This window comes from Dama dama, chromosome 7 (genome assembly GCF_033118175.1).
Source record: "Dama dama isolate Ldn47 chromosome 7, ASM3311817v1, whole genome shotgun sequence".
Classification (NCBI taxonomy): Eukaryota; Metazoa; Chordata; class Mammalia; order Artiodactyla; family Cervidae; genus Dama; species Dama dama.
The window spans coordinates 27580315-27652403 of NC_083687.1; the positions used below are offsets into that span (position 1 = coordinate 27580315).

Genomic DNA, 72089 nt, shown 5'->3' on the forward strand with positions numbered 1-72089 from the left:
TAAGATGGTCTGGTATTCCCATCTCTTTAAGAGCTTTCCTCAGTTTGTAATGATCCACATAGTCAAAGGTTTAGCATAGTTGATGAAACAGAGATAGATGTTTTTTTCTGAAATTCCCTTGCTTTCTCTATAATACAGTGAATGTTGGCAGTTTGATCTCTAGTTCCTCTTCCTTTTCTGAACCCACCTTGGACATCTGGAAGTTCTTGGTTCCCTTAATGCTGAAGCCTAGCATGCAAGATTTTAAACATGACCTTACTAGCATGTGAGATGAGTGCAATAGTCCAGTGGTTAGCACATTCTTTGGGAGTACCCTTCTTGGGAATTGGGATGAGGATTGATCTTTTTCAGTACTGTGGCCACTGCTGGGTCTTCCAGACTTGCTGGCATAATAAATGCAAAACCTTGATGGCATCCTCCTTTAGGGATGGGAATAATTCTGCTGGAATTTCATCGAATCCACTAGCTTTATTAGCAGCAGTGCTGCTTAAAACCTACTGGACTTCACACGTCTGGCTCCGGGTGACTAACTACACCATTGTAGTAATGCAGATCATTAAGATCTTTTTTTATACCGTTCTTCCTTATAATCTTTCCATCTCTTCTTGATCTCTTCAGCATCTAGTAGGACTTTACCATTTTTATCCTTTATTGTGCCCATCTTTGGGTGGAATGCTCCCTTGATGTTTCCAGTTTTCCTGGAGAGATCTCTAGTCTTTCCCTTTTTGTTGTTTTCTTCTCTTATTAAGCACTGTTCATTGAAGAAGGACTTATTGTCTCTCCTAGCTATTCTTTGAAACTGTGTTTAATTGGTTGTACCTTTCCTTCTCTCCCTTGCTTTTCACTTCTTTTCATTCTTCTGCTTTTTGTAAAGCTTCCTCAGATAATCACTTTGGCTTCTTGTTTCTCTTTTTTTTTGGGGGGGGGGATGATTTTGTTCACTGCCTCTGTACAGTGTTACAGACCTCTGTCCATAGTTCTCCTGGCACACTCTTAACTAGCTCTAGTTCCTTGAATCTGTTCATTACCTCTACTGCGAATTCATCTGGGATTTAAGTCATATCTGGCTGGCATATTGTTTTTCCCAGTTTTCTTTAGTTTAAGCCTGAATTTTGCTATGCGAAGCTGATGATCTGAGCCACAGTCAGCTCCAGGTCTTGTTTTTACTGACTGTATACAGCTTCTCCATCTTTGGCTACAAAGAATGTAGTCAATTTGATTTTGGTATTGACCATTTAGTAATGTCCATGTGTAAAGTCATCTCTTGTGCTGTTGAAAAAGGGTATTTGCTATGACTAGTGCATTCTCTTGGAAGAATTCAATTAGTCTTTGCCCTGCTTCATTTTGTTCTCCAAGGCCAAATTTGTCTGATACTCTCAGTATATCTTGACTTCCTACTTTTGCATTCTAATCCCTGATGATGAATAGAATATCTTTTCTAGGTGTTAGTTCTAGGAGGTCTAGGTCTACATGGAACTGATCAGCTTCTTTGGCATCAGTGGTAGGGCCATCGACTTGGATGTCTATGATGTTGAATGGCTTGCCTTGGAAAAAAACCGAGATCATTCTGTCATTTTTGAGGTTGCACCCATGTACTGCACTTTGGACTCTTTTGAGAGCTACTCCATTTCTTCTATGGGATTCTTGCCACATTAGTAGATATAATGGTCATCTGAATTAAATTTGCCCATTCTCGTCCACTTTAGTTTGCTGATTCCTAGGATGTTGATGTTTATTCTTACCATCTCCTACTTGACCATGTCCAATTTTCCTTGATTTATGGACTTAACATTCCAGATCCACCCCAAGAGAAATTAAAGTATATATTCACACACAAAAAATGTGTACCCAAATGTTTGCAGCAGGATTTTTCACAATGGCCAAAAAAGTGAACACAACCCAAATGCCTATCAATGGTTGAATGGGTAAACAAAATGTGGTAAAGCCACATAATGGCATATTTTGCCACCACAAAAGGAATATGGACCCGTGTGAGGATTAGAAAGATACAAAGAAGACTCCATAGCAGAATTTAGGTTTACACTAGTAGGCAGAGTTCAGAAGTTCACTGAATTTGAGAAGAATAAAGAATACTAAATTTGGACTGCACAAGGGAAAATGGAAAGGAACATGGAATCATTGCCTGCTCTGTAACAACCCTGGCTTAAGTTTAATTGGTTTTCATAGATTGTTTATTTATTTATTTATTTATTATTATTATTATTATTATTTTTCCAGTGGGTTTTGTCATACATTGATATGAATCAGCCATGGATTTACATGTATTCCCAATCCCGATCCCCCCTCCCACCTCCCTCTCCACCCGATTCCTCTGGGTCTTCCGAGTGCACCAGGCCGGAGCACTTGTCTCGTGCATCCCACCTGGGCCGGTGATCTGCCCCACCATAGACAGTATACATGCTGTTCTTTTGAAATATCCCACCCTCACATTCTCCCACAAAGTTCAAAAGTCTGTTCTGTATTTCTGTGTCTCTTTTTCTGTTCTGCATATAGGGTTATTGTTATCACCTTTCTAAATTCCATATACATGTGTCAGTATGCTGTAATGTTCTTTATCTTTCTGGCTTACTTCACTCTGTATAATGGGCTCCAGCTTCATCCATCTCATTAGGACTGGTTCAAATGAATTCTTTTTAATGGCTGAGTAATATTCCATGGTGTATATGTACCACAGCTTCCTTATCCATTCATCTGCTGATGGGCATCTAGGTTGCTTCCATGTCCTGGCTATTATAAACAGTGCTGCGATGAACATTGGGGTGCACGTGTCTCTTTCAGATCTGGTTTCCTCAGTGTGTATGCCCAGGAGTGGGATTGCTGGGTCATATGGCAGATCTATTTCCAGTTTTTTAAGAAATCTCCACACTGTTTTCCATAGCGGCTGTACTAGTTTGCATTCCCACCAACAGTGTAAGAGGGTTCCCTTTTCTCCACAGCCTCTCCAGCATTTATTGCTTGTAGACTTTTGGATAGCAGCCATCCTGACTGGTGTGTAATGGTACCTCATTGTGGTTTTGATTTGCATTTCTCTAATAATGAGTGATGTTGAGCATCTTTTCATGTGTTTGTTAGCCATCTGTATGTCTTCTTTGGAGAAATGTCTGTTTAGTTCTTTGGCACATTTTTTGATTGGGTCATTTATTTTTCTGGAATTGAGCTGCAGGAGTTGCTTGTATATTTTTGAGATTAATCCTTTGTCTGTTTCTTCATTTGCTATTATTTTCTCCCAATCTGAGGGCTGTCTTTTCACCTTACTTATAGTTTCCTTTGTAGTGCAAAAGCTTTTAAGTTTCATTAGGTCCCATTTGTTTAGTTTTGCTTTTATTTCCAATATTCTGGGAGGTGGGTCATAGAGGATCTTGCTGTGAATTATGTCGGAGAGTGTTTTGCCTGTGTTCTCCTCTAGGAGTTTTATAGTTTCTGGTCTTACATTTAGATCTTTAATCCATTTTGAGTTTATTTTTGTGTATGGTGTTAGAAAGTGTTCTAGTTTCATTCTTTTACAAGTGGTTGACCAGTTTTCCCAGCACCACTTGTTAAAGAGGTTGTCTTTTTTCCATTGTATATCCTTGCCTCCTTTGTCAAAGATAAGGTGTCCATAGGTTTGTGGATTTATCTCTGGGCTTTCTATTCTGTTCCATTGATCTATATTTCTGTCTTTGTGCCAGTACCATACTGTCTTGATGACTGTGGCTTTGTAGTAGAGTCTGAAGTCAGGCAGGTTGATTCCTCCAGTTCCATTCTTCTTTCTCAAGATTACTTTGGCTATTCGAGGTTTTTTGTATTTCCATACAAATTGTGAAATTCTTTGGTCTAGTTCTGTGAAAAATACCGTTGGTAGCTTGATAGGGATTGCATTGAATCTATAGACTGCTTTGGGTAGAATAGCCATTTTGACAATATTAATTCTTCCAATCCATGAACACGGTATGTTTCTCCATCTGTTTGTGTCCTCTTTGATTTCTTTCATCAGTGTTTTATAGTTTTCTATGTATAGGTCCTTTGTTTCTTTAGGTAGATATACTCCTAAGTATTTTATTCTTTTGGTTTTCATAGATTGTTAAGTGAACATAAAATATCTTCCTTTTCCAGTACTAGGCAGTCTCACTGGGCTTTATCTGCACAAAGGAAATAAAAAAGCCACTTATCAATTGAATTTTGTGTGTATATGTGATCATTTGTGTGTGCATTCAAGTGAGGAAATGGACACCTGCCAACAGAATACTGCTTTATCAGCCTCCAAGGACAAAAGTCCAGAGTCTCCTTCCCTGCTTCTGAGACAATTCCATTTTCTACCCAGCTACAGCACTTGGGAGCAAAAGACCTGGTTCACGTGACTGAAGCTCTCCATCCCAAGGATATAGCCCTGAGTAGTACAGTCCCTTTCTTCTGTATTGGTATAGGGAGCACAAAAACATTTCAAGCTCTGGCAATCCAGATCAGAAAAAAGCTGGGAATTTCCTGTGGACCAATAGATGTGAATCAAACTCCCTTCTGAGTTGGTGACTCAGACAATGAGTTGGTTTGTAAAACTCTTTACAAGTGGAGAAGGTGAGTTTGAGTTTTGTCACTGTTATTGTTGGTGTTTATATGTGCTGTGTTCATGAATTTAAATGCCTAGTGTCTCTATAAAGGTATTTGAGACAAAGACAGAGTAGAACACAGGATACAAGTCCTGGTGGTTGGAGCTGTTACTCTTAGGTCTGGTTAACCTGTTTTCTCATTCCCTAATTAGACATCTCTAAGTAGTTCTTGGGCTTCCCTGGTGGCTCAGATGGTAAAGCGTCTGCCCGCAGTGCGGGAGACCCAGGTTCGTTTCCTGGGTTGGGAAGATCCCCTGGAGAAGGAAATGGTAACCCACTCCAGTACTCTTGCCTGGAAACCTCACTCATCTATTCTCATTATATATTGATTATTCTTCCACCTCATTCTTCTACCTCACTTCTTTCAGCACACTTTAACTTATGGATACTATCACTCTTCCCATACTTCTCTTCATGTCTGTGATGCTTCTGGTAATAAGCTTTCTGAATATTCTGAAACTTCTCTCACAGTGCAAACTCCTTGAGTAATTTCAGTTTAATCCCAAAGTATTTCACTTTAATCCCAAAGTAATTTCACTTTAATCCCATTTGTATATTCCCAAAGTAGTGAAAAATCACCTTGCAAAATTGAAAACCAATACTCTCATACTGAGCACCTTGCATAATAATGAAATCAAACCTTTAAGATAATATATTGATGTGTAATTATAAGTGGATATTAATATGCATGATTAAAACATTTTAATGTGCACTATTTGGAGGCTCTAAGAGTGGAGCAGAAATCCAATCTCTAGTGATTATGGCTCTAATTCATCTTAAGTAATGAAAAAGTATACGCAATGAGACTTTGAACAAATGATGAACTTTTTCTGTCTTGAAGGATAAACAATGATTTGACTAAGCTTACAGGTCATCAATGTCTATCCATGCACAACTGGTCAATAAGGAAAAGTCTGCCCCTAAAAGAAAAATTATGTCTTGCCATTAGTGGGGTACCATTCAAGTTACCCTAAAATATAAAAGATTTATATAATTGTTCTACCTCCAGAGATATGATTATCACTGTGAACTGCTTAAAGCCTCCTCTGAGAGTAAACACATTGCCCTCAGTTACTCTGGTCCATGATAACACACTTAGCATCCACCAAGGAAAGAAGATCCATCATAGCCCCACAAAGTCCTACATCAATTTACCCAAGCTCTCCCCAGTATCAATTCAGTGTCTCCTTTCTGGAGAGAGATGGAGGTTACCTGAACTCTGGAGGAGGCTCAAGCTTGGCATGTATGTAGAGTGTCCTTAAATGGAAGCAGCATTGTTTGATCAGTGAGTCTACCATAAACATATCTGTAGTGGATTTTTCAGATTTTCATCTTGGGATAATTTACCCAATCTTAGTCTGGCCATTTGTATTTCAATCCTGATAGCCGTGACATCTAATCATTTCATGTGTAAGAAACCACATGAAAATGGTAAGTCAGAGTCATCTTGTGATCTAAAGGGAACATCCTTCCCCTTCTTAAAATAATTTGCCTTTGAGTTGAGAACAGAGATGAGCATATTTTGAGCTTCTCAATGTAGATGTTATCTCCAAGCAAGAGATGTCAATATACTTTTCTATGGTCACATTTTTAGCTACAGTTTTTTGCTTAGTGCTGGGAAACTGAATTTGAAAAAAATTAAATAAAAAGGAGTCTGGTAAGGGTATAATATACAGAATTGTGAAGGGTCTGAACATTTGGAATAAGATGAAAATTTAAAGGGACTAATGACATTTAGCTTTGAATGGAGAAAATTTTGGCAAAGGTAAAAACTGTTTTCAAATATTGAACACCCTAATATTCAGCAAGTCAGAATAAGTCTTGAAAATATTAAAATGGCCATCTTAGATCAAATGGTGAATAACTTCCTCTTAAAGAACCACTTTTTTGTTTCATTGTTTTTCACTATTCTTTTGCCGAAATTTGTTTACCTTCACTCTAGTCTTTATTATTTTCTTCTGCTAGCTTTGGGTTTAATCTCTTTTTTTTTTTTTAATAGCACCTCAAACAACTGAGCACACACACAGCTATAAATTTCCCTGCTTTCACTGTATCTCATAAATTGGATATGTTGTATCTTTGCTTTCATTGGTCTCAAGACAATTGCAAAAATTTTTTTGTTATTTCTTCTTTGACCCATTGGTATTTAAAAGTGTGTTGCTTAATTTCCACATAGTAGCGAATTTCCTAGTTTTTTTGTTATTGATTTCTACCTTCATTCTATTGTAATCAGCAAAGATACTTTGTATTGACGTCATTATTTTAAAATTCATTAAGGCTCTTTTTTTTTTAAGCTCAGCACATGGTTTATCTAGAGAATGTGCTGTGTTCATTAGAAAAAAATGCATATTATGCTGTTTTTCAGTAGAATTTATTTATTTTTATTTTTTAAATTTTTTTAAATTTTTAAATTTTTTTTCATTTATTTTTATTAGTTGGAGGCTAATTACTTTACAATATTGTAGTGGGTTTTGTCATACATTGACATGAATCAGCCATGGATTTACATGTATTCCCCATCCCGATCCCCACCCCCCACCTCCCTCTCTACCCAATCCCTCTGAGTCTTCCCAGTGCACCAGGTCTGGATTTAATATATCAGTTCAGTCGCTCAATTGTGTCCAGATTCTTTGCGACCATATGAACCGCAGCACGCCAGGCCTCCCTGTCCATCACCAACTCCCGGAGTCCATAGATCTGTTAAATCTGATTGGTTTAATGCTCTTCAACCCTCTGTTTCTTCATCAATCTTCTACTTCGTTATTCTATCCATTATTGAAAATAGAGTACTGAAGTCTCCACCTAATACTGTAAATTCCTCCATTCTGTCAATGTTTGCTTTATATATTCTAGGCATCTGTTATTTGGTGCACACATGCTTATATTTGTTATATCTTCTTGGTGATTTGCTCTTTTATCAATATACAATATACAATGTCCTTCTTTGACTATTTTGACAATTTTTGCTTTAAAGTCTGTTCTCATTGATAGTGGTATAATTCTGTCTTGGTTAATATTTGAATGGAATATTTTCTTCCATCATTTCAGTTTCAACCTGTGTGTATTTGTATCTAAAATTAGTCACTTTTAGACAGAGTATAACTGTACATTTTCCAAGTCTATACATCCAATCTATGTCCTTTGATTGAGGAGTTTAGTCTATTTACATTTGAAATAATTAGTGATTAAGAAAGACTTTTACCTTCTTGCTCCTTGATTTCTGTTTTTAGGATTTTTGTCTTTCATCACTACTTTCCTCTGAATTAGTTGTCTTTTTATTGTGACACATTGAGATTACTTAATCACTTCCTTTTGGATATATTCCATGGATATTTTATTTGTGCAGACCATGGAGTAGCATCTAATATCCAAAAGTTTGAACAATATATTTTGAATTGACAGCAACTTAACTTCAATTGGCTCAAAAATACTCTACTTTTATGCAACTTTATCTCCTCTCTTTTGTAATTGATGTCAAAAATGATATCTTTCTATATTGTGTACTCATTAACATGGATTTATAATTATTTTGAACATTTGCCTTGTGTAACTATTATAATCTTGTGTAACTATTATAAAATGGAGTTACAAACAAAAATTACAAATAATACTAGATGGTATATTTTCCCTTATGCTAATTTTTACTGGCTGTATATATATATATATATACACACACACACATATGGCTATGAAATACTTCTAGTATCTTTTCATTGTTAAATATATTAATAATTTTCCCAACCTTAGAGAAGATAAACAATCATAATACTTATAATTTATTCTTTTGTATTTTATTGACACAGTTATCAAATTGGCAAATTTTATTCCTTTTAAATATTTGTAGATGGGCTATGTCTTAATGGAAGTTTAAATATAATATGGCTCTAGATTTCCTGAAAATTTTACATGAGGAACACATATAACTATTGTCTTGAGATATTTCCAAAAGGAAACCGAATATCATCATAAATTTTAACATTCTCCTTTTCTAATGACATTTTAAAATTATATTCTTGTTTTCATAGGGAATATAATTTAATAATATATTTTTGCAATGTACATTAGAGGTTTTATATAACTACTGCTACACGTACAGTTTTAGACAGATGGGTACCTTTTCTGTGCACCTCCTCATCACTTTTTGTGTCATACCTGAGTCATGTATGTGTGCATTTTAGCCTGAAAGGACTCAATGAAAGATGAATGATGGACATCATTTAATGCAGTGGAAGTCCTGTTGTTTCTTTTCTTATTTTTCTTCACCTATCTTAACTCTTCTTTCACCAACATGTGGGGTAATGCAAAGAAAACAAACAAAACCTAAAACACTTTGGAGTGTTGAAATGTCCTTTAGAACTTTAATGAACCAATTCTCACAAATATGAGTCAATATGTTGTTGTTCTTTAGTCAATAAGTTGTATTTGGCTCTTTTGGGACCACATGGACTATAGACCAACAGGCTTCTCTGTCCTTGAGATTTCCCAGGCAAGAACTGGAGTTGGTTGCCATTTTCTTTTCCAGGGAATCTTCCTGACTCAGGGATCAAACCTGGGTCTCCTGCTTGGCAGGCATTTTCTTTTTTTTCCCCCACGAGGGAAGCCCTGAGTCAATATACACCAAGAAGTAAATTATAAAAGGGTTTTGAATTTTGTCCTTCTCTGTTCCTGACAAAATGCATTCATTTGGAAAGAACTGATTCTTCCTTTCTTTTACTTTTTAGAGAACAGTGAATACCAAAAAGGCAAGTACCAAAAATGTATTCCACTGGGGACCTTGTTATTATTTCATCTGTTTCTTGTACCCTTGCCTTCAATAAGCAAGGATCATCTTCCTCAACTCACATAAACACATATTTTTATCTGATTTTTGTCTTGTTAGCTTATCTTTCTAACTGAGTTTGCTCATTTCATTTGTCATTTAGTTTTCCCAATCATTACTTTTTTGATTGGTCTTCTTGTCACAATCAAGAGAACAGCCATTTTTTTTCCATAAATTTTATCAAGGTGTCTTTGAAATGTCAACATATTCAAGGTTTATAACATGTAAGATTACTCCAAGAAAATTTTTGTTCAATTGATTTAAGCTTCCTTAACTGTAACTTAGTGCTTTCCCTCCCTTTGCCCCACATGATGTAGTGAATATCAGCTTTGTTCAGGATGGGTTAAAACAGAAACTCAGATTCAATAAAATTCCATAGTAACCGGTGGACAAAATCTTTGAGCATAGAAGTACGCAGAAACCTAATTATATATTAGGCATTTATAGAGCAGTGATTCTGTTTTCTCTAATACAATGTTTGAGGTGACCTTACACAATGTAGCTATGACAATATGAGAAATGACTGTATTTAATAGCAGTCTAGGACCAAATAAAATAAAACAAACCAAATAATAAGTGAGTTCTGAGTTCCTGCGTGTTTCTTTGTACGAGTGAATGTGAATAGTCTTCTGCATCCTGATAGTGTAAATTTTAAATACAAAATTTCATTAAATTTCAATTTCATATCTTGGGCCTGTCTTATGAAATTGACATTGATCTCTGCATTTATATCTTTCAGGGCCTGTCTTATGAAATTGACATTGATCTCTGCATTTATATCTTTCAGAAGATCCTCAGAAAAAAGTTGGTAAGTTCTCTGATAAACTTTACTCCTGAAGCCCTTTAATACAACTGGTTTCTGGATGTCTGTATGATTCCCTTCCTTTTAAAAGATCTATAAGGCATTTATTGGCCCCCCTCTGCTCCTGGATATCTGTACTTCACATCAAAACTTTTTATATTGGACTTCTCCCTATTTAAGTTCTACTCATTTCCATCTTCCTACCTTCCATACATTCCTATTCTTCTATTTCCATTTTATACTGTTTGTTCTATATAGACTGGGCTCCTTCTATCTTGTGGTGGCACTATTTTGGTGAAACAAGCCTCTACATTTGTTTGTTTTAAAAAATAATTTACATCTCCTTAATTTTGAAGGATATATCACTAAATTTAGAATTCTAGCTTTTCTTTTTTTTCCCCTTTTTCCTTTTCAGACTTTCAAGTTGTGGTTTGATAGTCTTCTGGTTTGCATATTTAATGACAAAGAACTATAAGAAATCCATTCTTATTTATTTTATGGTAAAATGTGTTTTTCTCAGACTGTTTTCCAGATTTTAAAAAATGTGCCTTGATGAGGAGCTCTTTTTGTTTACCCAGCTTAGAGCCAGCTGTGACTTTCTAGTTTTATAAAATTTGGGGACATTTAGACAATTATTTTTACTTCACGCTCTGTGCTCATTACCATCCTTCTAGGATCTAAAACCCTTGTGTGTCAGTTCAGTTGATGCTATTTACCTCTGTGCTTTAGTTTGGTTATATTTTACTTCTGTCTTAATTTTTAGTTGTTTACTTCTGCGATGTCTAATATGTGCAATATTGAATAAAGTTTCTAACATTGTATTTTTTATTCTAAAGCATTCTACTTGTTTCCTTTTTATACTTTGTGCTTCTCTCATAATGTTTTGTGTTTTTTAAATTAGTGAATATATTAATAATACAGACAAAATTATGGTATTTAGACCATTATTTAATTCCCTCATCTGTTATTCCAGGTCTTTTCCTTTTGTGTTATTCTCTCCTAACTATGGTTTGTATTTTTCTCCTCCATCTAGCTAGTAATTTTCTGTAGGATGTTAGATATTTTAAACCTAATTCATTGACTTCTGGAGCCTGTGTTTTGTTTTGTTGAGTATTGAATTTCTCTACTCAAGAATTGGCTTGAATCTTTAAAGGTTTGTTTTCAGTTCAGTTCAGTCACTCAGTTATGTCTGACTCTTTCCAACCCCATGGACTATAGCCATCCAGGCTCCTCTGTCCATGGAATTATCCCTGCATGATACTGGAGTGGGTTGCCATGTCCTTCTCCAGGGTATCTTCCCAACCCAGTGATTGAACCAATGTCTCCTGCATGGGCAGGCAGATTCTTCACCAGTGACCTGTCTGGAAAGCCGATCTGTCCCCAACATGTGTATATATCTGAATTTCATTGTAAAAAAGGATGGTCCAAACAAAGTAAAATGATTGATATTTTGCATCCCCAAATAATTTCTACCCTATCTCCTCTTAGGGTTTTATTTCCTAATTGGGCTTCCCTGGTGGCTAAGCTGGCAAAGAATCCGCCCACAATGCTGGAGACCTGGGTTGCATGACTGGGTTGGGAAGATCCCCTGAAGAAGGGAATGGCTACCCACTCCAGTATTCTGGCCTGGAGAATTACATGGACTATTCCATAGGGTCACAAAGAGTCGGATGCAACTGAATGACTTTCACTTTCTTGCATTTTTAGTTCCTTTAGCAGAAAAGGGTGGAGGGATGTAAGAGACAACCCAGCCTTTGATTGGTGAGATGTCCTTTGGAAATTTATGGTTCCAGTTTTCACAAATGTACATCAAGTTGCACCATGCAGTACACTATGAAAGGAGTCACAATTTTGGTTCTTTTTTAACATTATGCTTTTATATGGAATCAGTTGCTTATTTCTTCCTTTTACTTCTCAGAGGAAGGTAACCAAGAAAAAGACAAGTACCAATAATGTATTCCACTGTGTACATTGTTATTCTCTCATCTATTTCTTATGCTCTTGCCTTCAACTCTTAAAGATCATCTCCCTTAGATGCAAACAGAGACATACTTTTACATGATTTTATATAGTACCTCATTCTTCCAACTTAAGCTATCCATCTTCATCTGCTATTCAATTTACAGCATTATTGCCTCTCTTGTATTTCTAGTCATTGCCTTCAAGGAGAGAAAGCCTTTCCACTAACAGAATTTCATTACTAAGATACATGCCAAGTTTGGATATTTAAACTTCTGACTTACCAGTTTTCTCCAAGATAGTCTCAGTTGATGTAGATCCCTCTTCACTGACATGTAACATCACCTTTCTATTCCTTTGTTGCTGTTTCGTCGCTAAGTTGTGTTATACTCTTTGCAACCATTTGGACTGTAGCCCACCAGACTTTTCTGTCCATGGGATTTCCCAGGCACGAATATTGCAGTGGGTTGCCATTTCATTCTCCAGAGCATCTTTCCAAACCAGGGATTAAACCTGGGTCTCCTACAGTATGGGCTTCCCTGGTGGCTCAGCTGGTAAAGAATCCACCTGCAATGCAGGAGACCTGGGTCTGATCCCTGGGCTGGGAAGATCCCTAGAGAAGGGAAAGGCTACCCACTCCAGTATTCTGACCTGGAGAATTCCATGGACTGTATAGTCCATGGAGTCACAAAGAGTCAGACACAACTGAGCAACTTTCACTCACTCACTCCTACAGTATAGCAGGTGGATACTTTACCACTCAGCTACCAGGGAAGCCCCAACTCATTATGAATCAGAAAATAAATTTGTCCTTCTCTCCTCCTGACAAAATGCATTCATTTGGAATGGATTGTTTCTTCCTTTATTCTTTTTAGAGAAGAGTAAACAAGGCAAAGGCAAGTATCAATAATGTATTTCACTGGGGACCTTTTTATTATTTCTTCTGTTTCCTGTACCTATGCCTTCAACAAGCAAGGATCATCTTCCTGAACTAACACACAAACACATTTTTTTTTTTCACAAACACATTTTTATTTGATTTTTGTCTTGTTAGCTTATCTTTCCAAATGAACTTAGCCACTTCGTTTGCCATTCAGCTTTCTCAATCATTACTTCTTTGGTTGGTCTTCTTGTTGCAATTAAGAGAACAGGTAGTTTTTTTCTCATAAATTCTATCAAGACATCTTTGAAATTTAAACATATTTAAGATTTATGACATGTCAGATTTCTCCAAGAAAAGCTCAGGTCATTGTATTTAAACCTCCTTTACGGCCATTTAGTACTTTCCCTCCTTTTTCTCCATGTGATGTAATGAAGATCAACTTTCTTTAGGCTGTGTTAAAACAGAAACTCAAATTCAATAAAATTCCGTAGTAACTGGTGGACAAAATCTTTGAGCATAGAAGCACCCAGAAACCTTACTCTGTATAGACATCTATAGAGAAGTGATTCTATTTCTCTAATATAGTGTTTGAGGTGACTTTACACAATGTAGCACCACATTATGAGAAATGACTGTATATTTATCAGCAGTCAAAGACCAGATAAAAGAAAGCAAACCAAATAATAAGTGAGTTCTGGTTCCCTGTTTGTTTCTCTGTGTGGGTGAATGTGAGTAGTCTGCATCCTGACAGTGTAAATTTTAAATATAAATAGCTCAGCAAGTTTGAATTCATATCCTGTGTCTATCTCATGAAATTGACATTGGTCTTTGCATTTATGTTTTTCAGAGGCTCTTCAGAAAAAAGTTGGTAAGTTCTTGATATTCTTTACTCCTGAAGCCCTTTCATACAACTGGTTTATGGATGTCTTTATGATTCCCTTCCTTTAAAAACATCTGTAAGCCGTTTATTAGCCCCCTCTGCTCCTGGATATCTGGTTTTCTCATCTAAATATTTTGATGTTGGACTTCTCCCTATTTAAATTCTGCTCATTTCTGTCTCCCTACCTTGCATGCATTCCTATTCTTCCATTTTCATTTTATATCATTCATTCTTTATAAACACTGGCTTTCTCTGCCTTGTAGTGGTACTATTCTGATGACATAAGCCTCTACATTTGTTTGTTTTAAGAAACAATTTATACCTCTTTAATTTTGAAGGACATATCACTAGTTTTAAGTTCTAGTTTTTCTTTTTTGCCTTTATGCTTTTCAGACTTTCAAGTTGTGATTTGATAGTCTCCTGGTTTGTATATTTAATGACAAAGAACTGTAAGAAATTCATTCTTATATGTTTTGTTTCGCTAAAATGTCTTTTTCTCTTACTGTTTTCCAGATTTTAAAAAAAATGTGCCTTTGTGGGGAATGCTTTTTATTCACTCATCTTGGGGCCAGCTGTGACTTTCTAGTTTTATAAAATTGGGAAAAATTTAGACAATTATTTCTTCTTCACTCTCCCTGCTCATTACAATGCTTCTAGGATCTAAAACACATATGTTTAAATTCAGTTGATTCTATTTTTCCTTTTTCCTCTGCACTTTAGCTTGGTTATAATTATCATCTCAATTTTTGATATTTTTTCTCCTGCAGCATCTAGTATATAGCAATATTAAGTAAATTAAAGTTTCAAATACTGTATTTTTTATTCTTAAGAGTTCTACTTGTTTTCTTTTTGTACTTTGTATTCTTTTTCTCATAATCTTTCATGTTTTTTAAATTAATGAATATATTTGTAATACAAAAATACAGTCTTTAAACCATGTTTTAATTCCCTGATCTCTGCCATTCAAGTCTTTTCTTTTGAATATTTCTCTCCTAGTTATGGATTGTATTTTTCTCCTCTGCCTACCTAGTAATTTTCTGTAGGATGTGGGTATTTTAAACATTAGTTCATTGACTGTTAGAGCCTGTGTTTTGTTCTGTTTAGTACTGAATTTGTCTAGCACAGAGTTAGGCTACTCAAGAACTGGCTTGATTCTTTTAAGATTAGTTTTACCCTTTGTCAAAGCAAGATTAGAGTAGCCCTTAATAAACGATCCATTTTGTCTTACCACTGCTGCTGCTAAGTCACTTCAGTCGTGTCCGACTCTGTGCGACCCCATCCCTGGGATTCTCCAGGCAAGAACACTGGAGTGGGTTGCCATTTCCTTCTCCACTAGATTTGACCTATTTGGTGTTTTCTCAGTGCACATATATTCAGACATGTATTTAATGATAACTCTTCACTCCAACTGCTATAAACTTGAATGTCTCCAGTCCTATAGAAGTCCTATTAATATTATAGATCCTTTGCCATTGTTTGCCTCACTTCTTTCATTTCATGCATACATACCTTGCTTAAACTCAGCAATAGAGTCAAGGAAGAAATCTAAGCATATTTGGAATTATTTGGAATTTCTAGGATATTTGGAATTACTTCTTTAAAAAGCTTCCTTCTCACAATATTGTCATACAAATTCCAGCTAGAATTTGTATAACTGAATTCCAGACCAACTCATACTTTACTCACAAAAATCTATCTTATTGACTTCACTTGAGGAATATTACTACAAAATTCTCATTATCTCACTCCTTTTTAAATGAAGTCCAGATAGTGCCTCAAGGCAGAATATCAGGATTATCATAGGATTCAACTTATTTGTCTGCTGTTGCTTAGGAATCACAAGATTTCTTACACAATGTTTGAAAATAAAAATTTTCAATTTCTTTAAATAATTTGAAAATTATTTCTGAAGAGAGTCACAGAGAGCTTACTATAAACATTCAATTTCTTTTTTTTCTGAAGCAATATTATAGTTAGGAATGTATGGTAACTTTTAAGTGATTTTTCAAAGTTAAAAAGAAATGACTGACATGGTCTTTGAAAAAAATGTTATATATCAAACTAAATATCTCTTTTATTGAGAAACTCTCTAATAAAGCCACATTAGAGTCTGTGAAAGAAAAGTAACACATAAATTCAGAGAAAAGAGAGAGAAGAGAAAGACAGAGAAAATAAGAAAGAAGAAAAAGAAAACATAGAAGTCTGTTAGATAATGGTAGTCTCCATAGAGAAGGATGAACAACCAGGGAAGAAGGAGGACAAGAAAGGAATAATAATGAGAAGACGAGGAAGAGGAGGAAGAGAGGAAAAGTGAAGGAGGAAGAAGAATCAGAAAACAATGCTACTCTGTCTCTAAGACTGAGACTAAGACTTGTCGAAAACTATCTTTTACTTGTGTTAAAATTCAAGTTACCAGAAAAAGGGAAAGTAGGATCTACAGAAATGACATGTCTGTGAACTCAGTCACTCAGTGGTGTTTGACTTTTTGGGACTTACGGAGTGTAGCCCACCAGGCTCCTCTGTCCACGGGATTACCCCTGTGAGAATACTGAGTTGGTGGCCATTTCATTTTCAAGGGGATCTTCCCAATCCAGGGATTGAACCCCTGTTTCCTACAGCTTTTGCATTGCAAGCAGATTCTTTTTTTAAAATTTAATTTATTTATTTTAATTGGAGGCTAATTACTTTACAATATTGTAGTGGTTTTTGCCATACATTGACATGAATGAGCCATGGGTGTACATGTGTCCCCCATCCTGAACACCCCTCCCCGTTCCATCCCTCAGGGTCATCCCAGTGCACCAGCCCTGAGCTCCCTGTCTCATGTATTGAACTTGGACTGGCGATCTGTTTCACATATGATAATATACATGCTTCAGTGCTATTCTCTCAAATCATCCCACCCTCGCCTTCTCCCACAGAGTCCAAAAGTCTGTCCTTTACCTCTGCGTCTCTTGCTGTCTCGCATATAGGGTCATCGTTGCCATCTTTCTAAATTCCATATATATGCAATAATATACTGTATTGGTGTTTTTCTTTCTGACTTACTTCACTCTGTATAATAGGCTCCAGTTTCATCCACCTCATTAGAACTAATTCAAATGCATTCTTTTTAATATCTGAGTAATATTCCATTGTGTACATGGACCACAGCTTTCTTATCCATTCGTCTGCCAATGGGCATGTAAGTTGCTTCCATGTCCTGGCTATTGTAAACAGTGCTGCAATGAACATTGGAGTACATGTATCTCTCTCAATTCGGGTTTCCTCGGTGTGTATGCCCAGCAGTGGGATTGCTGGGTCATCTTGAGAAAGAGAATGGAACTGGAGGAATCAACCTGCCTGACTTCATACTATATTACAAAGCCACAGTCATCAAGACAGTATGGTACTGGCACAAAGACAGAAATACAGATCAATGGAACAAAATAGAAAGCCCAGAGATAAATCCACACACCTATGGACACCTTATCTTTGACAAAGGAGGCAAGAATACACAATGAAGAAAAGACAGTCTCTTTAACAAGTGGTGCTGGGAAAACTGGTCAACCACTTGTAAAAGAAAGAAAACTAGAACACTTCTTAACACCATACACAAAAATAAACTCAGAATGGATTAAAGATCTAAATGTAAGACCAGAAACTATAAAACTCCTAGAGGAAAACAGAGGCAAAACACTCTCTGACATAAATCACAGCAGGATCTCCTATGACCCACCTCCCAGAGTAATGGAAATAAAAGCAAAAATAAACAAATGGGACCTAATTAAACTTAAAAACTTTTGCACATCAAAGGAAACTATAAGCAAGGTGAAAAGACAGCCTTCAGAATGGGAGAAAATAATAGCAAACAAAGCAACTGACAAAAAATTAATCTTAAAAATATACAAGCAGCTCATGCAGCTCAATTCCAGAAAAATAAATGACCCAATCAAAAAATGGGCCAAAGAACTGAAGCAACATTTCTCCAAAGAAGACATTCAGATGGCTAACAAACATGAAAAGATGCTCAACATCACTCATGATAATGAGAGATGCAAATCAAAACCACAATGAGGTACCATCTCATGCCAGTCAGAATGGCTGCCATCAAAAAGTCTACAAATGATAAATGCTGGAGAGGGTGTGAAGAAAAGGAACCCTCTTACAATGTTGGTGGGAATGTAAATTAGTACAGCCACTTTGGAGAACAGTGAGGAGATTCCTTAAAAACTGGAAATAGAACTGCAAGCAGATTCTTTACCACTGAGCCACCTGGGATTTGTATGACTCCATCAGGCCTTTTTCTGCTCCATCTTGTTCCTAAGTAATCAAGAATGTCTTTCTAAATACAGATTATCTATTTTTTCAAGAATTTTATGCAGATAGATTCAGACTCTGTGTATAATTTTATATCTTGCTTACTTTGCTCAGAATACTCCTTTTGTGGTTATGCCATATTGTTTCATGTGCATGCTAAATTGCTTCAGTTGTGTCTGATTCTTTGTAACACCATGGACTGTAGCCCCCTCCCCTCCCCCACCCTCCCCAGGCTCTTCTGTCCAAGGGATTCTTCAGGCAAGAATACTGGAGTGGGTTGCCATACCTGTCCCACCCCGGGGATCAAACCCACATCTCCCGTGGCTCCTGTGTTGCAGGTAGATTCTTTACTGCTGAGCTACTGGGGAAGCCCATTGTTTCATGTACCTACAATCTATTTTTTATTCTTTACTGTTGTGTATTATACCATTGAAGTTATATACGACAGTTTGTTTATCTTTCACCTGCCAATGAATATTTAAATTGCTTCATATTTTTGGCTTGTACTGACAAAGCTTCTGTGAACATTCATTTACAAATATTAGTTGTAGAAATTCTATTTTACTACTTTTTCCTTGGAGAATAAAGTCTGGAACATAACAAGAAGCTTATTACTATGTTTTCAAGGTACCCTAACACTGTTTTCCAAAATGGTTGTCCCACTTTCTCATGACAATTCCAGTTATATTCTTTTTTGGGAATGGAATTTAGGAACATATATCTTTAATGTATATAGTAAGTCTCATATGACTCTACTACAGCTCCATTTTTGAACAGATGGGTTCTTTCACTGTATGCTTCCTCATCTTTTTAAGGACCTGTTTCCTGTTGTTCTTTAGTCACTAAAACATGTCCAATCCCACATCTCCTGCACTGGCAGTTGGGTTCTTTACCACTGAGCCACCTGGAAAGCCCACATGTGTGTATATCTGCATTTCAGTGTAAAACAGGATGGCCCAACAAAAGAAGAATGACTGATATTGTGCATCTCTTAAGAATCCTGGCCTTATCTCCTATTATGGTTTTATTTCCTAATTTAGTTCCTTTAGCAGAAAAGGGTGGAGGGATGTAAGACAACCCAGCTTCTGGTTGGTGAGATGTCTTTTGGGAATTTATGGCTCCAGTTCCACAAATATAGATCAAGTTGGTCCACACAGTACACTACGAAAGAAGTCCAAATTTTTCTTTTCTTCTTTCTTAACATTATGCTTTTATTTGGGATGAATTGCTTATTTCTTCCTTCTACTTTTCAGAGGAGAATGAACAGGAAAATACATACCATTAACATATTCCACTGTGTACATTGTCATTCTCTTATCTATTTCTTATGCTCTTGCCTTCAACTCTTAAAGATCATCTCTCTTAAAGCAAATAGAGACATGATTTTACATGTTTTTATGTAAGTATCTTATTCATCCAACTCAATCCATCCAATTCATTACCCACCTTCATTGGCTGCTCAATTTATGGCATTGTTACCTGTCTTATATTTCTAGTCATGGCCATCAAGTAGACAGAGCCTTTCTGTGAACAGAATTTTATTTCTAAGATAGGTGCCAAGTTTGTGTATTCTAAATTGTTGATCTATCATTTTTCTCCAGGATAAGCTCAATTGATAAAGATACCTCTTCAGTTACATTTAACATCTATTTTCTATTCCTTTCCTGTTGTTTAGTCACTAAATCATGTCCAATTCTTCACAACACTTTGGAGTGTGGCCCACCAGACTCCTCTGTCCATGGAATTTCCCAGGCAAGAATACTGGAATGGATTGCCATTTCCTACTTCATGTCATGTATCCAACCCAGGGATGGAACCTGGATTTCCTGCTTGGCAGATGGATTCTTTATCACTAAGCCACCAGGGAAGACCTGAGTCAATATATACCAAAGAATCAATTACAAAAGGGTTTTCAACTTTGTCCATCTCTTTTCTTGACAAAGTGCTTTCATTTGGAATGGATTGTTCTTTCCCTTCTACTTTTTAGAGGACAGTAAACATGAAAAAGGCAAGTACCAATAATATATTCTACTGGGGACCTTCATTATTTCATCTGTTTTCTTGTACCCTTACCTTCACTAAGCAAGGATCACCTCCTCAGCTCACACAGACACATGTTTTTATTTGATTTTTGTCTTGTTAATTTATTTTTCCAACTGAGGTTGCCCACTTCATTTGTCATTCAGTTTTCCCCATTGTTATTTCTTTGATTGGTCTTCTTGTTTCAGTCAAAGGAACAGATAGTGGTTTTCTCATGAATTTTATCAAGATGCCTTTGAAATTCCAACATGTTTAAGGTTTACGATATGCCAGATTTCTCTTTTAAAAAATCAGATCATTTGATTTAAACCTACTTTACTGTCATTTAGTACTTTCCCCGCCATGTGATATAGTGAAGATCAGCATTTTTTTTTTAAGGCTGATTTAAAACAGAAACTCAAATTCAATAAAATTCCATAGTAACTGGTAGACAAAATCTTTGAGCATAAACGCACCCAACAACCTAATTCTATATTAAGCAATTATGGAGCAGTGATTCTGTTTTCTCTAATACAGTGTTTGAAGTAACTTTACACATGTAGCTACCACATTATGAGAAATGACTGTATATTTAACAGCAGTCAAAGGACAAACAAAAGAAAACAAACCATATAAAAAGTGAGTTCTGATTCCCTGTGTGTTTCTCTGTGTGTGTGAGTGTGAGTAATCTTCAGCATCCTGATAGTGTAAATTTTAAATACAAATATTTCAATAAGTTTGAATTTCATATCTTGTGTCTATCTCATGAAATTTACATTGATCTTGGCATTTATATTTTTCAGAAGAACTTCAGATAAAAGTTGGTAAGTTTTCAGATATCCTTTATGCCTGAAGCCCTTTGAAAAATTGGTTTCTGGATGTCTTTATGATTCCCTTTCTCTTAAAAAATCTATAAGCCAGTTAGACATTTGTTGGCTCCCTCTTCTCCTGGATGTCTGTTTTTCACATCTAAAATTTTTGATGTTGGACCTCTCCCTATTTAAGTTCTGATCATTTCTGTCTCCATACCTTCCATACATTCTTATTCTTCTATTATCATTTTATTTCATTCATTCTAAATAAACACTGACTTCTATCTTGTAGTGGCACTATTTTGGCAACATGAGCTTCTACACTTGTTTGTTTTAAAAGTAATTTTCCCTCCTTAATTTTGAAGGATAGATCAATAACTGTAGAATTCCAATTTTAATTTTTTTTCATTTTCAGACTTTCAAGTTGTGATTTGATAGTCTTATAGTTTGTATATTTAATGACAAAGAACTGTAAGAAATTCATTCTTATATTTATTTCTGTTTCCAGATTTTTAAAAAATGTGTCTTAGTGAGGAACTCTTTTTGTTTATCCAACTTGGAGTCAGGCGTGCCTTTCCAGTTTTATAAAATTGGGAGAAATTTAGACAATTATTTATTTACTGTTCCTGCTCATTCTACTGCTTCTAGGATCTAAAACACATGTGTGTCAGTTCAGTTGATGCCGTTTTCCCTCTGTGCTTTAGTTTGACTATATTTTTTTGTCTCAGTTTTTAATATTTTTGCTTCTGCATGCTTAATATATACCCCTATCCAGTAAACTAAAGTTTCAAAGACTGTTTTTTTCCTTAAGCATTCTATTGCCTCCTTTTTGTACTTTGTATGTTTTTTCTTGCAGTATTTTATGTTTTTTTAAATTAATGTATATGTTAATTATATAAGCAAAAGACTATCTTTAATTGTGGACTGTATTTGAGTAGTCACTAGTAGTAATGCTAGTCATGCAGTCGTGTCTGACTCTTTGCGACCCCGTGGACTATAGCCCCCCAGGCTCCTTTGTCCATAGGATTCTCCAGGCAAGAGTACTGGAGTGGGTTGCCATTCTCTTCTCCAGGGGATCTTCTTGACCCAGGAATCGAACCCAGGTCTCCTGCATTACAGGCAGATTCTTTACCATCTGAGCTATAAGGAAGCACCCATATCTTTAAACCAGTATTTAATTCCCTGATATCTGCCATTCTAGGTCTTTTTCTTTTGAATGCTCCTCTCCTAGTTATGGATTAAACTTTTCTGCTCTACCTAGTGAGTAATTGCTTGTAGGATGTTGGATATTTTGAATATTGCATTGTTGACTGCTGGCTTCTGTGTTTTATTTTTTTGAGTATTGAATTTGTTTGGCACAGAGTTTAATTACTTAAGAATTGGCTTGATTTTTTTAAGGTTTGTTTTAAATTTTGTCCAATCAGGATTAGAATAGCCTTGAATATATAATTAATTTTGTCTTACCACTAGATTTGCCCATATTTTGGTGTTTTTTCAGGGCCCATATGTGCAATGAAAGCTCTTCTCTCTAGCTACTATTAACTTGAATACCTTCCAGTCCTATATAAATCCTATAAATATTATAGATTCTTTGCAATTATTTGCCTCACTTCATTAGTTCCACCCCATGTACACATAGCTTAAACTCAGCAACAGAATCAAGAAATCCAAGCCAATATTTGGAGTTATTTCTTTAAAAATTTTCCTCCTCACTATATTCAGTTATACAAAACCAGCCCCCTTGACCCACAGAAACTGATCTTATTGGCTTCACCTGACGATTACCACAAGATTCTCTGAGTCTCACTCCTCTTTCAATTGAAGTAGAGATACTGCCTCAAGGCAGAACATGGGGATCGTCATAGGACTCAACTTTGAGTGAGTGAGTGAAGGTCGCCCAGTCATGTCTGACTCTTTGAGACACCATGGGCTATAGTCCGTGAAATTCTCCAGGCAAGAATACTGGGGTGGATAGCCTTTCCCTTCTCCAGGGGATCTTCCCAACACAGGGGTCAAACCCAGGTCTCCTGCGTTGCAGGCAGATTCTTTACCAGCTGAGCTACAAGGGAAGCAAGGACTCAACTTATTTGTTCTTATTTGCTTAGGAATTACAAGAATTATAAGACAATGCTTGAAAATAACATTTTTCTATCTCTTCAAATAATTTGAAAATTATTTCTGAAGGGATTAAGCTTAGTACAAATATTTAATTAATATATTTTTTAATGAAGTGATATTATAGTTAGGAATGCATAGTAACTATTAAGGGATTTTTCAAAGTTAAAAGGAAATAATTGATTAATAGTGTTTGAAAAAATTGTATATATCAAACTGAATTTCTCTTTTATTGAGAAAGTCACTGATAAAGCCATGTAAAAACCTGTGAAAGAGAAGTAATGCATAAATTCACAGGGAAAAGAGAGAAGAAAAATGCAGAGAAAACAAGAAAGAAGAGAAAGAAAATATAGACATCTGTTAGAAAATAGTGGCCTCCATAGAGAAGGATGAACAATGAGGGAAGAAGGAGAACATAGAAAGAAGATGGAACATAAAGAGAGATGGAACAGGAGAAAGAGGAAAAGTGGAGGAGAGGAAAAAGAGGAAGAAGAATCAGAGAAAACAACACCACTCTATCTCTAGACTAAGATTTGTCTAAATCTATGTTTAAACTTATTAAAATTAATATTACCAGAAAAACTGAAAGTAAGCCCTGCATAAATGATGTGCGTGCATGCTTCTTGGCTCAGTCATTTTTGACTCTTTGCAACTCTGTTGACTGTAGCTAGCCAGGCTACTCTGTCCTTAGGATCATCTGGGCAAGAATAGTGAGTGTGTTGCCATTTCCTTCTCCAGGGGATCTTACCGACACAGGGCTCATACTGGTGCCTTCTGCAGCTCCTGCATTGCAGGCAGATTCTTTACCACTGAACCACCTGAAGTGAAGTGAAAGTTGCTTAGTCCTGTCCAACACTTTGCGACCCCATGTACTATACAGTCCATGGAATTCTTCAGACCAGAATCCTGGAGTGGGTAGCCTTTCCCTTCTCCAGGGGATCTTCCCAACCCAGGGATCGAACCCAGGTCTCCTGCTTTGCAGGCAGATTCTTTACCAGCTGAGCCATAAGCCACCTGGGAAGCAAATTAATGATATGAGAAATACACAAATGGTTAATGAAAACATTTATTTACTTTCTCCCCACTTTTTCCCATTACAGTGGTCTTACTGAACATTAGTTCTCTCCTGAGTGACTACAGTAACCTCCTAAAATTACTGCTTGCTTTTCTGCTCAAAGGATATCATTGGATGCTCAGGAGAATTTGTGTGCTTAATGAATTAAATTCAGTAAAGGGGGAATCTTTGGATAAGTTGAAAGTATCCTTGGGTATCTATTAAACTGAGAAAAAGTAAAATGTGATTATGGCAAAATCAATCCTAACAGAGAAATTGTGGGTTGGGAAAATGGGGGAGAACTTAGGGCTGGAATTTGAAGAGAAATTTGCCTCAAAGCTTCATAGAGATCTAGTTGAAATATAACAAATTGTACTGGTGAAAAATGTATAATTGAATACACTGTAAGATACATACACATCCGTGAAGCAATAACAACACTTAAAGAAATGAAACTATCTATACCATTAAGTTTTCTCATGACTTTTGTAACGATTCCTTCAGGCCTTTTTTTGCCCCATCTTGTTCCTATGCAATCATGGATGTCTTTAAGAGTACAGATTATCTCCTATTTTCAAGAATTTTATGCAAATATACATTTTTTGAGTATAATTTTTATCTGGCTTAATCCACTCAGAATACTCATTTTGCAGTTATCCATATTGCTGCATGTATCCACAATCTAATTTTTATTCTCTACTGTTGTGTATTATCACATTGTAGGCACATGCAACAATTTTTTATCCTTCTCCAGTCAATGAATATTTAAATTTTTTCCACATTTTTGGCCTGTACAGAAAAGCTGCTGTGAATATTCACTTGTAGTGTTTATGTAGAAATTCCATTTTAATTCTTTTTCTTTGGAGAGGAAAGGCTGGATCATAATATTAACTTTATTTCTACATTTTGAAGATACCATAATACTGTTTTCCAAAATGGTTGTACAAATTTCTCATGAAAATTTCATTCATATTCTTTTTTGGGAATAGAATTTAGAAATTTATCTCTTTAATGTAAATAAGAAGTCTCATATGATCTCTGCTATAGATACATTTTTGCACTGATGGATGCCTTCACCGTATGCTTTCTCCTCACTTTTTAAGTACATGTCTCCTGTTGTTGTTGTTTAGTTGCTAGGTCCTGTCTGACTCTTGTGCAATCCCTGCAGCTGCCAGGCACCTCTGTTCATGGAATTTCCAGGCAACAATACTGGAGTGAGTTGTCATTTCCTTCTCCAGGGGATTTTCCAGACCCAGGGATTGAACTCCTGAATTTGCAGGCAGATTCTTTACCACTGAACCACCTGGGAAGCCCCGCTGTGTCCTACATGTGTCTATGTTTGCATTTCAGTGTGAAAAAGGATGGTCCAACAAAAGACCAATGATTGATATTTGCATCCCCAAAGAATTCCTGCCCCATCTCCTTTTAGGGTTTTACTTCCTAATTTAGTTCCTTTTGTACAAAGGGGTCAAGGGATAGAAAACAGCCCAGCCTCTGATTGGTGAGATGTCCTTTGGAAATTTATGGCCTCAGTTTTCACAAATATACATCAAATTGCACCACACAGTAAACTATGAAAGGAGTCCCAATTTTGGATCTCCTTCCTTCTTAACATTATGCTATTTGGAATGAATTGCTTATTTCTTCCTTCTATTTTTTTTAAAGGAGAGTGAACAGGAAAAAGAAAAGTACTGATAACATATTCCACTGGGTACATTATCATTTTCTCATCTATTTCTTATGCTCTTGCCTTCCAGTCTTCAAGATCATCCCTTCAAATGCAAACAAAGACATAGTTTTCCATGCTTTTATGTCAGTATCTTATCCTTCCAACTCAAGTTACCCATCTTCATTTGCTATTCAATTTACAGCATTATTACGTCTTTTGTATTTCCAGTCATTGCAATCAAGGAGACAGTCTTTCCATGAATGTTTTTGTTGTTCAGTCATGTCCAACTTTTTGTGACCCCATGGACTGCAGTGAGCCAGGCTTGCCTGTTCTTTACTATCTCCCGGAGTTTACTCAAACTCATGTCCATTGGCTCAGTAATACCATCCAACCATCTCACCTTCTGTCTTCCCCTTCTCCTCCTCCCCTCAATGTTTCCTGACATGGTCTTTTTAAATGAGTCGGCTCTTTGCATCAGGTGGCCAAATTATTGGAGCTTCAGCCTCAGGATCAATTTCCAATGAATATTCAGGGTTAACTTCCTTTAGGATTGACTGGTTTGATCTCCTTGTTGTTCATATACTTTACTGGAAGGCATATGAGATTACATTAGATTCCTTTCTTTTAAAGTGAGGAATTATACCCTAAAAGGCATCTAAATTTAGGAAAGTTGCAACTTGGAATACAGGTTGATGTTTTAGTCTAGTAAACACAGGAGAGATGAGAAAAGATGTAGTGGACGTAACACTGCCAAAAAGTTTTCCTCCAATAATGTAGGACAACTAAAAGGGTACCTGGTACATAAGAACTTGAATTATATAAATTCTAAGGGGTCTCAAATGCTGTTTTTTTTTTTTTTTTTTACAGTTTCTTTCTTTCTTTTTTTTTTTATTATTATTATTATTTTTTTCCAGTGGGTTTTGTCATACATTGATATGAATCAGCCATGGATTTACATGTATTCCCAATCCCGATCCCCCCTCCCACCTCCCTCTCCACCCGATTCCTCCGGGTCTTCCCAGTGCACCAGGCCGGAGCACTTGTCTCGTGCATCCCTCCTGGGCTGGTGATCTGTTTCACCATAGATAGTATACATGCTGTTCTTTTGAAATATCCCACCCTCACATTCTCCCACAAAGTTCAAAAGTCTGTTCTGTATTTCTGTGTCTCTTTTTCTGTTCTGCATATAGGGTTATCGTTATCACCTTTCTAAATTCCATATACATGTGTCAGTATGCTGTAATGTTCTTTATCTTTCTGGCTTACTTCACTCTGTATAATGGGCTCCAGCTTCATCCATCTCATTAGGACTGGTTCAAATGAATTCTTTTTAATGGCTGAGTAATATTCTATGGTGTATATGTACCACAGCTTCCTTATCCATTCATCTGCTGATGGGCATCTAGGTTGCTTCCATGTCCTGGCTATTATAAACAGTGCTGCGATGAACATTGGGGTGCACGTGTCTCTTTCAGATCTGGTTTCCTCAGTGTGTATGCCCAGAAGTGGGATTGCTGGGTCATATGGCAGTTCTATGTCCAGTTTTTTAAGGAATCTCCACACTGTTTTCCATAGCGGCTGTACTAGTTTGCATTCCCACCAACAGTGTAAGAGGGTTCCCTTTTCTCCACACCCTCTCCAGCATTTATTGCTTGTAGACTTTTGGATAGCAGCCATCCTGGCTGGCGTGTAATGGTACCTCATTGTGGTTTTGATTTGCATTTCTCTAATAATGAGTGATGTTGAGCATCTTTTCATGTGTTTGTTAGCCATCTGTATGTCTTCTTTGGAGAAGTGTCTGTTTAGTTCTTTGGCCCATTTTTTGATTGGGTCATTTATTTTTCTGGAATTGAGCTGCAGGAGTTGCTTGTATATTTTTGAGATTAATCCTTTGTCTATTTCTTCATTTGCTATTATTTTCTCCCAATCTGAGGGCTGTCTTTTCACCTTACTTATAGTTTCCTTTGTAGTGCAAAAGCTTTTAAGTTTCATTAGGTCCCATTTGTTTAGTTTTGCTTTTATTTCCAATATTCTGGGAGGTGGGTCATAGAGGATCTTGCTTTGATTTATGTCGGAGAGTGTTTTGCCTATGTTCTCCTCTAGGAGTTTTATAGTTTCTGTTCTTACATTTAGATCTTTAATCCATTTTGAGTTTATTTTTGTGTATGGTGTTAGAAAGTGTTCTAGTTTCATTCTTTTACAAGTGGTTGACCAGTTTTCCCAGCACCACTTGTTAAAGAGGTTGTCTTTTTTCCATTGTATATCCTTGCCTCCTTTGTCAAAGATAAGGTGTCCATAGGTTCGTGGATTTATCTCTGGGCTTTCTATTCTGTTCCATTGATCTATATTTCTGTCTTTGTGCCAGTACCATACTGTCTTGATGACTGTGGCTTTGTAGTAGAGTCTGAAGTCAGGCAGGTTGATTCCTCCAGTTCCATTCTTCTTTCTCAAGTTTACTTTGGCTATTCGAGGTTTTTTGTATTTCCATACAAATTGTGAAATTCTTTGGTCTAGTTCTGTGAAAAATACCGTTGGTAGCTTGATAGGGATTGCATTGAATCTATAGACTGCTTTGGGTAGAATAGCCATTTTGACAATATTAATTCTTCCAATCCATGAACACGGTATGTTTCTCCATCTGTTTGTGTCCTCTTTGATTTCTTTCATCAGTGTTTTATAGTTTTCTATGTATAGGTCCTTTGTTTCTTTAGGTAGATATACTCCTAAGTATTTTATTCTTTTTGTTGCAATGGTGAATGGTATTGTTTCCTTAATTTCTCTGTCTGTTTTTTCATTGTTAGTATATAGGAATGCAAGGGATTTCTGTGTGTTAATTTTATATCCTGCAACTTTACTATATTCATTGATTAGCTCTAGTAATTTTCTGGTAGAGTCTTTAGGGTTTTCTATGTAGAGGATCATGTCATCTGCAAACAGTGAGAGTTTTACTTCTTCTTTTCCTATCTGGATTCCTTTTACTTCTTTTTCTGCTCTGATTGCTGTGGCCAGCACTTCCAACACTATGTTGAATAGTAGTGGTGAGAGTGGGCACCCTTGTCTTGTTCCTGATTTCAGGGGAAATGCCTTCAATTTTTCACCATTGAGGGTGATGCTTGCTGTGGGTTTGTCATATATAGCTTTTATTATGTTGAGGTATGTTCCTTCTATTCCTGCTTTTTGGAGAGTTTTAATCATAAATGAGTGTTGAATTCAAATGCTGTTTTTTTAATAAAATTTCAATTCTAGAAATGAGCTAATCTCTTGAAATTTGCATGAAATTTTAAGGGGCTTCAATAAAGTCTGGAGTTGCATTATAGAAAGAAGATAAAACAAAGCACAGCTTTCGGACATTTGCTCATGTAATCCTAGTATTCTTTTCCTCCATTAACTCATTTTTACCAATAATGTTTCCCTCAAATACATGAGTCAGTCATCAGTATCAATTTTATTCCATTTGTTTTCTGTTTATAAGAGGTTTGCTTGCTGAGAAATTTTCTACTATTATGTAAGTCATTGCATAAGGAGTGGAGCGAATTTGGTTAGAGCCATATCACTCAATTTTTTATTTTCTGCAATAGATGATAAAATCAGAGTGTGCAGCCTTTCAAAGTTAATTTTGGAAGCCCTGTGAATTTGTAACATAAGTAATTTTATTGCAAATTTGTTAAATGCAAAGAATTAGAAATCATCAGACTTGCAAAAAGTTTGTACCCATACATACATTCATTCACTTTCTTGACAGGTTGTGGCATCTTCTAAAAAGACCTTTTCAGAACTTAAACCTGCGTTTATCACTAATTACACAAATAATGTGTTTACTTAAAAAATCTTGTCTAGTCTGTCATATGTATAATATTTGTTTTAAAATATCTTATTATTTTACTAAATACATATTTAGTCTAAATTTTGAGTTAGAAATTCCATACTTGGAAATGTTCATCTTACTTTTATTTTTTGTTGATTTTCTATGATATTTACATGAATTTGATTTTTTTTGTTTGTTTTTCAGATGTACTTCAGATTGAAATTGGTAATTTTTTTCTGATCGTTTTCTTTTGCAAATGTATTACCTAGAAATAATTTTTCTTAGTTTCCTTTTTTTCCTTTAATACACCTTAAGGTATTATTTTCTAGATGATTATCATAGTTTCACTATAAGGTTGGTTCAATGAAGAGGGTTGGACTAAGAAGGATAGTGTTTTCTCTATTTAATGGAAAGCTTTCTTTAACTTGGGTTCTTCAACTTGTCCTTTGAGAGAGAATTCCCATGGTTTTGTTCAAGATTTTATCCTGGGTTTTAAAGGAATGGTTCAAACTCCAAAGCTGGTGAGAGACACATTTTTCTTTTTTATTACACACTTTGTCTATTATAAGTTTCCTGTTGTTGTCCTTTTATATATTTATTACTAACATCACACGTAAACCTGAGACTTGGTCCACTTTTCTTGACCATACTCTCAGTTCAGTTCAGTTGCTCAGTCGTGTCCAACTCTTTGTGACCCCATGAAATGCAGCACTCCAGACTTCCCTGCCCATCACCAACTCCCAGAGCTTACTCAACTTCATGTCCATCAAGTCTGTGATGCCATCCAACCATCTCATCTTCTGTCATCCCATTTTCCTCCTGCCTTCAATCTTTCCCAACATCAGGGTCTTTTCCAGTGAGTCAGTTCTTCTCATCAGGTGGCCAAAGTATTGGAGTTTCAGCTTCAGCATCAGTCCTTCCAATGAATATTCAGGCCTGATTTCCTTTAGGATTGACTGATTGGATCTCCTGGCAATCCAAGGGACTCTCAAGAGTCTTCTCCAACACCACAGTTCAGAAGCATCAATTCTTTAATGCTCAGCTTTCTTTATAGTCCAACTCTCACATCCATACTTGACTACTGGAAAAACCATAGCTATGACGACTAGACAGACATTTGTTGGCAAAGTAATGTCTCTGCTTTTTAGTATGCTGTCTAGGTTGGTCACAGCTTTTCTTCCAAGGAGCAAGCATCTTTTAATTTCATGACTGCAGTCACCATCAGAAGTGATTTTGAAGCCCCAAAAAGTAAAGTCCCCCACTGTCGGGAGCCATTATGGGAGGTCCTGCCCGTGACGACGTCATGAAGAAAATACCGGGCAGGCAAGGCGGTCTGGGACCCCATCCATGACGAGGTCATGAGGAAAATACCTGACAGGCAAGGCCGTCTAGGATAAGGGACCCTCCAGGTTGGCCTCGGCCTCTACCCTACCTTTTCTGCTCCCTCTTATCCTCCCCCCTTTTCTGCTGTTGTTCTTGTTTGCCCTGCTGCGGATTCTTGTGTTGCCTGCTGAGAGCTCTCCTGCTCCTCTTTCACTGAATAAGGACCAACTTAAAACCCTAATTAATAAATCTCCTGGACGCTGGTACCCTATGAAGGGGTCAGAGATGAAGGAAATGCTTCCATTCAAACATTTTGCTGGCATTCTGGCTTGTTTGATAAATGTGTGATCTCATTGCACAAAATGCTCATGATTGTTCTAAACATCCTAAGCACAGTACGCTAACAAAAGAAACTATTGAGCATAGGTCCCTCCGCAGGGTGAGAAAATCTCCACAAATATTATAGCCACAAATGTGCCTAATAAAAAATAGGTTAGATAGAGATTAGCTGGTGACTTCTTGCAGGTAATTAACTTTTAGACTAAGAGCCTGCTTTGTGCCATATCTGCTGTTTTTGCAATCCTTTGCATTTCTGTTCTGTAAAAAATGTAATCCTATCTAGTTCCCTTGGAGATGACACCTAATAGAAAGAAAATAGATTAACCACAAAAAGACAGGGTTGGCTACTGAAGTTGCTTAAAATTGCACCAGGTGCAAGCCATAAATTGTCAACAGGCCTGATAGCCAAAAGATATACATAGAGATTAACCTTAAAAAAGGCCCTAATAGGCACAGAGCCATTTGCGGGGTGAGGAAGCCCTATTAGAGAATACAAAAAAATATTGTTTTAAAAGTGGTTATTAAATCAACGTTTGATTGATGTTAATGTGCTGAGGTTGTGCAGTGGAAACTATTGTTAATATAGTTGGAGATCTAGTAAAATAAGAGTTAGCCCTAGTGTAAAAACAATAAGATAATTGTTAATTTTAACCAGGAGTGCTAAACAGGGGCTGCCTCTCCAGAGCCGCAGAGTCTTTGTGTGTTAAACTTTTTAGATAAATTTAGCTGAGAATTTCTGCAAAAAGACTGTCTTTTATGTTAACAGGATTGTATTTCTATTATGTTACAACATGCTGTACCATGAGACTGCCAATTTTCTGTTTTCTGCTAACCTCAAGGCCAGAAGATAATGTACAAAAAATCTATGGGAAAAGACGCTCATAAACAAAAATATACAGAGCACACCTGGTTTCGTGAAGGACAAGCTGATATAATGTTAAACTAAGTCTGTATGCTTATCTGCCCCTTAGAAATGTATCAACTTAGGGTATAAAGGCTACGGTGAAAAATAAAGCAACTGCCAGACTCTGCTGCATATTCCTGGTCTGGTCTCTTTCTTTCTCTCTCTCTCTCCCTAGCAGACTTGGCCCTATCAAGGCCGGTCCTACGTGTCTCTCTCTCGCCGACGCCGTTCATCCTGAGGGTTCCCCTGGATCCTGCTGGGGCTGGACCCCAGCACCCCACTGTGTCCACTGTTTCCCCATCTATTTGCTATGAAGTGATGGGACTGGATGCCATGATCTTAGTTTTCTGAATATTGAGTTTTAAGCCAGCTTTTTCAATCTCCTCTTTCACTTTCATCAAGAGGCTCTTTAATTCTTCTTCACTTTCTGCCATAAGGGTGGTGTCATCTGCATATCTGAGGTTATTTATATTTCTCCTAATTGAAATTAGAGTTAGGGTTAGGGTAGGGTTAGCAATCTTGATTCCAGCTTGTGCTTCATCCAGCCTGACATTTCACATGATGTACTCTGCATATAAGTTAAATTAGCAGGGTGAAAATAAACAGCCTTGATGTCCTTCTTTCCCGATTTGGAACCAGTCTGTTGTTCCACGTCCAGTTCTAACTGTTGCTTCTTGACCTGCATACAGATTTCTCAGGTGGCAGGTCAGGTGGTCTGGCATTCCCACCTCTTTAAGAATTTTCCACAGTTTGTTGTGATCCACACTGTCAAAGGCTTCGGTATAGTCAATAACGCAGAAATAGATGTTTTTACGGAACTCTCTTGCTTTTTCGATAATGCAACAGATGGCAATTTGATCTCTGGTTCCTCTGCCTTTTCTAAATCCAAATTGAACATCTGGAAATTCATAGTTCATGTACTGTTGAAGCCTGGCTTAAAGAATTTTGAGCATTATACTCTCAGATGACTCAATATTTTTCCTCATTTTGTCTACTTATTTTCTCTTCCCTACTTTAGTTATTATTCATTTTTATTTCAATGCAAACAATAATTCAAGAAATTACTCTTTCTTCAAGATATTTTATATTGCATTTTTTGCTCAGATCAACTTCATTGACAATGTATATCTACAGTCTAAGGCTATTTTATGAGGTATTCCTACAATATTTTTTTTAGTACTCCACTGTGTGAACTGTTTAAATTCTCATGACCCTATGTATCAGATAGTTCTCTTCAAACTGAAGTGAATTTTCATTTAGAATGGACTTTAGAGAGTTCTCTGATTATTTTAGAAATCTGCATTACTTGACAAATATGCAGACACAACTGTTAGCAGATGTATGACTTTAATGCATCTTCTTTATAGTGTTAAGAAATCCTGTCATATATATGCATGTTTTTTTGTTTTCTCTCAGACAGGAGGAAGGTTCAGTTCAAACATGGTGAGTAAAGGATTATTCCTCAGAAAGTCTCATCCTTCCATCTCTCTTGGGTCCTGTCTCTATAGCAATAGGATAAGATACGGGAATAAAAATTAAAATGTCTACAGTCAGCAAAGAAGTATTTATTTTTCTTTCTCTGTGCTGTGCTGTGTTTAGTCACTCAGTGTGTCCAACTCTTTGCGACCTCTTGGACTATAGCCCACCAGGCTTCTCAGTCCATAGGGATTCTCCAGGCAAGAATACTGGAGTGGGTTGCCATGCCCCACTCCAGAGGATCTTCCCAAGCCAGGGATCGAACCCGGATTCTTTGCCGTCTGAGCCACCAGGGAAGCCCATAAATTTCTGTAATTTTGATGAATTCTCTCTGAAATGTGAATGAGGAGTTATTCAACATATTCTTCCTCTTCTCCTCCTTCCTGCCTTGTCTTTATCTCATGCTGTCTCTGTGATGCTCCAACTCTGTCCCTATCACCTTTTGTTTCTTCTATAATTCTACCTGTCTTACACATACGTGATAATAATTTTTATTATCACATCTGAAAGAAAATGAAATATAAAGGTGATGCAGGATAGAAAGAGGAAGTCCAAGGAATTCAAAAGAATAAATGGGATAAAGACAGGGAGGGATGAAAAAGACAAGAGAAAAACAGGGAAGGAGAAAAGGTAAAGGGTTTCCTATTTGTTCTTTTCCAGCCTGGAGGAACACACCATTATATCCTGGTGAGTGACATGAACTCTGATGAAGAACATCCTACTATCAAAGATATTTTAAATGAACATCTACAGTGTGCAGAATAGTATACTGAAAATTAAAGAAACTCTAAAGTATACATAGCATGAATTCCATAGATTACTCATTAATAGATAATAAAGTGTTTGAAACATTGAATTTTAACAGATTTTTATTTGTTTGTTTGTCTTTAATTGTATCTTACATTGCATTCTGAGCATATCTTACATTGTGTTCTGAGCACATGTAGAGTGGTTTTCATCAGTTAAATGCTGTGGAAACTGACTTGAAAAATAAATTATTTGGTTAGACATGCCATGTTCTCTAACACTAAAAACAGATTCTAGATATTTATCCTGCAAGAATGTCTACCCCTCTGAGAGGGCTAAGGATGGATCAGGTCTCAAGTCAGATATAATTTAGTAGATTGTAAACAGAAATTCAAGGTATTAAAAAGTATTTTCTTTGGTTGCTATTATTCTTTAATTAATCCTAGGGGATTTATACTCATAGTATTTTGGAAAGATAGGCAGCTGTGTTTTTCAGATGGTAGGTTCTCATGTTCACTTGCTCTTTGTAGATTGGAGAAAAGAAGAATTCAGAACTGGTGAGTATTTGATGATCAACGAGGGACCTTGCTCTTTGTGGGACAGTCTGGAGGAATGTTGGGTGGAAGTGAGCTGGATCTACCTAGGGTCAGAGGAGTCCTTACAGAACGAGAACCCTCTGGCTCAAGTCTACTGAGACCATTCCCAGAAACATGATGGTCCACTTGTCTTTGCAGCAAATGTGACTCTGGATGCAGCCACTACTCATCCTGCCCTCCTCCTGTCTGAAGAAAGGAAATGAGTTACCTGGCAAAACAAGTGTCAAGATCTTCCCAGCTCCACACAGAGATTCGACTCCATTCCCTGTGTGCTGGGTCAACTGAACATCAGCTCAGGGAGATACTTCTGGGAGGTGCAGGTTGGGAATACTTGTTCTTGGGACCTAGGAGTTTGTAGCAGTAATGTAAGAAGGAAGGGGAGCATCCCAGTGTTCCCACAGAATGGTTTCTGGGCCATCAGGCTCTATGAGGGGGAGTACTGTGCCCTCACCTCCCCAGCAACCCCTCTTACTGTAAGAGGAAAACCCCTTAGTGTGGGGATATTCCTGGATTATGAGGCTGGGATGTGTCTTTCTATGACATGACAGATGGATTTCACATAGTCACCTTTCACCAGAACACATTCTGTATTGTCCTAAAAACTCTTTTTAGGCTTTGGTCCTCTGGCCACCTAACCATCTGTCCAGGTAAAGAAAATAGACTGATCTGTATTTCATAGGCCTACCTTTTCATGAATAATGTTTACTTTGGACTTCAGTGGTATTCACAGTTTTCCCCCATAAACATAGAAATAGATTTTTTTTTCCTCCTCTTTACTGACTAATTCTCAAAATAAAGCTCTGAAACACAGATTGATGAGTGCCTCGAATATCAATTCTTCCTTTGTTATTAGTTATCAAATTACTGTAGAACTGTGAACATTTGTAACACAACATGAATTATATATGGTTCTATACACTTTCCTACTTTTCTTTTCATAATCAACCTCTCAAAATAGTTATCCAAATATTCTAGTTCTATTTCCCTGTTTCTTATTTCCATGTCAATATACCTTTTGTTATGGGCTATATTGTATCCTTCCCAACCCTCCAAATTCATACATTAAAATCCTAACCTCCAATATTCATGATATGAGCTTATTTGGAAGTAGAATCATTCAGATATAATCAGTAAAGATAAGATCATACTGGAGTAGAGTGGGTCCTTAATCCAATGTGCTGGGTGTCCTTATAAAAAAGGAAATTCAGACACAGACATGTACTTAGGGGTGCTTCCCAGGTGATGCTAGTGGTAAAGAATCTTCCTGCCAGTGCAGGAGATGTGGGTTTGATCCCTGGGTTGGCAAGATCCCTTGGAGGAGGGCATGCAACCCACTCCAGTATCCTTGCCTGGAGAATTCCATGGACAGAGGAGCCCCAAGGTCCACAGTCCATAGGGTCTCAAAGAGTTGGACACAACTGAAGCGACTTAGCACACATGTGTATATAGAGAAAACATCATGTCATCATGTCAAGCTTGGAGTTTTATTGTCACAATCTAAGACTGCTGGCAAACCACCAGAAGCAAAGAGAACAGCTTGGAAGAGATCCTTTCCTAACACCTTTAGAGCAAGCATGGCCCTTGCAACACCTTGAGCTCGAACTTCTAGCCTCTACAATTGTGAGACAACAAGCTTTTGTTTTTTAAGCCACTTAGTTTGTTCTCTTTGTTACAACAGCCATAATAAATGAATACACTCTATTTTTATTCCAAGAATTTAGTCCATAGGGTTGCAAAGAGTCTGACATGACTGATGTGACTTAGCATGCACACGTGCCAATGCAAGAGACAGGGGTTTGATCCCTGAGTCTGGAAGACACCTTGGAGAAGTAAATGACAATCCACTCCAGTATCCTTATGGGTATAATCCAATGGACAGAGAAGCCTGGCAGACTACAGTCCATGGGACTGTGAAGAGTTGGACACAACTGAATGATTAAGCACAGATATGAGCTAAGTGAAAAGACTCTTGCTTGTACAGGGGAAAATATCAACATTAATATACTTAACAAAATAGAAGTAAAAGTATAACTGGTGCAACCAATTAAAGACTAGACAAATACTTTTGAGAGGGCAGGAGGGAGAAAGTGCAGAGAAAAGTCAGAAGGAATGAATATCCTTAAAAGATGGGCTTGTTGTTCTGTCACTAAGTTGTGACCAACTCTTTTGCAACCCCTTGGACTGTAACCCACCAGGCTCCTCTGTCCATTGGATTTCCCATGGCAAGAATACTGGACTGGGCTGCCATTCCCTTCTCCAAAGGATCTTCCCAACCCAGGGATGGAGCCCGTGTCTTCTGCTTTGTGCAGATGGATTCTTTACCACTGAGCCCCCAGTGAAGCTCTATAAGATGGGCAATTGCCAGCAATACTGGTAAAAGCGGATATGGTTTCTATTGGATAATGCCCTCTCATGTTTGTAGACTGTGCTGTAAGTAAATAAGCCTTAGATCTAAGTATCTGTATTAAAAAACATTTCTGAAAACAAAGCCAAAATGAATAAAACAATGAGCAAATTGTTTCTGGTGTGTTTTTGCCTGGTGTGAACGGGAGGAAAGAATTAACTAATACATTCTCATGAGGATATACTATATGGTAATTAAAATAATGCTCTGCTTAACACTCATCAATAGAATATGATGTACCATGAGGAAGGAAAAATATCTCTATGAAAGAAGAGATTGGCAGGAGGAAGCCAAGAGACTGGAGTGTATGGGATGGAAATGCTTCATAAAAAGGGCTGTTAGGTGTCTGGGTAATGACAGGAAAGAGAAAAATAAGGGGAAGAATAAGAATCTCCTCTCTGGAGGGTATTGGAAAGTAGACAGAATTCTCCCTTAGGGAACAACAGAAAGGTTGGCTCATCTGTGGGCAATAAATAACCTCATAAATGGAACAAGAATTAAACTTGTACAACTTTACAACCACAAGCTGAAGCATTGTTATTTTAAAAATGTGAAAAATATCTATGGTCATCAATTGAGACCTAATAAAAACCGCAGAGTCTAGGTGATTCATATATTAAATATAAGAATTTTTTAGCTTCTTTGAATTAAGGTTGAGTATATATGTTGCTAAGGTTGAATATACTCATAAATGTCCTTTTATAATGATGGGCACCACCTGTGCCCTGTACACCTGTAAGGAGCACAGAGCAGTTGCTGACACAGGAAAAGACTTCCTGAAGCCTGTGTTGTCCATAGACTCAAAGCTTTTTTGGTTGAGATCGAGAAGGTCCAGATTACTGGGTATATTTTCCAGTCTATCCTATTACACTTTTATGATTTTAAGTGTATTCTAAGTGAGTGTGTGTAATAATCATTTGCACATAGCCGGAAGAACCAAAGTTCTATACACATCACACAGAGATTTCATATTTAAGAACTTTTGTGGTTTTTGGAATGCTAAACCTTCCTAGATGTGTCTACATAAACGAATCCCCAAATATATGTTTATTCTGGTATTCCTTTTGTCAACTAAAAAAATAATGTGCACAACTAAAAAGTTGAGAGCTATGTTTTATTCAGAAGACTTACTAAGGACTTCAAGCCTGGGAGTCAGCATCTCAAGTAACCTTGAGAAAACTACTCCAAGGAAGTGAGGGGGGAGCCTGGATATATAGGAGTTTTGCAACAAAGAACAGATAGTAGGAACAGAAAAGTGTTGTTAATAAAAGAAAACTAGACAACTCATTAAAAAGCAGAGGCATTACTTTGCCAACAAAGGTCCACATAGTCAAATCTATTTGGGTTTCCAGTAATTATGTATGGATGTGAGAGTTGGACCATAAAGAAAGTTGAGCACCAAAGAATTGATGCTTTTGTGCTGTGGTGTTGGAGAAGACTCTTGGGAGTCCCTTGAACTTCAAGGAGATAAACCAGTCAATCCTAAAGGAAATAAATCCTGAATATTCATTGGAAGGACTGATGCTGAAGCTGAAGCTCCAATACTTTGGCAACCTGGTGCGAAAAGCCAACTCATTGGGAAAGACCCTGGTGTTGGGAAAGATAGAAGGCAGAGATTATCAAGGACAGGGAAGCCTGGCATACTGCAATCCATGGGCACACAAAGAGTTGAACACAACTGAGCAACTAAACAAGGAGACATCTCAAGTTAAGGAATTTAGTACTTTTCTTTGTATGGCAAGAGTCTGGGTTCACTGAAATCATTCCTTTGCTATGCACCTCAGCTATGTGGGGCCACTATCCTGTGTTTTCTTTCCCATCCTGAGTCCCTTCAGAATTCACCATGGGGAGTGGCTGCTGTCTGATGGCTGCTGTGTGTGTTCAGTTCCTCAGCCATATCCGACTCTTTGTGACCCCATGGACTGTAGCCCACCAGGCTCCTCTGTCTATGGGAATATCTTGGCAATAATACTTGAGTGGATTGCCTTTTTCTCCTCCAGGGGATCTTCCCAACCGAGGGATCAAACCCAGGTCTCCTACAGCTCCTGCATTGGCAGGTGGATTCTTTACTACTGAGCCTCTGGGAAGCCCTAGGAAGTCTGATGGCTGCTAGATGGCACATATTCTTTTCTTTCCTGAGTTCTCTCAGGGCTCACCAACTCAACATTGATTGGCTGTGGCTGCAATCCCTGATGACAGTGACATCCTTCATTTACTGATGTATGTGCTTCATGTTTCCAGGAGGAGTCAAACATGATTAGCAAATCTGGAATCCAATCCATATGTCAGGGATCACACAGATATACACAAAGAGCTAATGTACATTTTGAAGTATGTTTTATTTATGTGTCATGTACAGATGTGAGAATTGGACCGTAAAGAAGGCTGAGTGCCCAGAGATTTGATGTTTTCAATTTATGGTGCTGAAGAAGACTCTTGAGAGTCCCTTAGACTGCAAGAAGATCAAACCAGTCAATCCTAAAGGAAATCAACTCTAAATATTCATTGGAAGGACTGATGCTGAAGCTGAAGCTCCAATACTTTGGCCACCTGATGCAAAGAGCTGATGCATTAGAAAAGATCCTGATGCTGAGAAAGATTGAAGGCAAAAAGAGAAGAGGATAACAGAAGATGAGAGGGTTGAATAGCATCACCACGTCAATGGGCATGAATTTGAGCAAACTCCGGGAGATAGTGAAGGACAGAGGAGCCTGGTATGCTGCAGTCCATGGGGTCACAAAGAGTCTGACACCACTTAGTGAGAACAATAGCATATTTTTCATCCTTGAGCAGAGCTTTTTGCTGCACAGGAGAGAAAAATAAGACATCGTTTTAAAGAAAATAGATGAATGAATAAATAGAAAAATTGTAGGTTAGGTTTTCCTGTTAAAAATAATTCATATTATTTAAAAACAGAAACAGGGAGACAAGTATCAAATATAAACAGAAGCTTGAAAGGAAAAGCTAAAGGAAGGAGCAGTTTTGGACAAAATATGAAATGTTTAATACCATGGAGACCTTATAAAGCTGCACAAGTGTGCACTGCACACCTCAATATCAATCCTATAGACTAGAAATCAGTAAGTTTATTCTATAAAGGGCCATAAAGTAAATCTTTTAGGTTTTGGAGGTCACATGTAGTCTGTGTCATGTATTTTGCCCGCCCCTCCCCCATATCCTTTTTAAAATGTGAAAAATCTTCTTGGTTGTGAACTATAAAAAAGTTTACGGTGGGTCAGAACAGGTCCACAGGGCTTCCCTGGGGGCTCAGTTGTAAAGAATCAGTGCAATGCAAGAGACAGAAGACACAGGTCTGATCCCTGGGCCTGGAAGATCCCCTGGAAGAAGGCATGCCTACCCACTCCAGTATTCTTGCCTGGGAAATCCCAAGGACAGAGGAGCCTGAGGAGTTACAGTCCATTCTGGGTTGCAAAACAGTCAGATATGACTTAGCAAAGAAAAAGCAAATAGTATTAAAAATAAATGCAATTTAGTGGTGGTTTAGGGGCTTCACTGGTAGTTCAGTCAGTAAAGAATCCACCAGCAATGCAGGAGACCCGGGTTTGATCCCTGGGTCAGAAAGATCCCCTTGGAGAAGGAAATGGCAACCCACTCCAGTATACTTGCCTTGAGAATCCCTTGGACAGAGGAGCCTGGTGGGCTACAGTCCTTGGAGATACAAAGAGTCAGCCATGACTGAAGCATCTGAGCATGCACCCATGCAGAACATGTCCACAGACTGTAGTTTGCAAAACCCTTCTATGGCCTTTGACATCTGGATTGGAGAGGTGCAACATGGTGACCCTTTAACATTAACATCAAGGTTTAGATTAGGTGAATTGTTAAGCCTATTTTTTTTTTTTTTCTTAAAAGCTGAGTGGCATTTATACACTTGTCAAACCTCAGACTTTTAGGAAATGAAAACCTAAATCTCTAACTGAGATTCAAAGTGAGGAATAAAATATTGCCAGCATATCAGTAAGCAAAGGATGCCACAATCATCTACTGCAGCACGGGTGAGCTGGTCAGCCCTGAGGGGACTCAGGAAGGAAATAAAGAGTTCCGTTAATTCAGTTCAGTTGCTCAGTCCTGTCCAACTCTTTGCAACCCCATGGACTGTAGCATGCCAGGCCTCCCTGTGCATTACTAACTCCAAGAGTTTACTCAAACTCATGTCAATGAAGTCAGTGATGCCATCTAACCATCTCATCCTCTGTTGTCCCCTCCTCCTCCCACCTTCAATCTTTCCCAGCATCAGGGTCTTTTCCAATGAGTCAGTTCTTTGCATTAGGTGGCCAAAGTATTGGAGTTTCAGCTTCAGCATCAGTCCTTTCTGTGAATAGTCAGGCCTGATTTCCTTTAGAATGGACTGGTTGGCTCTCCTTGCAGTCCAAGGGACTCTCAAGAATATTCTCTAACACCACAATTCAAAAGCATCAATTCTTCGATGCTCTGCTTTCTTTATAGTCTAACTCTCACATCCATACATGACTAGAAAAACCATAGCTTTGATGACTAGACGGACCTTTGTTGGCAAAGTAATGTCTCTGGTTTTTAGTATGCTGTCTAGGTTGGTCATAGCTTTTCTTCCAAGGAGCAAGCATCTTTTAATTTCATGACTGCAATCAGCATCTGCAGAGATTTTGGAGTCCCCCCAAAATAATGTCTGTCACTGTTTCCACTGTTTCCCCATCTATTTGCCATCAAGTGATGGGACCAGATGCCATGATCTTAGTTTTCTGAATGTTGAGCTTTAAGGCAACTTTTTCACTCTCCTCTTTGACTTTCAACAAGAGACTCTTTAGTTCTTCTTCGCTGTCTGCCATAAGGGTGGTGTCATCTGCATATCTGTGGTTATTGATAATTCTGCTGGCAATCTTGATTCCAGTTTGTGCTTCATCCACTCCAGCATTTCTCATGATGTACTGTGCACATAAGTTAAATAAGCAGGGTGACAATATACAACCTTGACGTACTCCTGCTCCCAGGATTACCAAGGGTACCTGCCCCCATAGCAGCCACCAGAGACAGCCATTCGCTACAGTGAGCCCTGAGGGTACTTATAATGAGATAAGTAGCTGAGGTGCATGTCAAAGAAATGATTTTAGCGAGCCCAGATACTTGCTTCTTCCAATAAAAAAAGTAAGTGTTAGATTCTTTAACTTGAGATATCTAGTTTTCTTTTTTTTTTTTCTTGTTTGAACATTCCATTCAATTTATTGGATTTTTTAAAAAAAATTTTAAATTTTTTATTAGTTGGAGGCTGATTACTTCACATCATTTCAGTGGGTTTTGTCACACATTGATATGAATCATCCATAGAGTTACGTGCATTCCCCATCCCGATCCCCCCTCCCACCTCCCTCTCCACCCGGAGTCCCAGAAGAAGAAGACAAAAAGAAAGGCCATGAGAAAATACTCGAGGAGATAATAGCTGAAAACTTCCCTAAAATGGGGAAGTAAATAGCCACCCAAGTCCAAGAAACCCACAGAGTCCCAAACAGGATAAACCCAAGGTGAAACACCCCAAGACACATATTATTCAAATTAACAAAGATCAAACACAAAGAACAAATATTAAAAGCAGCAAGGGAGAAACAACAAATAACACACAAAGTGATTCCCATAAGGATAACAGCTGATCTAGTTTTCTTTTATTAAGAGTAGTCTTTTGTTCCTACTACCTCTTCTTTGTTGTAAAACTCCTAAATATGTTAGCTCCCCCCTCACCTCCTTGGAGCAGTTCTCTCAAAGTTACTTGAGATGCTATCTCCCCAGTCTTCAAGTTCTCAATATATCTGTTAAAAAAGTAAAACTCTCACTGTTTGCAGATGACATGATCCTCTACATAGAAAACCCTAAAGACACCACCAGAAAAGCTAATCAATGAATATAGTAAAGTTGCAGGATATAAAATTAATACACAAAAATCTCTTACATTCCTATACACTAACAATGAGAAAATGGAGAAATTAAGAAAAAAATTCCATTCACCATTGTGATGAAAATATTAAAATACTTAGGAATAAATCTACCTAAAGAAACAAAAGACCTATATATAGAAAACTATAAAACACTGATGAAAGAAATCAAAGATGACACAAATAAATGGAGAAATATACGATGTTCATGGATCAGAAGACTCAACATAGTGAAAATGAGTATTCTACCCAAAGCAACCTATAGATTCAATGCAATCCCTATCAAGCTACCAATGGTAGTTTTCACAGAACTAGAACACATAATTTCACAATTTGTGTGGAAATACAAAAAAACCTCAAATAGCCAAAGCAATCTTGAGACAGAAGAATGGAAAGGGAGAAATCAACCTGCCTGACTTCAGACTATATTAGAAAGCTACAGTCATCAAGACAGTATGGAACTGGCACAAAGACAGAAATACAGATCAATGGAACAAAACAGAAAGCCCAGAGATAAATCCACGCACCCATGGACAACTTATCTTTGACAAAGGAGGCAAGAATATACAATGGAGAAAAGATAATCTCTTTAACAAGTGGGGCTAGGGAAACTGGTCAACCACCTATAAAAGAATGAACCTAGAACACTTTCTAACACCATATACAAAAGTAAACTCAAAACGGATTAAAGATCTAACTGTAAGACCAGAAACTATAAAACTCCTAGAGAAAACATAGGCAAACACTCTTTGACATAAATCCCAGCAGGATCCTCTATGACCCACCTCCCAGAGTAACGGAAATAAAAGCAAAAATAAACAAATGGGACCTAATTAAACTTAAAAGTTTTTGCACAATGAAAGAAACTATAAGCAAGGAGAAAAGACATTCTTCAGAATGGGAGAAAGTAATAGCAGATGAAGCAAATGACCAAGAATTAATCTCAAAAAAATATACAAGAAGCTTCTGCAGCTCAATTCCAAAAATAAATGACCCAATCAAAAAATGGACCAAAGAACTAAACAGACATTTCTCCAAAGAAGACATACAGATGGCTAACAAACACATGAATAGATGCTCAACATCACTCATTATCAGTTCAGTCAGTTCAGTCTCTCAGTCATGTCAAACTCATGTCCATCGAGTCGGTGATGCCATCCAGCCATCTCATCCTCTGTCGTCCCCTTCTCCTCCTGCCCCCAATCCTCCCAGCATCAGGGTCTTTTCCAACGAGTCAACTCTTCACATGAGGTGGCCAAAGTACTGGAGTTTCGTTTCACAACAGTCCTTCCAATGAACACCCAGGACTGATCTCCTTTAGGATGGACTGGCTGGATCTCCTTGCAGTCCAAGGGACTCTCAAGACTCTTCTACAACACCACAGTTCAAAATTATCAATTCTTCGGTGCTCAGCTTTCTTCACAGTCCAACTCTCACAGCCATACATGACCACTGGAAAAACCATGGCCTTGACTAGACAGACCTTTGTTAGCAAAGTAATGTCTCTACTTTTTAATATGATGACTAGGTTGGTCATGACTTTCCTTCCAAGGAGTAAGCGTCTTTTAATTTCATGGCTGCAATCACCATCTGCAGTGATTTTGGAGCCCCCCAAAATAAAGTCAGCCACTGTTTCCACTGTTTCCCGATCTACTTGCCATCAAGTGATGGGACCAGATGCCATGACCTTAGTTTTCTGAATGTTGATCTTTAAGCCAACTTTTTCACCTTCCTCTTTCACGTTCATCAAGAGGCTTTTTAGTTCCTCTTCACTTTCTGCCATAAGGTTGGTGTCATCTACATATCTGAAGTTATTGATGTTTCTCCCGGCAATCTTGATTCCAGCTTGTGCTTTTTCCAGCCCAGCGTTACTCATGATGTACTCTGCATATAAGTTAAATAAGCAAGGTGACAATTTACAGCCTTGACGTACTTCTTTTCCTATTTGGAACCAGTGTGTTGTTCCATGTCCAGTTCTAACTGTTGCTTCCTGACCTGCATACAGTTTTCTCAAGAGGCAGGTCAGGTGGTCTGGTATTCCCATCTCTTTCAGAAATTTCCACAGTTTATTGTTATCCACACAGTTAAAGGCTTTGGCATAGTCAATAAAGCAGAAATAGATGTTTTTCTGGAACTCTCTTGCTTTCTCAATGATCCAGCAGATGTTGGCAATTTGATCTCTGGTTCCTCTGCCTTTTCTAAAACCAGCTTGAATATCTGGAAGTTCACGGTTCATGTATTGCTGAAGCCTGGCTTGGAGAATTTTGAGCATTACTTTACTAGCGTGTGAGATGAGTGCAATTGTGTGGTAGTTTGAGCTTTCTTTGGGAATGCCTTTCTTAGGGATTGGAATGAAAACTGACCTTTTCTAGTTCTGTGGCCACTGCTGAGTTTTCCAAATTTGCTTATATATTGAGTGCAGCACTTTCACAGCATCATCTTTCAGGATTTGAAATAGCTCAACTGCAATTCTATCACCTCCAGTATCTTTGTTCATTGTGATGCAGAAATGCAAATCAAAACCACAATGAGGTACCATCTCCCACCTGTCAGAATGGCTGCTATCAAAAGTCTACAAACAATGAATGCTGTAGAGGGTTCGGAGAAAAGGCAACGCTCTTACATTGTTGGTGGGAATGCGAACTACTATAGCCACTATAGAGAACAGTGTGGAGATTTCTTAAAAAACTGGAAATAGAATTGCCATATGACCCAGCAATCCCACTGCTGGGCATACACTCAAGGAAAGAGCCACGTGTACCCCAATGTTCATCACAGCACTGTTCACAATAACTAGGACATGGAAACAACCTAGATGTCCATTGGCAGATGAATGGGTAAGAAAGCTGTGGTACATATGCACAATGAAATATTATTCAGCTCTTAAAAAGAACACATTTGAATCAGTTCTAATGAGGTGGATGAAACTGGAGTCTATTATATACAGTGAAGTAAGTCACAAAGAGAAACACCAATAGAGTGTATTAACACATATATATGGAATTTAGGAAAGATGGTGATGTCAGGTGAGTGTATACTCCTCAGTTCTGTCTCGTCACAACAAAGATTTGGAGTGACAGACATTAAAGCTCTTGGGTGTTGGACAGACTGTGTTATAGCTCTTAGACAAATCAGTGTTACAGCTTTAGTTTATTTAGAAAATGGCAGGAGAATCCATCCTCCAGGCCTGAGGGCATGTTGACTCAAAGACGCGAAGAAAAGAGTGCCCCAGCGCATGGGAGAGAAAGAGGGAAAGAAAGAGAGAGAACACTAGAGAGAGACAGAGAGAGAGAGGCCCCGAGAGAGAGAGAGAGAGAGAGAGAGAGAGAGAGAGAGAGAGAGAGAGAGAGGGAGGGAGAGAGAGAGCGGGGGAGAGACAGAGAGGGAGAGAGCCCTTTGGCTCCTCTTTTTATATGTTTTTCCCTCCCCCTAAGCCTGCCCTGTGCAAATTGGGCTAGCCAGGAGTGCTGTTTGTTCCACCTGAAGTCCTCACTCCGGTCCTCATACCTTCCTTTGACTTTCCTTTGTTCTATTTTCACGGGCTTTTCCCTTCCTTGTCTTTTAGCCACCACCATTTTGGACTCCTATTTCCTATTCTAACTACCTAACAGTAACGATGCCCCTATATGTGAGACAGCAAAAGAGACACAGATGTGAAGAACAGACTTTTGGACCCTGTGGGACAAGATGAGGATGGGATGATTTGAGAGAATAACACTGAAACATGTATATTACCATATGTGAAATAGATCACCAGCCCAAGTTTGATGCATGAAACAGGGCACTTGAAGCCAGTGCACTGGGACAACCCTGAGGGATGAGACGGGAAGGGAGGTGGAATGGGGGCTCAGGATGAGGGACACATGTATACCCATGGCTGTTTCATGTCAATGTATTGCAAAAACTAACACAATATTGTAAAGTAATTAGCCTCCAATTAAAATGAATAAATTAATTTAAAAAACATAACTCAACTTTTACATTGTAAATAAATTTTTTAGTTAACAGGGCTTTGAGGTCCAAACTGCAAGTTTTACAAATGGATTCAAAATATAACTTGTCCTGTGCAGGCTTAGGGCAAAGTACTAAGCCCTACCTTTACTCAAAGACTAATTATACTTTAACTACCCTCATGATTTTTAGTGACATACAACACATTTTTTTTAATTTTATTTTTATTTATTTATTTATTATTATTATTATTATTTTTATTAGTTGGAAGCTAATTACTTCACAACATTTCAGTGGGTTTTGTCATACATTGATATGAATCAGCCATAGATTTACACGTATTCCCCATCCCGATCCCCCCTCCCACCTCCCTCTCCACCCGATTCCTCTGGGTCTTCCCAGTGCACCAGGCCCGAGCACTTGTCTCATGCATCCCACCTGGGCTAGTGATCTGTTTCAACACATTTTTTATTGAGGGACCAGTGTCTTTATACTCAAGAAGACAGTGATAAGGATCAAGGAAACTCAATTGTGATTGAACAGAGTTCAAAATATTTCTTTTGATAAGAAGTGGCTGGTTTGATAAGAGGATCCTTGAACAATACACTCCCTTCCACCTCACCTTGATTTGAGGGCTTAACAGAAGCTGACAGATAAGGGGTAGGAGGCATGGAGAAGTCAGTCAGCCTAAGACTGCATTTCTTAATTCTGGGTTGTACTGTATAATCAGCTTCCCTGATGGTTCAGAGGTAAAGAATCTGCCTACAATGCTAGAGACCAAGATTCAATCCCTGGGTTGGGAAGATCCCCAGAGGAGGAAATGGCAACCCACTTCAGTATTCTTGTCTGGAAAATCCCATGGCCAGAGGAGCCTGGCAGGCTGCAGTCCATGGGGGCATACAAGAGTGGGACATAACTGATCACGGGAGTACTAGGGCACCTTATAATCACTTTTAAATTACTGATTCATAGTTCTGCCTTCTCTTCCTTCCTTCCACCCCTAAGAAATTTCTATTTGATTAGTCTGAGATAGGACCTGGGCAGGATTGTTAAGCAGTAACAACTCTGGCTTAGTTTAATTGGTCTATAATTGGTCTACATAAATGATCAAGTGAACAAAAAAGTTCTTCCTGTTTCAGCACTAGACACTCTATGGTTGACTTGAATGAAGAGAAAAATTAAGAAAGAAATCTAATCTGAGATTTATCAGTTGATTTTTGTATATATGCAGTTATTTGTGGATTTATTCAAATGAATAACTGCTATTGAAGTATTGTTTTATGATCATAAAAGGTTCAGAGTACATAGGTCTCCTTTCCTGCTTCTGGTTAATTCCATGCTGCACCTGCAGCACTCAAGAACCAGAAACCTGATTCATATGACTGAAACCTCTCTGACCCAGGAATATTGCCTTGGGTCATATAATCTCTTCCTCCTCTGTGTTTGTAGAAGGGACACAAAGATATTTCAAAATCCTGCCAACACAACTCAGGACCAAGCTGAGACTTTCTTTGGGCCACAAGTGACAGACGTGAAACAATTTCCTTCTTAAGATGGTGACTTATCCAATAGATCACTATAGAAAATCACCTATGATGGACAAAAGTCATAAAGGTGAGTTTTATTTTTTAATACTGTTGATATTTTGTGCTTTTGTGTGTACATGCGTTAGAGAGAGAGAGAGAGCGAGCCTGTACGTCTAGCCAGTGCTTCTAACAAAAGCATTTGAGTCACAAAAATAGAGCAGACCTCAGGGTACAAGGCATGAGACTTGGACTTTCACTCCCTCAAGTCTGGTCAATCTGACTTCCATACATTCTTTTCTGTATGTCATTTGAACATCACTTATTTCAAAAATATAACCAGCAATTAGCAATTAATGTGTGATATTTGCATTCTAAAGTCATGAAAAATTACCTCATAGAACTGAAAATTAATACTCTCATACTGGCTTCCCTGGTGGTTCAGACAGTAAGGAATCTGCTTGCAATGCAGGAGACTTGGGTCCAAACCCTGGGTCAGGAAGCTACTCTAAGGAAATGGCTACCCACTGCAGTATTCTTGCCTGGAGAATTCCATGGACAGAGGAGCCTGGCAGGCAGGCTACAGTTCATGGGGTTGCAAAGAATCAGACATGACTGAGCAACTAACACACTTTACTCTCAAAACTGACCACTCTGTGTAATGATGAAATAAAAGCTTCTTTTAAGGAACACATTGCTGTGGAATTCCAAGATACTATTTTAGTATTTTTATATTCATGAATTTTAATATCCATTGTGAAGTGCAGTAATTAGAAATATTTAGGAGTGGAGTAGAGATGCAACTTGTGGTGGCTAATATTTTGATATATAGTTAAGTCTTGAAACGGAGAAGGCAATGGCACCCCACTCCAGTATTCTTGCCTGGAAAATCCCATGGATGGAGGAGCCTGGTAGGCTGCAGTCCCTGGGGTCGCTAAGAGTCGGACACGACTGAGCAACGTCACTTTCACTTTTCACTTTCCTGCATTGGAGAAGGAAATGGCAACCCATTCCAGTGTTCTCGCCTGGAGAATCCCAGGGAAGGGGGAGCTTGGTGCACTGCTGTCTATGGGGTCTCACAGAGTCGGACACGATTGAAGCAACTTAGCAGCAGCAGCAGCAAGTCCTGAAAAGTAACCATCTCTGTTTGGAAAAATGAGCAAGGACAACTCATGAACAGATAGAGACTGGAAAATTTTTTTCTGGCCATCAGTGGGGTATTATTCAAATTATTGTAACATAAGATTTACATAGTGCTCTAAAACTGTTTTATGTAAGAATATGGCATTGGACTACTTTGATGTTAACTTTAAACGTTGAACTGTTTTGCAGTATGTAATGAAGACCTTTTTGTTGCAGCTATGTTTTCATTAGAATGGTTGATACGTACAAGTAAGTTTCTTTATGTAGAAGACCATATTATCACATACACATTTTTGCTATTATTGATTAGTCCGTTTAGAATCCAAAATATGCATATATAACAGGAAAGATAATGTAGTTTGTTATATTGACTTCCTCAATGATGATTATATGTCACTTTTGAAATTTAACACAATGTTTCTCATTGCCTTACTTATTATGATTTTATGCATGTATTTCATATACAGAATAATTTGTTTGCTTTCAAAGCAATACTCAGTAGTGGAAAAATATGAGGACAAAGAAGTGACAGAGAATGATAGTCCTATGGGTAGGAATGGATGTAGGAAATAATGTTTTCTGAAGGACATTGGTTGAAAAATAAAAAGGTGATTTAGCAATGTTATTGCTGCTGACCATTACCTGTGAATTCGCAGTAAAATGTAGGAGAAGTAGTATAATTATACATGATAGATAAGACAATGGTAGGTGATCTGGTCACTTTTTGAGGAAGAAGGTAGGATGATGGAGCTAAAATACCAGTAGATGGTATGACCATTTACCTAGAAGGAGAGCTGAACCAAACTTTCTGCTCAAATGGTACCAATAGTAATTAAGTAGATAAAGTCAGTTCTCTCAGGCATTTCTCAGGCATTTGGCTGAGAAAATAGGTAGGGAATTGGTGGATCTCTAGCAAGAAGAAAAATAATAATATAAACAAAAAGAAATGAGAACATTTTACACTTTTTTGTGTGTAAAACACAACATTACACATAATGAAACTGTAAAATGACATTTCATTAAGTAAATATGGATACATCTTAGACTTAAATTCTTAGAATTTTTGAAATTTATGTCAATTACTTATTCATCTTAAAAAACAGCAATTAAATAATCTGAATGACATATAAGACTATATTATTAACTTCAGATGCATTTTCTGAAAAAATTTAAACATAGAATTTACATTTAAATGAATGAGCTTTTTCACATAATTTTTTAAAGTTATGCTCCATTTACAGTAATTACAAAATATTGACTGTATTCCCTGTGTTGTACAGTACATCATTGTAGCCCATCTTACACTCAATAATTTGTACCTCCCATACCCATAGCACTCTTATGTTGCCCCTCTCTCCTTTAAAACTGTATATAAAAAGAGAAGGAATATTTTTTCATGTAGGCTTCCAAAGTAAACATCAGATTTAGAGACGAAAAAGAATTTTCCCTGTTTACTGCTCATTTCTCAGATTCTTGCTTTTTGTCATAAAATTTGATTCTCTTGGATGTGATTCTGTCTTACACAGTGTTTGCCTCACCAAATAAAATTTCAGATTTTATCTTTTTATTTTTTGAACCTTGCATTTTATTTTATTCTTTTTCCTTTTAACATTTTTTTCATTTATTTTTATTAGTTGGAGGCTAATTGTTTTACAATATTGTAGTGGTTTTTGCCATACATTGACATGAATCAGCCATGGATTTACATGTGTTCCCCATCCCGATCCATAACCCTATATGCAAAACAGAAAAAGAGACACAGATGTATAGAACAGACTTTGGGACTCTGTGGCAGATTTTATCTTTTATATCTTGTTGTAAAGTACTGTTATGTACTCAAATTTAAGTTTCTAGGAAATCAATTGGAAAATATTTTGCTATTTATACAAAATTCTTTTGGATTCTTAGCCAAATTTATATCTTTAAGTAAATTATCTGCAGTTTAGTTATTAGTTTGCAGTTAGATGTTTTAAATGTTTAGGTGAAGCACCCATAACTGGAATATTTAAGTGTATCATTTTTACTGTTTCTTTCTTATTGAAGTATAGTTGATTTATAGTTTCATGTATGCAACATATTGATTTGATGTTTTGTGTATTACACTCCATTTAAATTATTACATAATGTTGCTACATACTCTGTGCTTCGTATTACATTCTAGTATATTATTTATTTATATCTAGCAGTTTATTGGAGAAGGGAATGGCAACCCACTCCAGTACTCTTGCCTGGAAAATCCCATGGATGGGGAGCCTGGTAGGCTGCAGTCCGTGGGGTCGCTAAGAGTCAGATACGACTGAGCGACTTCACTTTTACTTTTCACTTTCATGCATTGGAGAAGGAAATGGCAACCCATTCCAGTGTTCTTGCCTGGAGAATCCCAGGGACGGGGGAGCCTGGTGAGCTGTCGTCTATGGGGTCGCACAGAGTTGGACACGACTGAAACGACTTAGCAGCAGCAGTTTATACCTCTTAATCTTCTTCCCCTTTCTGCCCTCTTCCCCCAACTTTCTTTCTCCTTGTAACCACTAGCTGTTCTCTGTATCTGTGTCAGTTTCTCTTTTGTTGTATTGGTTTATTTGTTTTGTTTTTCAGATTCCACATATAATAGAAAATATACAGTATTTTTATTTCTCTGTCTGACTTATTTCATCAAGCATAATACCACCCAGATCCATCCATTTTGTTGTAAATGGCAGAATTTCATTTTTCTTGTGGTTGAGTAATATTCTATATACATATATTCCACCCACATATATATAAAAGAATGACATTTTTTCAAAATAAAAATATGTAGAAAATGGAATTTCTTACACAACTACCTGGAAAACGCAATAGCATTTTATTTTGCTCTTGTGAGTGATACAGTGCCTAATGTACACATTTATTTGCTTAATTTCAAAATGGGAGGAGAATAATTGCTTGTTGTTTTTAAATGTAATCACATTCTGTCCTTGCAGCACCAAGAATATGATCCTCTGTACCACATTCAAGGCTTAGGACTCCTGAGTGTGTCTGAGGCTGCACACAAAGCAGGAAACAAGGCCTAAAAGATGACCAGTTCCCTCTGAGCTGGAATGTGATATGGGGTCTTGGGTGGGAAGGTAGCTTCATGATAGCATGGATGGTTAAGAGTCAAAGAGAGAGTCGAAAAGTAAAAAAGGAAAAAAGAGAAATGATTGTGAAAAATAAGGTCCAGATGGATCACCGGATGCTGAAAAAAATATTGGGAGGCTGAATATGTAGCTCACATCACAATGAAAGCAAAAATTAAGGGTTATCTGAGTAGACAAATGGGAGAATAGTCTGATAGCATGCTGTATGAATACTTTGTCACAGACTACTGGTGCTGACATTTCACTACTTTGAATACATGTTTGAAACTTTGTTGCTGTTGTTGTTTAGTTGCTCACTGTTTGGGACCCCATGGACTGCAGAACGCCTCACCTCCCTGTCCTTCACTATCTCCCAGAATTTGCTCAAACTTCTGTCCATTGAATTAGTGATGCCATCCAACCATCTCATCCTTGGTCGTCCCCTTCTTCTGCCTTCAATCTTTCCCAGCATCAGGGTCTTTTCTAATGAGTCAGCTCTTGGCATCAGGTGGCCAAAGTATTGACACTTCAACTTCAGTATAAGTCCTTTCAATGAGTATTCAGGGCTTGATCTCCTTGCAGTCCAAGGAACTCTCAAGAGTATTCTTTAACATCACAGTTCAAAAGCATCAATTCTTCAGCACTCAATTTTCTTTATGGTCCAACTCTCACATCCATACATGACTACTGAAAAAACTATAGCTTTGACTATGTGGACCTTTGTCGGCAAAGTGATGTCTCTGATTTTTAATATGCTTTTGAAAATTTACCTCCCTTAAATTCATTTACTTTCCCCCTTTATAATTATATTAACTATAACCTCTATGTACATTGAGAAGCAGATCACATAATGTTACAACTTTTGCCTCAACCATCAAATATATTTTAGAAAAACCAAAAGGAAAGAAAAACCTATCATATTTGTCTATGTTTGTACTCCTTCCCTTGTTCTGTCTTCCTTACTGATGTTCCAAGACTTCTTATTTTATCAGTTCCTTTCAATTTCAAGGCCTTTATTTAGCCTTTTTTTTTTTTTTTTTTTTTTAGGACAGATCTGCTGGCAAAAAATTCTTAGCTTACCTTAATCTGAAAATGTCTTTATTTCCCAAAGGCTGTTTTCACTGAGTATAGAATTATGTTATTTTCTTTCACCACATTAAAATATTCTGCCCCTTCCTCAGACTTCTCTGGTTTCTGATTAGAAATCTACTATTAATACAATTAAAACTGTTTTCTCATGAAAGTAAAGAACCATTTCTCATGTTTCTCATGAAAGTAAAGAACCATTCCCCTACTTTCAAGATGTTTTTTTCTCTTTACTTTTCAGAGGTTGGATTATGATGTATCTTGGCATGGGTTTGTTTAGCTTTATCTTATTTGTGATTTGCTCAGCTTATTGACTATATACATTAATATCTTTTGTCAAATTTGGGACATTTTTAGTCATTATTTCTTCAAATACTTTCTCAGCTCCACAGTCTTTCTAGTCTCCTGGGACCCCAATGACAAGTACATTAGATCTTTTGTTATAGCACCACAGGACTCTGAGATTTTATTGGTCTATCTCAGTCTATTTCCTCTTCATTGTCCAGTTTGGATAATTGGCATAATATGATCTTCAAGTTCACTGACTAATTCTTCTATCATCTCCATTCTCTGCTAAGCCTATTCAGTGAATATTTTATTTTGAATATTGTATTTTCTATTTCATAAATTTCTATTTTATTCTTCATATCTTCTATTTATTTACTAAGACTATATTTTTTCATTTGTTGAAAGTGAGTTTGTAATTGCTTATTTTTATGATTACCACATAAAATCCTTTACAAATATCTTTGTCATTTTGATGCTGGTATGTATTACCTTTTTTTCATTTAAGATGATATTTTCTTGGTTCTCCTAGGTTATGAAGTGTGGTTTTCTATTGTACCATGGACATCTTGGGTCTTATATTATAAGGCTGTGTATTTTATTACATCATTTCAAGCCTAAAATGGCACCACATATATAGGAAAACAAAGATATCATCTCATTTTGCTAAGTGAAGGTGGAAATAGAGGTTTCCCACTTAGCATTATTTAACACTGTGGAAGGAGAAAGGCACTTTGTTACTGTTGGGTAGGGCTGAAAGCTCAGCTTCCCCTTGGTCCTCTGCTGACAATACCTCACCTGGTAGAGTGAGGGCCACTTCATTACTATTTTCTGTGTATCTCCACCGACTCTGTGGCAGGGCAGGGCCACTGACCTTACTGCTGCTGAGTGGGAATGAAAGTTCCAGCTCTCCACTTTGTCCTCACTGACACCAACCAGGACAGGATGGGGTACATTGTTAACTGAGTGATGGTGAACCACTAGGCTACTCCTACTCAGTCTTTGCTGAATAGCAGGAGTGGGATTATGATTTTCTCTGTGGTGTTTATCTGGAGTCAGGAAGTTATCATTTAACAGTTTTCATCTTATTAGGTTGCCCATTCCTGGTCCTGTGACCACAAAGGGCAAGCTTTTCTTGGGGGTTACTATGTTGTAGCATGCGTGTGTGTACTCAGTCTTGTCCAGCTCTCTGCCACCCATGGACTGTAGCCCTCTAGGCTTTTGTGTCCATGGGATTTTCCAGGGAAGCATACTAGGGTGGGCTTCCATTTCCTCCTCCAGGGAATCTTCCTGACCTAGGAATCTAATGCATGTTTCCTGTGTCTCCTGCATTGTCAGCAGATTCTTTACCAAGCAGTCATTTGGGCTTCCCTGGTGGTTCAGTTGGTAAAGACTCCACCTGGAATGCAGGAGACCTGGGTTCAATTCCTGGGTTGGGCAGATCCCATGGAGAAGGGAAAGGCTACCCACTCTAGTATTCTGGCCTGGAGAATTCCATGGACTGTGTAGTTCTTGGGGTTGCAAAGAGTCAGACATGACAGTGATTTCACCAGCACAACCAGCATCTGGGAAGCTTTGTCTTTACCTATTGGCATTTCTGGATTGCTGGTTTCTCCAGCACCCACTCAGGGATACATTAGGAGAAAAAAAAAAGAGAGAGAGAGAGAGAGCTCACTGTATGTCATTGCTGACATCTTTTAGAGTCTTTTTGTATTTGATATATATATATGTATATATATATATATATATATATATATATACTGCTTGGGGCTTCAGTTATGAGGGGCACAGGGAAAAGTGTCTATTCCATTATTTCCCAGAACTAGATAATCCCCTGGTTTCTTAATTGACTGATGATATTTTTCTAATGTCTTCAACTACTTGAACAAATGTGCTCAGCAAAGTACTAATAGACTTGAGTTTATTGATTTATTTATTTATTTTTCCCAATTATTTTTATGAGTTGAGGACTAATCCCTTTACAATATTGAAGTGGTTTTTGCCATACACTGACATGGATCAGCCATGGAGTTACATGTGTTCCCCATCCTGAACCCCCCTCCCACCTCCCTTCCCATCCCATCCCTCTGGGTCATCCCAGTGTACCAGCCCCGAGCACTTGTCTTATGCTTCCAACCAGGACTGGCAATCTGTTTCACACTTGATAATATATATGTTTTGATGCTGTTCTCTCAGATCATCCCACCCTTGCCTTCTCCCATAGAGTCCAAAAGTCTGTTCTGTACATCTGTGTCTCTTTTTCTGTCTTGCATATAGGGTTATCATTACCGTCTTTCTAAATTCCATATATATGCATTGGTATACTGTATTGGTGTTTATCTTTCTGGCTTACTTCACTCGGTATAGTGGGCTCCAGTTTCATCCATCTCATTAGAACCGATTCAACTGTGTTCTTTTTAATGGCTGAGTAATATTCCATGGTGTATATGTACCACAGCTTCCTTATCCATTAGTCTGCTGATGGGCATCTAGGTTGCTTCCATGTCCTGGCTATTATAAACAGTGCTGCGATGAACATTGGGGTACACGTGTCTCTTTCAGATCTGGTTTCCTCAGTATGTATGCCCAGGAGTGGGATTGCTGGGTCATTTGGCAGTTCTATTTCCAGTTTCTTAAGGAATTTCCACACTGTTCTCCATAGTGGCTGTACTAGTTTGCATTCCCACCAACAGTGTAAGAGGGTTCCCTTTCTCCACACCCTCTCCAGCATTTATTGCTTGTAGACTTTTGGATAGCAGCCATTCTGACTGGCGTGTAATGGTACCTCATTGAGGTTTTGATTTGCATTTCATTCTTTTACAAGTGGTTGACCAGTTTTCCCAGCACCATTTGTTAAAGAGGTTGTCTTTTTTCCATTGTATATTCTTGCCTCCTTTGTCTAAGATAAGGTGTCTGTAGGTTCGTGGATTTATCTCTGGGCTTTCTATTCTGTTCCATTGATCTAAATTTCTGTCTTTGTGCCAGTACCACACTGTCTTGATGACTGTGGCTTTGTAGTAGAGCCTGAAGTCAGGCAGGTAGATTCCTCCAGGTCCCTTCTTCTTTCTCAAGATTGCTTTGGCTATTCTAGGTGTTTTGTATTTCCATACAAATTGTGAAATTATTTGTTCTAGTTCTTTGAAGAATACCGTTGGTAGCTTGATAGGGACTGCATTGAATCTATAGATTTGGGTGGTATACTCATTTTCACAGTATTGATTCTTCCAATACATGAACACGGTATATTTCTCCATCTATTTGTGTTCTCTTTGATTTCTTTCATCAGTGTTTTATAGTTTTCTATGTATATGTCTTTTGTTTCTTTAGGTAGATATATTCCTAAGTATTTTATTCTTTTTGTTGCAATGGTGAATGATATTGTTTCCTTAATTTCTCTTTCTGTTTTCTCATTGTTAGCGTATAGGAATGCAAGGGATTTCTGTGTGTTAATTTTATATCCTGCAACTTTACTATATTCATTGATTAGCTCTAGTAATTTTCTGGCAGAGACTTTAGGGTTTTCTATGTAGAGGATCATGTCATCTGGAAACAGTGAGAGTTTCACTTCTTCTTTTCCTATCTGGATTCCTTTCATTTCTTTTCTGCTCTGATTGCTATGGCCAAAACTTCCAAAACTATGTTGAATAGTAGTGGTGAGAGTGGGCACCCTTGTCTTGTTCCTGATTTCAGGGGAAATGTTTTCAGTTTTTCACCATTGAGGATAATGTTTGCTGTGGGTTTGTCATACATAGCTTTTATTATGTTGAGGCATGTTCCTTCTATTCCTGCCTTCTGGAGAGTTTTTTTTTTTTTTTTTGTCATAAATGGATGTTGAATTTTGTCAAAGGCTTTTTCTGCATCTATTAAGATAATCATATGGTTTTTATCTTTCAACTTGTTAATGTGATGTATTACGTTGATTGATTTGTGGATATTAAAGAATCCTTGCATTCCTGGGATAGAGCCCACTTGTTCATGATGTATGATCTTTTTAATATGTTGTTGGATTCTGTTTGCTAGAATTTTGTTAAGGATTTTTGCATCTATGTTCATCAGTGATATTGGCCTGTAGTTTTGATTTTTTGTGGCATCTTTTTCTGATTTTGGAATTAGGGTGATGGTGGCCTCATAGAATGAGTTTGGAAGTTTACCTTCTTCTGCAATTTTCTGGAAGAGTTTGAGTAAGAAAGGTGTTGCCTCTTCTCTAATTTGTTGGTAGTATTCACCTCAGAAGCCATCTGGTCCTGGGCTTTTGTTTGCTGGAAGATTTCTGATTACAGTTTCGATTTCCGTGCCTGTGATGGGTCTGTTATGATCTTCTATTTCTTCCTGGTTCAGTTTTGGAAAGTTATGCTTTTCTAAGAATTTGTCCATTTCTTCCAAGTTGTCCATTTTATTGGCATAGAGCTTCTTGTAGTAGTCTCTTATGATCCTTTGTATTTCAGTGTTTTCTGTTGTGATTTCTCCATTTTCATTTCTAATTTTGTTGATTTGTTTCTTCTCCCTTTTTTCTCAATGAGTCTGGCTAACGGTTTGTTAATTTTGTTTATCTTTTCAAAAAACCAGCTTTTAGCTTTGTTGATTTTTGCTACAGTCTCTTTTGTTTCTTTTGCATTTATTTCTGCCCTGATTTTTAAGATTTCTTTCCTTCTACTAACCCTGGGGTTCTTCATTTCTTCCTTCTCTAGTTGTTTTAGGTGTAGAGTTAGGTTATTTATTTGACTTTTTTCTTGTTTCTTGAGGTAAGCCTGTAATGCTATGAACCTTCCCCTTAGCACTGCTTTTACAGTGTCCCATAGGTTTTGGGTTGTTGTGTTTTCATTTTTATTCGTTTCTATGCATATTTTGATTTCTTTTATGATTTCTTCTATCATTTATTGGTTATTCAGAAGCGAGCTATTTAGCCTCCATATGTTTGAATTTTTAATAGTTTTTTTTTCCCTGTAATTAAGATCTAATCTTACTGCATTGTGGTCAGAAAAGATGACTGGAATGATTTCATTTTTTTTTAATTTCCCAAGGCTAGATTTATGGCTCAGGATGTGATCTATTCTGGAGAATGTTCCGTGTGCACTTGAGAAAAAGGTGAAATTGATTGTTTTGTGGTGAAATGACCTATAGGTATCAATTAGGTCTAGCTGGACCATTGTGTTATTTAAAGTTTGTGTTTCCTTGTTAATTTTCTGTTTAGTTGATCTATCCATAGGTGTGAGTGGGGTATTAAAGTCTCCCACGATTATTGTGTTATTGTTGATTTCCCCTTTCATACTGGTTAGCGTTTGCCTTATGTATTGCGGTGCTCCTATGTTGGGTGCATATATATTTATAATTGTTACATCTTCTTCTTGGATTGATCCTTTGATCATTATGTAGTGTCCTTCTTTGTCTCTTTTCACATTCTTTATTTGAAAGTCTATTTTATCTGATATGAGTATTGAGACTCCTGCTTTCTTTTGGTCTCCGTTTGCGTGAAATAGTTTTTTCTAGCCCTTCACTTTCAGTCTGTATGTGTCTCTTGTTTTGAGGTGGGTCTCTTGTAGCAGCATATATAGGGGTCTTGCTTTTGTATCCATTCAGCCAGTCTTTGTCTTTTGGTTGGGGCATTCAACCCATTTACATTTAAGGTAATTATTGATAGGTATGGTCCCGTTGCCATTTACTTTGCTGTTCTGGATTCGCGTTTATACAACCTTATTGTGTTTCCTGTCTAGAGACGATCCTTTAGCATTTGTTGAAGAGCTGGTTTGGTGGTGCTGAATTCTCTCAGCTTTTTCTTGTCTGTAAAGCTTTTGAATTCTCCTTCATATCTGAATGAGATCTTTGCTGGGTACAGTAATCTGGGTTGTAGGTTATTCTCTTTCATTACTTTAAGTATGTCCTGCCATTCCCTTCTGTCTGAAGAGTCTCTATTGATAGATCAGCTGTTATCCTTATGGGAATCCCTTTGTGTGTTATTTGTTGTTTTTCCCTTGCTGCTTTTAAGATTTGTTCTTTGTGTTTGATCTTTGTTAATTTGATTAATATGTGTCTTGGGTTGTTTTGCCTTGGGTTTATCCTGTTTGGGACTCTCTTGGTTTCTTGGACTTGTGTAACTATTTCCTTCCCCATTTAGGGAAGTTTTCAGCTATTATCTCCTCGAGTATTTTCTCATGGCCTTTCTTTTTCTCTTCTTCTTCTGGGACTCCTATGATTCGAATGTTGGGGCATTTCACATTGTCCCAGAGGTCCCTGAGGTTGTCCTCATTTCTTTTGATTCTTTTTTCTTTTTTCCTCTCTGCTTCATTTATTTCCACCATTTTATCTTCTACCTCACTTATCCTATCTTCTGCCTCTGTTATTCTACCGTTGGTTCCCTCCAGAGTGCTTTTGATCTCATTTATTGCATTATTCATTTTTAATTGACTCTTTTTTATTTCTTCTAGATCCTTGTTAAACATTTCTTGCACCTTCTCTATCCTTGTCTCCAGACCATTTATCTGTAACTCCATTTTGTTTTCAAGATTTTGGATCATTTTTATTATCATTATTCTAAATTCTTTTTTAGGTAGATTCCCTATCTCCTCCTCTTATGTTTGGCTTGATGGGCATTTTTCATGTTCCTTTACCTGCTGGGTAGTTCTCTGCCTTTTCATCTTGTTTAGATTGTTGTGTTTGGAGTGGCCTTTCTGTATTTTGGTGGTCTGTAGTTCCTTTTTATTGTGGAGGTTTCACCCAGTGGGTGGGGTTGGACGATTGGCTTGTCAAAGTTTCCTGGTAAGGGAGGCTTGCGTTGGTGTTCTGGTGCGTGGAACTGGATTTCTTCTCTCTGGAGTGCAATGGAGTGTCCAGTAGTGAGTTTTGAGATGGGTCTATGCGTTTGGTGTGACTTTGGGTAGCCTGTATATTGACACTCACAGCTATGTTCCTGCATTGCTGGAGAATTTGTGTGGTATGTCCTGCTCTGGAACTTATTGGCTCTTGGGTGGTGGTTGTTTTCAGTGTAGGTATGGAGGCTTTTGGATGATCTCTTATTACTTAATGTTCCTTGTAGTTAGGAATTCTCTGGTGTTCTCAGTGTTTGGACTTAAGTCTCCTTCCTCTGGATTTCAGTCTTATTCTTCCAGTAGCCTCAAGACTTCTCCAACTATACAGCACTGATAATAAAACTTCTAGGTTAATGGCGAGAAGATTCTCCACCGTGAGGGACACCCAGAGAGGTTCACAGAGTTACATGAAGAAGAGGAGAGGGAGGAGGGAGATAGAGATGAGCAGGAGGAGAAAAAGGGGGACTCAAGAGGAGAGAGACAGATCTATGCAGTACTCTGTTCCCTAAGTGTTCTCTGTAGCCCAGAACACCCACAGAGATTCACAGAATTGGATTGAGAAGAGAAGGGGGAGGGAGGAAATAGAGGTGATCTGGGGGAGAAAAAGGAGAGTCACAAGGGGAAGAGAGTAATCATCATGCTCCTGAGTAAAAATGGGTACTGAATATTGGATTCTTAAATGTCTAAAATTGATATCAAATACTGAAAAACAAAGATTGAAAATCTAGAGTACAGGTTAGACTCTTAAAAATACAATATTGAAAACAAAAGCAAAAACACAAAAAAATTAAGAAATATATATGAAGTTCCCTTTAAAAATAGGGTCTTTTTTTCCCCCCCAAGTTTGGAGTAACAGAGGACTTTAAAAGAGAAAGAAGAAAATGAAAATTAAGGAGTAATAGGGAATTTTAAAAGAAAACAAAAGAGAAAAAATTTTTAAAGAAAGAAAAAAATTTTTTTTAATTAAAAAAGAGTAGTAAAAATATATCTAGGAATTTCTCTGGAACTGTTGTGGGCAGTGTGGGTTCTGTTCAGTTTCAGATAGCTCCTTGTTCCAGCTTATACTTCTTGATATCTATAGGCCCTTTCTGGTGAAGTCGTTATTAACTACAGGGATTTTAATCTGTTGCACTGGTCACTGGTGACGTGGTTCCCTTTGTTTATTTGGCTTCTGTTTGCAGGTCTCTTTAGTGTCTAATTTCTGCCCTGACACAAGTGGGCGGAGGTGGTCTCTTGTTTAGGTTTGCTTGTTCAGTCGTGCTGTGGGGAGGGAGGGGCACTGCAGACAAACATCACTGGCCTGTGTGGGGAGCACTCGCAGTGTTCCGGCCACACTGGGTTTGCCCCCACTTGCAGCGTGTGTGCTTTCCCTGTCTACACTGCTCAGGCTCCAGGCTGCGCTATAGGGAGCGGGCTCTGAGTTGCTAGCAGTTCCAGTTTTCGGGTACTCCACATAAGCACGGACTTGGTTGGGCCTGCGTTGTGTGCCTTCCCCACCCCGAGCAGCTCAGGCAGCCAGGAGCTTGACAGGCACACTCTCCCTGGGTGTGGTGCGCCTTCTCCCCTCCGCGTCTCCACCTCGGTTTCTGTGCGCCCCAGGCCGGTGCACCTTGTGTCTGTTCTGGGGAGCTTGTCTCTAGCCGTGACCCTCCCGGTGGATGTCAACCATCCAGAATCTCAGGAAGTCTTTGGTTAGAAACTGGAAGCCTGTTTGCGGTTTGGTAGGGGATGCAGTCTCTGGGGCCTCTGGGGCCACGTTTGCCCCTTTCCTCTCCCCCCTGCCTCCTGCCTCTGGAGGGGGATGGGCCTGTCCACAGACTGCTAGCTCTTCTCTGGAATTGCTTGGTTTCTTTGTTCTGTGAACGGCTGGCAGTGTGTTCAGGCGGTTAATTTTCTCTCTCTCTTTTGCTCTCCCACAGTTTAAGTTGCTATCTCACATTAGCTCCCTCCGATTGCCCTCAGGGCATTCAGGCCCAGTCCTTACCCTAAGCAATGCAGCCCGCTCCTCTCCGTTCAGCCCCCACTTGCTGGTGGCGGATGCGAGCGTCTGGGGTAATTTTCTGCTGGGAGTTGCTTTTAGACATGTAATCTGTGGGTTTTATTTATTTTTCCTCCCAGTTAGGTTGCCCGCCGAGATTCAAAAACTTCCCTCAGACCCTCCAGTGAGAGGGTTTCCTGGTGTTTGGAAACTTCCTCTATTACCACTCCCTTCCTGGGAGGGGTCTCCATCCCTAGCTCTTTTGTCTCTCTTTTTATCTTTTATATTTTGTCCTACCTCCTTCTGAAGACAATGGGCTGCTTTTCTGGGCACCTGATGTCCTCTGCTAGCGTTCAGAAGTTGCTTTGTGGAGTTTGCTCAGCGTTCAAATGTTCTTTCGATGAATTTGTGGGGGAGAAAGTGGTCTCCTCGTCCTACTCCTCCACCATCTTAACTCCTCCCCCAGACTTGAGTTTATTTTCTCTGTCTGGACACATTTCTTTAGCTTCTTCAATCAAACAAAATTAATCTCACTTACCATTGGTTAATGGCATCTCTTGCTTGACTAAGAAATGAATTATAAAAGCTTCTTTGGTGCAATCTTATTTTCCTTTTATATTTTCATGAAGAAATATTTTCTATAATGAGCTATTTAATTTTTAATTTTATAATTTTTCTTATGGTTGCTTTACCATAATTTGAAAATATTGTAATGAGTGCTAGTCTGGCAATGCCAGTGCATATTGCTATCTTTTAGCAAACCTGCAAGTATTGTTGCATAATAAATACATATAATTCAACAATAAGACAATGCATACCTTAATGTATCTCAAAACATTTTATTCAAATTCTACTTTTTTCCCCTCTTTGACTTGTTTTGACATGTTTAGTGTTCCCTGGCACTAAAGCAAAGGTATAAAGTAAAATTTTGCAATGCTGTGACAGTCCAGCCACTTAAAATAATAGGGAGTTATAACTGCCACTGCATTTCATTCTTGTTGAAACTATTCATCTGTTATTATAGTGAAAAAAAAGTTATAAACCATACATATATGAATAAACATAGCTGAGTTCAATGGAATGACAACAAAATTTGAATTTTAATTTTGTGTCACAAATACTCTTCATTTTTCCATTGATGTAACAGTGTGAAAGTCACTCTGATATCACAAATCTTCCAAAAATATATTTCAGATTTGATTTGTCCTGTGGGCCATTGTCAGGCAATACCTGACCTAGATCGTGTTAAACTTCATAGGATACAGCAAAATGATGAGGGCATATCCAGAATTTGACAGAGAGCCCCTCATTTACTGTGAGGGGTCCACACTCAGCAATCCTTTACACCCCATGGGAGAAGCATCTTGCCAACCCTTGGCCTACCCTGAGATATTCAATTCCACATTGTTTTCTGAGTGGTTGCTGCTATCCATCTCATGATACTTAGAAATAATGAGACCCTCCAAGTCTGTCTATGAAGGTTGAAACTTGGTCATAGACTTACAGGTTACTTGAAGTGTGGAATTAAATTTTATTGTATAAACAACAATAGGATTGGTCTGGATGTTAATAAGAAAATTTTCTGGTGTACCTTTTCAGAATTTCCCCCCAGAGTAGACGGCATAGACACTTTGCCTGCAATTCTCTACCTCTTAGTGGCGTTCTTTATTATTGAAGTATTCTGGAGGGAATATCACAGAAATGGTAAGTTACTAAATACTTAAATAAAGTCATGATATCTTAAGGGAACTGTCCACTGTCTGACAGACTTCGACATGGTTTCTGAATGGTGATGATAATAGAGATGAGCAGGATCTGAACTTCCCTTTATAAAAGCTGAACTGGAGGCAAAAGCAGGAATAGTCTCACTCCACTGTGTACTTTTGGTGGGAACTCATTCATTTAGTTCTGGACAACACTATTTAAGAGAGATTTTGACAAATTGCAAGTCATCAAGTGTATCATTCATCCAAACTGCAAAGTTTCTGAAAACATTTCTTTTAAATTAACAGAATAAATAAATAATTGACATTGGTCAACTATTTTGATAACTTTTCATTAAGAGTAGATTCTCTCTTTCAGTCTCTCAGTTTCTTGCTTTCTCTCCAGAGTTATTTCAATTGTTAGCATTAGGAATACCTGCTTGAAGCTGTAAAGAGTCATATTTGGCTCTCTCTATTAGGAAATATTTTAATGATGATGCTTTTTTCGTTATTGGATATATCTGCAAAAATGTTATGAATTGACTACCACTGATATAATTTTGTTGAAATATTTATTTATTTATTGCTGTGGTAGGTCTTCGTTGCTGTACACCGGCTTTCTCTAGTTGCGCTGAGTAAGGGCTACTCTTTGTTGTGGTGTACAAGTTTCACATCGCAGTGGCCTTTCTCATCATAGAGTACAGGCTCTAGGCACATGGATTTCAGCACGTGGGCTCTAAAGTAGTTACAGCACATGAGCTCTAAAGCACTGATTCAGTAATTGTGGTGCATAGACTTAGTTGTTCTGTGGCCTGAGGGATCTTCTAGGATCAGGGATCAAATCCATGTCCCCAGCATTGGCATATAGATTCTTAACCTCTGGACCACCAGGGAAGTCCTTGTTGAAATCTTCATGGTCACAAATAAGAATTATTTTTCTTACATTAGAGAGTAGATTCCTAAATCAGGTGGAGGATTGAATTATAATATGTAAAGAAAAAATCCTATATTCTCAATCAAGATTTGCAGGGTAATGTTAAGAAAAATTTTACCACAGGGTTTTCACAGTTTTTAAAGTTGCTTTTAGAAAAAAAAAATCTCCTTAGAAAACAAATTGTGCAGTATTTTACAAATTCAAAGTTTCTGAATATGCAGAAATGTTCAAGGAAATACACAGATTTTTTTCAGTATAGATTCTTAGACAGCAGTAGAAATCAATGAGCATTATTGAATGAAATCCCATGAAAATATTTTATTCTAAAAACAAAAACTCTGGCTTTAAATAAATGCTCTTAAGTCAAATCAAGATAAATTTTTAAAAACTCAATTTAAATTAATATAATCATCACAACAGAAAAATGGATATTGGCACAAAACAGGATGCAAAATTTCACCAAATATCTTTTAAAATTTCTAATGATAAACTAAAGCAATCAATATAGTATTAGAATCTACTTCAAAGGATTGTTGTTGTTTAGTTGCTAAGTTGTGTCTGACTCTTTTGTGACCCCATGGACTGCAGTCCGCCAGGCTCCACTGTTCATGGGATTTCCCACACAAGAATACTGGAGTGGGTTGCCATTGCTTTCTACAGGGGATCTTCCCGAACCAGTGATCGAACCTGAGTCTCCTGATTGGCAGGTGGATTCTTTACCACTGAGCCACCAGAGAAGCTCACTTCAAAGGATAGAGCCACACAATCCAATTTAAGGAATTCAAATATCTTAGCTATAAATGGCTAATCACAAATATTTCATTGAAAAATATAGAACAAGAAGCAGGGGAGCTACTGTTCTACTCTCTTAGACTGATAAAAGAGATGGATTTGATTTTCTTTATGTGCCTCTTACATACATAAATTATTATAACTTTATTGGGAGAATATTCTGAGTTACAGAATCCCATAGATTCTGCATTGTCAGGCCCAGAAAGTGAAAGTCACTCAGTTGTGTCCCACTCTTTTCAAGAACCCATGAACTGTAGCCAGCCAGGCTCCACTGTCCATGGAATTCTCCAGGCAAGAATACTGGAGTGAGTAGCCATTCCCTTCTCCAGGGGATCTTCCCAACCAGGGGTTTGAATTTGGGTTTCCCCCATTGCAGGCAAAGTCTTTTCTTTACTGTCTGATCAACCAGGAAAGCCCAGATTTGACACTCGTCTGGTCATACCTATGTGTTCATATGTTGGTCCTTGCCATGCGTACACATCTACTGGATGAGGAGCAACTTAAATCTTCCACGGTTTTTTCTTTTTTAATTATTTATTTGTTTGTTTTATGTTTTGGCTGTGGTGGGTCTTTGCTGCTGTGTGTCATCTTTCTCAAGTTGCGGCAGGTGGGGGTCCTCTCTAGCTGAGGTGCACAGGCTTCCCATTGCGGTGGCTTCTCTTGCTGTGCGCACAGTCTCTATGTGCGGGGACTTCAGTCGTTACAGCGCATGGACTCAGTAGTTGTGGCTCATGGGCTCTAAAGCACAAGCTCAGTTGTTGTGGTGCATGAGCTTAGTTGCTCTGTGGCATGTGGTGTCTTCCTGGAGCAGGGATGGAACCAGTGTCCCCTACATTGGCAGGCAGATTCTTAACAACTGGATCACCAGGGAAACCCTCCGTGATACTTTTGACCTGGGTTCAGGTTTGTAACAACAGAGATGACAACAGCAGCAGAAGTGGCCTCAGTGGCTGTAGCCACAGGAAAGAGGAGGTTCTCGTGTGTGTGCTGTAAGGGGCCTGCAGTGGAGGCCTGCTTGCCAATCAGTCCCCAGGACCTATTCCTGTGACATTTGCACAAATATTGACTCTGTTCTGAGTGTTAGAAGAGAAACAAATATTCATAGCAAGTTTATTTATATTAACATTAAATAATGCAAATACCTTTTAATGAATAGTTAAATAAACCATTGCCACGCTACCTCAGATATAGTAGAAACCAGAAATGAAAAAAATGGAAATTCTTAGCAGAGAAAAAAATTAGAAAAGATAACCAAGTCAAAATTTTAGAACTGAAAAATATAATATGTATAATTTAATTATTACCAAATTGATACAGTAGCAGAAGGTAGATGACAAAGTAAAAAGACTGGAAACTGGAAGATAAATCTCTATATTTTTTATATATATATTTTTTTTAATCTGAAGACTAAAAAAGAAAATATATTTAAACAATGAAGAGAGCTATGGAGAAAGTATAAGATAATATCAAAACTTCTAACATAAAAGTCATGAGATTCCCAGAGGAGAGAGGAAGACTGAGGTATAAAACATATTTGAAGAAAAATGTCAAAAGTTTTTCAAACTTGATGAAGATTTAAATTTGCAAAATGCTAGGCAACATAAGCAGAATAACCTCTGTGAATAACAATATGCCTAGATACATCACAGGGGTAAAGAATCCACCTGCCAATCAATGCAGGAGACACAAGAGATGCAGGTTTGATGCCTGGGTTGGAAAGAGGTCCTGGAGAAGGAAACAACAACCCACTCTAGTATTGTTGCCTGGAAAATTCCACGAACAGAGGAGCCTCACGGGCTACAGTCCGTGGGGTAGCAAAGAGTCTGACACGACTGAGCAACTGAGCACGTAGACATGCAGAGACGTCACAATCATAATTCTTGAAAACCAAAGATAAGGAACTCCTAAAAGTTTCTAAAGGAAAACAATAGAGAAGAAATTATTTAAGATCAGATGGTTTCACATCAGAAATTACAGGAGAAAGAGTGTAGTGTAGCAACAGCTTTAAAATGTGATTGAGAAAACTGTCAACACAGTAGTCTATATACTCAGTGAAAATAGTCTTCAGTGAAAAATACAAAATAAGGACAATCATGTATGGAAGAAAGGAAAGCAAGGAATTTATCAGAATGTTTGTTTAATGAGAAACTCTAAAGGAATTTCTGCAAGCTTAAAGGAAATGACCCCAGAGGGATTAATAAAGAGGAAGGGAAAGATATGGTAGATAGAAATAAGGTGAAGAGTTTGTCTTTATCAGTTTTTATTCTGAAAATTAAAGATTTCCTTTATTTTTTAGAAAACATGAAGAAAGAAAAAGGTATGTTATCTTCATCCATATACAAAGATTTGATTAATAACCTAATTGATTTTAATTCTTAATTTATTTGTAAGTTGTATCAATTTATTGGAAACAAATGAGCTTATCTAATCTTTTATTAAGAGAAAGAAAGTAAAAGGACAATTTAATCTCTTCCCAAATTGAAAATACATAATTGAAGAAAAATCAGACCTGATTTATTTAAAAGCTATGTTCTTGGTACATTGGCATTACGTAAAGTAAAATAGAATTTTGTCCATAAAAGAATTACTATTTGTTTCTCTGTAACTTTATTTGTGAATTTTTTAATTTGTTAATTACCTCAGTTTTTTAATATCAATACTTATCTTACTTGTTTTGCAGAGAAAATAAAAGAAAATGGTGAGTTTTGATCCACTTAAAAAAGATGTCATTGCAGCAAACATCATTGTTTTAGACAATAACAAGGAAAGGTTTCCAGTATTTTGATATTACACAAAATGAAACTTTTCCCTGGCATACCAACCTATTTGAAACTCTGTTTATCCTGTTTGCAATTTGCTTCAATTTAATCTGTAGTAAATTTGTTCCTATTTGTTTTTTCATATTGTCCAAATTTTGTCTAATATTTTTTCAGAGACAATGAGAACAAGGTGGGCCTTCTATCTTCAGACAAATATACATTACATAACTAGAGCAATTTGACTCTATGAGAGCAACTCTATCTATGAATATTTTTGCACTGTTGGAACCAAGGGCTTTGTCTGTGGGTATATGAGTTGATTTGACTTTCTGTTATTTTATTTTTGGACGGCTTCTATTGTTTTATTTTTACTTCTATTGAGGTAAAATTCTTGTAATGTTAAGTTAACCATTGAAGTGTGCAATTCAGTGGTGTTTGATACATTCATATTGAGTAACTATCACTTCCATCTAGTTCCAAAATAATTTTATCACCCTAAAAGTAAACTTCACACTGATTAAGAAGTCACTTCACATTCCCTCACTTTTTAGTCTCTGGTACCACTGGTCTGCTTTCTGTCTCTGATTCCATATGCATGGAATTATACTATATGCCACATTTTTTGTGTCTACCTTTGTTCACTTGCATTAAGTTTTTGAGGTTCATTTATGTTGTAGCATGTATCAGCACTTCATTCCTTTTTAAGGCCGAGTTCATTGTATAGGTATATTACATTTTGTTTATCTATAAATTGTTGATTGGCGTTTGGACTTTTTATGCTTTTTTGATTATTGTGAATGGTATTGCTCTTGATTGCTATGTTTTTTTTTTTAATGCCTGTTTTCATTTGGGGGGGGGTGTATACTTAGCAATTGCTGGGTCATGTGGTATATTTTGTTTAGTTTATTGAGAATCTGCCAAAATGTTTCCTATAAAGATGACACCAGTTTACATTACAATCAGTGATGTATTAGAGTTCCAGTGTCTCTTCTATCTCAATAACACTTGTTACTTTTTATTTTTGAAAATTATAGTCATAGTAGTGCCTGTAGAGTGGTATCTCATTAGGGTTTTGATTTGCATCTCCCAATGGACGAAAGAAATTGAGTTCATATGCTAGTTAGTCAATTGAACATCTTCCTTGCAAAAATGTCTATTCAAGACCTTTGCTCATTTTAAAACTGTATTCTTTTTTTTCCCTGTCATTGAGCAGTCAGAACTTTATTTTCTTTACATATATTTGATCCTAGGCCCTTAAAATATGCAATTTGCAAATATTTTGTCCCGTTCTGTACCTTGTCTCTTCACTATTTAATCTTTTGATGAACGGAAGTTTTCAAAATCTTTTATATCAACTCCAATTTATCTGTTGTTCTTTCTTTTCTTGCTTGTGCATTGGTATCATTTCTAAGAATCCATTCTCAAATCCAAGGTTATGAAATGTAACTTTGTGTTTTAAGAGTTTTATAGTTTTAAGCACTTGGCATTTAAGTTTGTTTCATTTGGACTATGTAATATGAAGGTAGTAGAACATAATACAGTAAATAAAAGAGGTCTACATGTATGAATTAATGATTGGAAGGTTTTGACTATGTTAAATGGCTAATTTTATTTTCACTAATATGGTTGAAATAGGAAAAAATAAGAAGTACAGTGTTTAACTTTTTGAGCATCTGACAAACTCTTTACATAGTCTTGCTATGTATTGCACAATATTACATAGTACTGCATAGTATTTGAGGGTGCTGCTTTACTCAAAGGCTTTATTCTTCTACTGAAAGTCTCTTTGTCTAATAATAAAATACACTAAAATACACAGGCAAGTGCACACCCCATTTTTTTCTGTTTTGACACATATTAGGTTAAATTATGAATCATTGGAGTAGGTTGGTTAAAAATAACTAACAATTATATGCTTATATCATTTTACCAGAGAGACCTGTTAATGGAAGAATTATATTACAATGAGGGGCTTCCCTGATAGCTCAGTTGGTAAAGAATCCACCTGCAATGCAGGAGACCCCGGTTCAATTCCTGAGTGGGGAAGATACCCTGGAGAAGGCATAGGATACCCACTCCAATATTCTTGGGCTTCTCTTGTGGCTCAGCTGGTAAAGAATCCGCCTGCACTGTGAGAGACCTGGGTTTAATCCCTGGATTGGGAAAAAGGAGATTGGGAGAAGGCAAAGGCTACCCACTCCAGTATTCTGGCCTGGAGAATTCCATGGACTGAATAGGACATGGGGTCCAAAAGAGTCAGACACGACTGAGCGACTTTCACTCACTCATATTACAATGAAAGTCAAAGCAAACAATAACAAATAAAGAGGGACCAAAACAGTGTTAAATTTTATAGAAATATGCAGACAAAGCAGTGTTAAATTTTATAAAAAATAGAAATTGGATATTATTTGTATGTAGTAAATAAGATCATAAAACAGAAGAGGAAGTCCAACTCCCATAAAAACCTTTAACAATTTCTAGACATATCAATGTCAAAGGTAACAAAGAATTAAAGTGCATTGGGGAGTTGAAAATAAGGTGTAAATGGAAACAAGATTTATGATTTTTTTTTCCAGTATGAATTTTACTGTCATATAGTTTTAA

General features: G+C 37.5%; 2 long non-coding RNA genes across 2 annotated transcripts; both read left to right on the forward strand.

The window, feature by feature from the left end:
- The first annotated feature begins 4332 nt into the window (after nucleotides 1-4332).
- On the forward strand, nucleotides 4333-34523 carry LOC133059085 (uncharacterized). Its single transcript, XR_009693480.1, has 6 exons — nucleotides 4333-4572; nucleotides 10163-10231; nucleotides 13915-13935; nucleotides 29925-29945; nucleotides 33703-33729; nucleotides 34423-34523. It is a non-coding gene; the product is annotated as an uncharacterized LOC133059085 (long non-coding RNA).
- A 14169-nt stretch (nucleotides 34524-48692) lies between these two features.
- Nucleotides 48693-69044, forward strand: LOC133059605 (uncharacterized). Its single transcript, XR_009693590.1, has 3 exons — nucleotides 48693-48995; nucleotides 64894-64998; nucleotides 69020-69044. It is a non-coding gene; the product is annotated as an uncharacterized LOC133059605 (long non-coding RNA).
- Nucleotides 69045-72089: the final 3045 nt, after the last annotated feature.